General features: G+C 42.4%; 1 protein-coding gene and 1 long non-coding RNA gene across 2 annotated transcripts; one reads left to right on the top strand and one right to left on the bottom strand.

Moving 5' to 3' along the window:
* Window positions 1-15,945: 15,945 nt before the first annotated feature.
* Window positions 15,946-17,327, top strand: LOC139071851 (uncharacterized). Its single transcript, XR_011521660.1, has 2 exons — window positions 15,946-16,348; window positions 17,080-17,327. It is a non-coding gene; the product is annotated as an uncharacterized lncRNA (long non-coding RNA).
* Window positions 17,328-23,242: 5,915 nt separating this feature from the next.
* Window positions 23,243-42,580, bottom strand: LOC129159939 (E3 SUMO-protein ligase ZBED1-like). The gene is made up of 2 exons (XM_054737089.2): window positions 42,074-42,580; window positions 23,243-25,136 (listed from the first exon to the last, which is right to left on the bottom strand). The coding sequence occupies exon 2, from the start codon at window positions 25,006-25,008 to the stop codon at window positions 24,562-24,564; it is 447 nt and encodes a 148-aa protein (XP_054593064.2). The 5' UTR covers window positions 25,009-25,136; window positions 42,074-42,580; the 3' UTR covers window positions 23,243-24,561.
* Window positions 42,581-72,089: the final 29,509 nt, after the last annotated feature.

A 72,089-nucleotide genomic window follows, 5' to 3' on the forward strand; every position in this document is an offset into this window, starting at 1 on the left:
CTTTGCGTGCCGGCTGTGGATTTTCAACAGGAAGACAAAATGGGGAGAGCTACGAAGTTTTAAACGTAATTTTGTTAAAAACTAGCCGTAGAAACCTAAAAAGCTTAAAGCGGTTCAGTTTATAGACATTTTTCGTTTGTATGTTTGTTTTTTAAATTACATTTTAGGCAGAAATCAGCCAGAACGAGTTTGTATCGTGTGTCCCGTAATTATTTCCGGGTGTGTGTGTGTGTGTGTGTGTGTGTGTGTGTGTGTGTGTGTGTGTGTGTGTGTGTGTGTGTGTGTGTGTGTGTGTGTGTGTGTGTGTGTGTGTGTGTGTGTGTGTGTGTGTGTGTGTAGCGAATTAAACTTGTCATTTGTTTTAACGACAACAGTGTTTTTATTAAGCTTAGAGGTGAAGAGTGAAGCTGTTTACACACACAACCACAGAAGTTCTTCTGTGTTCTGCTGTGAAAAGTAGTTTTACATTCAGGGATTTACACAGCTGACACGTTTTAATGAAGTAAAAATTGTTTGTGTGAAGAATACAATTTTTATCTTCTCATGTGGATAAATGTAAAAATGTGTTTATTGCCTGTTTGTCACCTGTGATCTGATTTTCTCTGTTTAGGACTGCAGGTGTCCAGGGTCAGGAGAGGCTTTACCTGTTGGTCCTCCTGGGAGAGAAGCCTTCTACTGTCATCATGCTAATGTTACTTAGCTGTTTGTTATTTGAACACATTTATTAAAACAAACACTAACTGACAACTCTTTCTGGTCATTGATTTTATCACCAGTTTTATTATTACAGATGTTTTTGAACATGTTACATGAACAGAAAATGAAAAGATGGTAAGGAGACAAGATTATTTATAATACGTTACACTTATTTACAGATCAAAACCAGTATGGACCAGTTATGTGCGGTTAAAGCAGGATTAACCTGAGTGACTCTTCCTGGATCATTTATTTAAACTGAGTGGGCAGAAAGTCTTTATCAGTGCAGCTGGATCTGCTGCAGGAGGATCCAGACGTGGATGGAGGGCTGGAGCAGACCCGTGGCTGGACGTTTCTGGTCAGAGGAACATCATACAGGACGGTCTGCAGAGAGAGCTTTGGGATGCTTCCTCTCACTGTCCACTCCATCGTCCATCTACAGGGCCTGCTGGGCTGGCTCGGACGACGGCTGTTACATCTCTAAGATGTTCTGATGTAAGGGAAAAAACTACAAAGAATTTACATTTTTAAGACAGATCTAATCATTATTAGGCTTAAGTTGAAAAAAACAAATGCACATTGAAAACACTTCAATGCTATTTTATTAAAAAGCCTGTTTTTTAAAACGTTTTACCCCCATTTGATGCTAAACAAGAAGTTCTAATGTCCAATTTACATTAGAAAACATCCGACTGCATTCAACATTTATAATGCATTTGGTTTATATTAATTACCTGCATGATAATACTCTGTAGTAATGTGTTGTGTACATTTAATAAGTTCATTCTGTAGCTTAAAACATACATGAAACCATCTAAAGTTAACATGTAAGTCCTGAAAGTTTCTAGAATAAACAAAGTTACTTTACCTGAAAACGTTTGTGAACAAACACTGATGATGGACGTGAAGCTGCTGTATACCTCCTTCATATTTCTGCTCGATTTTCACTAGCTTTAGCATTTTTCCTTTGCGTGTAGCTGCCGCTACGGCTGTGACAGGACCTACGGGCCACCGTAGAGATGAAGGCTTGTCTGTCCAAATTCAGAGCTGCTGGGTTCCGGTCTTAGCGGTCTAGCAAGGACCCGGCCTTGCTAGACCGGCGAGGACCCGTACTCATAAGCATCCTGCCCGTGGATTCGGACACACCCATAGTATTAGCTTGTGGCTAAGCTAGCGGTTAGCTCAGTATGCAGACTCCCCTGTCAAGATCTGTGGCTTAAATAACATTCAGTCTCAAAAATAAATCATCTTCACTGTTTAAGAAATTATCTCAGATTGGGTTTTAACATTCAAAGAGATATAAAAGAAGGGAAAGTTTGACCTACAAGATGTTAAATCAATGATATTAGCTCGAGGCTAATTAATAGCTGAGCAGGCTAGTTTAGTATGCACTCGACTAATATTCGGCTTAAACAACTCATTCACACTTTAGGCTTCAGACATTAAATCAAAAATATATTATTATTTCTAGGACAAATCATTTTAACCGTGTTTCTTCTTCTCCTCATTGTAACTCCAGCAAGTTGAACAGCTCCACACTGCCATCTAGTGACACTTTTTAGAAACATACAACAAGAATTCATAGGAAGTGAACTTTCTTCTGAATCTGACTGTGTTACCTTAACTTTTACTGTATGATTTTTACACAGTTTTGTATTTTGGGTCTATCCACAGCAGCACTCAAAGGAGTTCCTCACATGAAAACCTGCAATGATGCAAAGACCTACAATAGTCATAAAAAATGTGTGATTGGTGGTGACTTCATCCACCTTATTCCTGGGCCTGCTCATGTAGAAACGATGATGAAAACATCTGGTGAGATACCAGAAGTAGGGCACGGCCATTGACTTGCTTAGTGAGGTTTCCTTTCTCAAAGCAGTTTATTTGAACATTTCAAGAGGACATTAAAACTATTTGCCCCTTAAAAATGTACTTGCGTGGCTTATTGGTAACATATGGCGATTCTACTAACAACCACAGAAAGTTACATTTGTGGCTACTAGAGAGATGTTTGGAGCGTGCGCCTGAGTAAGTGTGGCTGCATTTCACTTTGGCTGTACATCAGTGCATGACCCGGTCTTGTCCTGCCTGACTGCATTTTCAAACCAAAATAAAAATTATTCATTAATAAAATGATGGACTTATCAGCTGTTAATACTGTAAATGCTAACACCCTCTTGCGCCTCCTGTCTGAACTACATGTCCCCCCTGCACTGATTCTATGGTTAAAGGACTTTTTAAAAGGACAGACCACAACACGTCTTATTAAATGGTTTTAAATCCAGCTCATTGGTTTTAAAGACAGTGTTGCACACATGAATGAATAGTCAGTGTGTTTTGTTGCGGGTTTTATTCCATCTTTGGCTGTTAACACAGACGAGAGCGCAATGAGCAGCGTCTTCTCCAACAGTCAAACAGCACTGAATTAATCGTTGAACCGTTTAACACTTAACATAAACATTTACATCCTTAGCTTGACCTTAAAACAAGTCAGATACAGCTCACTCCTTTCAAGCACACAACATTTATAGCAGCATCACTAAGTCCTGGTACAACTGGTAAAAGTTAGCTTAGCTGTTAGCTTACTCAAGCTACCATATAAAACTAACATTTTACAAAACAAACATACAGAGATAGACGGCCAACATTCCCCTCATTACCCCGGACTTCTACCCAGTCTCCTTCATTGCTGTTATTGTGTTATTTGTGCCTTTTTACCTGTTAACACAGACGAGAGCGCAATGAGCAGCGTCTTCTCCAACAGTCAAACAGCACTGAATTATCCGTTGAACCGTTGGGTCAGCAGTACACACTGTGTTCGTTGTGCCCCCTTGTGGCGAAACGTTGTTACTACATCGTTTACTCATTAACAGTCCGCAGGGAGAAGTCGAGCTATAATGAACTTCTAAAAGGTTAGCAGTGAAATGGAATGAAGTCAAATAAATTAAAGAAAGAGAGAGGGGGTCATCTCTATTCTCTCACAACAGCTCCCCCGGAATGTGTCCTTTCCCTTATTCTGTTTTCTGCGTACACTACCAACATTATCTGCAGTAAAGAGGGAATGTCACTGTTCAAATATGCAGATGGCATGGCCCTGGTGGCCCACCTTACTGATAATCCATAGTTGACACAATATCAAGAGGAAGTCCACACGCTGGTCCAAATGTTTGAGGATAATTCACTGAAGCTGAATATTTCTAAAACCAAAGAGCTATGCTGTGAACTGAGAGGAAATGAAAAAGGGGTCCTGTTCCATCCGCTCAGCATCAATGGTCAGTTAGTGGAGCAGGTACAGAGTTTTAAGTATCTGGGGATAGAGATCGAGCAGCTATGGCTACTATGTAGCTCATCACCACCAGCATGTGAATGTGTGTGTGAATGACTGATTGTGTTGTAAAGTGCCTTGGGAGGTTCCAGGACTCTAGAAGGCGCTATATCAAATACAGGCCATTTTTGTTTTGCTTACTATCGTCAAAACTAAGTCCCAACCTACAGCGCAGTACTGACACACGATTGGTCCTGCCTATTTTAGGCCGGAGGTCAGACGGTTTGAACTGGAGCGGTACAAGATGGATTCTCCTCAGTTTGGAAAACTCCAAATCTCGCGAGACTTCATCTTGCAGCAAACCTCACAAGGGAGGCGTCCTGACCAGATGCCCGAGCCACATCAAACTGGCTCCTCTCGACGTGGAGGAGCAGCGGGTCTACTCTGAGCCCCTCCCAAATGAATGAGCTTCTCACCTTATTTCTAAGGGAGAGCCCAGCCACCCTGTGGAGAAAACTAATTTCGGCCGCTTGTAACCGCAATCTCATTCTTTCGGTCACTACGTAAAACTCGTGACCATAGATGGGGTAGAACATAAACCGACCGGTAAGCCAAGCTCTTTTTACCTCAACAGATCTGTAAAGCACCCGCATCACTGCAGACGCAGCACCAATCTGCCAGTCGATCTCACACTCTAGCTTTCCCTCACTCAGACACTTAAACTCTCCACTTGAGGCAGGACCTCATCCCTGACCTGGAGAAGGCATTCTACCCTTTTCCGACTCACCATTTTCAACAAAACACCACCAGCCTTATTACTATGTGGGCACTGATAAGCCTCTGAGCTTTTAAGATTGTTTTTCTAGTCTTAACCCTGTTGTTAATAAAAAGTCTAAATGGAAAAATCTGGGCCGTATCGCATTAAAATGGTGTATTAGAGCAGGTAAATGACTAGTTTAGAGTTTCTCCTGCAAGAGTACCAGTGTCACTGGTCATTCTGACCACCATCATCAGGCAAGGAGAGTGAGGTGTCTTGCCCGAGGACACAACTGTAGTAGACAGGGATTGAACCTGCAACCCACTAGTTACAGGGCGGGCCCTTAACTCCTCCGCCGCAAATTATCTAACAGCTCGGCGAGATGCTGGCTCTAAAGAGGGACAGTCAGCAGGTTTCTGAACATGAATAGATAAAATCTTCCCCCGAAGCGAAAGGGGTTCTGGCACGAGATCATCTACATTTGTTGAAGTTTTTGTGTTTTTATTCATTTCCGATTCACGCCGGTGAGAAAGATCTTTCACAGTAACGCAACAATTAGGAAATCAAAGCTTTTAACATCCAGTATCATTAAAACTCGGCATCGATTTGATCCGATCAATATTCCTCAGTTAGAGGCAGGACTGGATGACCTTCTAAGAGTGTTCCTTAAAAGCTGGAAGCACTTCATCAGTGGATGGACGAAGGGTTTATTCATGTTTCTACTTTTATGGTGCAGCAGTGAATGTTGGTGTAGCTTCAGCAACACCTCCAAACATCTAAGGTGGTCTGGCTGTTTCCCACAAAAACTTTAGCCTCCACCCACATGAATAAGGGGTTATAAAGACAATGGACGCTCCTGCTTTGCTGAGCTTTTTCTCCCTAAATGTTTGTGTAAATTGTCACCGTTAGAAGCTTCAGTCGTTTCCTTTAGATTCAAGACTTGAGCGTTCAGACCCAGCAATTGGAAAGTTTTATGAAACTGAAGCTGCTGATGGGAAGTTAAGTGAGGAGGATTGTTTTGAGCAGGAGGTGATTAAAGTTAGAGTGCTTTGCTGGCAGCCGGCCAGCGGCTCAGAGTTGGTGTGACGTCCAGCTCAGGAAATTTAATTTTTTAACAAAACGAGTTACGATCATCACAGTTGAAGCAGGAGCCGGAGCGGCGGATGTACAAAACGTAACTCAAAACAAGACCATAAAACCGAACACGCCGCTGCACGTGGGCTGGAGGTTTATTCGTCTGAGCTGAGAGGAAGCATGGAAATTTATAGCTGATTAATTAAAAGACAAAAACGATGTTAATTCTATGCTGTCGAGTGTGTGTGTGTGTGTGTGTGTGTGTGTGTGTGTGTGTGTGTGTGTGTGTGTATGTGTGTGTGTGTGTGTGTGTGTGTGTGTGTGTGTGTGTGATGGGGGGGTTGTGTGCAAGGAATCAAACTAAAAGGCAGACAAGCAGCACAATGTCCATTATAGGACAGCTCAGAAAAAGCTCTTCCAACTTCAGACAAAAGAGCCTCAGAATTCAGACTTTCAGCTAAAATTTCTGTTAGGTTTAAAAAAGACATCAGGTATGAGTTAAACATGTGAGGCAAAAAGCATGAAGTGTCAGAGAAACTTTGATTAGAAGTCATCAGGTGCAAATCAAACATCTGTTAAACAAAAAAAATTACATCACATTTAAAGAAACATCCTTGACGCGTGGTTCACGTTGCAATTTTAAATTAGGGTTGGGGTTATGAAAGCATGAGAAACCGCACACCTGGCGATAAAAAACAAGTGTACCAATTTAGGTCTTAATAGTGCGAGTTGCGCTGTCACACAAACCAATTTTTCACGTAGATATTCCACGGTCAGACAGTAAATCTCACAAAACCTCACAAGATCAAACAAAACTTTGTTGTGAACAAATATGGTGGAGGAGCGAGTAACGTGCTTCCGCTACCCCACTTTCTGATTGGCTACACGTCACATTCAACAGGCAGCACTCTTGTTTGACCTGGAAATTGAGCAAAGACAATCCAACACTTAACATCCTCGGTCTATGATTCGAGCGGTCCCAACGTGCTTCTGAGTGGACCACAGTGCTCTTAACAAACCACACGCAGTAGGAATATCTGATAAGATCATCTTTAGAGTCATTGCAGTAATCTGGCGTGTCCTTCAATTTGTTGGATTGCAAAAATCGGAATAAAAAGGAGCATGATTAGCCTGGCGTGCGAAGCAGGCCCAAGACAAAGAGCATCCAGCATCAATATCCAAGAAGACCTGAGACCTTTTGGGCTTGACTACGAAGATGCTGTTCTAAGACCTAGAAATGCTTTTCTAAGTGGACATCATGAAGCAGTTAAAGGGCTCTGGGGTCCACGCAGCTTTAATGACTAAAGCCTGATTTATGCTTCTCCGTCTGTGTCAGTGCGGCAACACGCAACGCCATTATCCGTCCTTGCGTAGGGCTCCGGCAGGCACGCAAGTACGTACGGAGTCGAGCCCACTTTTTTAAACATCCGTCGAACGAAACGGATTACGCAAGCTTGTGATTGGTCAGGATGCTGCTGTTGTTTACAGCGCTGCCATTGCAAAGAGAGCCGAGTTTAACTAGCGGCAGACACGGAGAAGCTTGAAGAATACCTCGCGAAAAAACTCTAAAAACATGAACGTTTAATTCTACCGTGACTGGAGGAGTGAAAAGATGTGCAGCAAGTGTTTTATTTGTGGACGGAAATGACAGGAAACGTGGGTTTAGAGGTGGCGAGCGCATGAAGCGGTGGGAGAATGAGAGACAAATATGTCCATGTTAAAAAGTCTCTTATATACACAAAAAACACAATATAAACACACGATCTTGGACCGATACATGACAGGATACCACAGAACAGCGCTACGCCCTCTGTTGTCCTGGCAGGCAATTGCTTTGCAACACTCTCCAGGAGACGGAGAAGTAAAAGAGCAAAACGCTTCCGTCAATCCGTGCGTGTCTGTCCCTTGCGGAGCTGACGGAGAAGCATAAACCAGGCTTAAACTGTAACTCAACCAGGGTGAGTAGAAGTCATGGAAACCAAAGAGCATGAGTACCAGAGAAGGTTAATGAGAAAAAGGTGAGCCGATGGTGGATATAAGATCAAAGAAGGTTGTTTGGTCCTGGTGTGGATCCAGTGGTCCAACCACCAAACACCAACTACCTTTTCTACCAAACATCTTGGTTACTTCACGCATTCATCACACAGATTACTGAAATCATCTGGTTCCTCACCGCAGAGGTTGTTCTAGTGAACCGTCTGTTCCTAGGGAAACGACGTCTTTTATCGAGGAAATGCATCCAGCACCTCAGAGACAAAGAACTTTTCACTACAATGTTCTATGATAGCAACTCTTAATGAAAGTGGTGCAGTTTAAAGTTGATTAATTATTAGCAGAGAAGAAGACATTTTAAATTTATATTCATTAGAACACAAGGCGAGACAAGGTCGGTACCCTGCAATATTCACTTAACTGAAGCATAATTACAGGCTGATTTGATAGATTGGCCTTTAGACAGAAATATTTTTACTTTTAGACAGTTTGGTTTGAACAAAAGTACAATGCGTCTCTTTGTCCTTGAGACAGGAAGGGAAAAAAAACCTGAACATCGACGGTCCATCCTGACCTGGAATCAGAACCACACTAAACCTACTTTGTCACGGTCATAAAATAAAAAAGCTTGCGGTCACATTATAGGTTTGACCATTTCCGCTTCGCATATGGTCCTGGATGAGTTGTGGTCCAACCTTCTGCACACTGTTACCCTTCTTAAGGGCTGAACTTTGACTAGACTGTTGATTATTTTCTAAGTTGTTCTGTTGTAGATCTGCTGCTGGGTTTGTGATAATTATCCCATTTTAATGACCCGGTTTGGTCAGAAGTTATCTCATTAGATTCTAGAGCAGTCTACAAAAGAGTTCTTGGTGGATTCCAGGTGCCCAAACCATCTGCCCTCCACCACCATGCTAACAGCAGATTGTGCTGATATGGTGTTTATGGTTTTCTCCAAATGTGCTACTTTGCGTTATTGGTAAACATCCATGACTGTTTATAAAATGTTTTTTGTTCCAGGCTGTAAACGTGTTTATTTCTGCTGTGAAGTTGGCATTTTTAGCAATGGGAACTTGCTCCTTTCTGGATCCAGCCCCTAGTGGGTGAAACGGGAACTGCAATTTTTCAGGTCATTTGGTAAATGACCTGTATTTGATACAGCATCTTCTAGGGTTCTACAACCCCCCAAAGCACTTTACAACACAACCAGTTATTAACCCCCCCCCCCCCCCCCCAAACAGTGATAAATGATAAATGGCCCGCATTTCTATAGCACCTTTCAGAGTCAGAGGACTCCAAAGCGCTTTACACTACAGTGCATCATTCATCCATTCTATAACTGTAAAAACATGTCAGATCAGGGTTTCCCCCAGCGCTTTATAAGCCTGGCCACCCGCCAGGCTAAACGCCATGCCCCACCCCCCTCCCCTCCCCGACCCTACCGTGTCCGCTGACACGAATGGTGCAGCTGATACTGGTGAGAAACAGCAGAGGAACGTGTGCAACCCCCTGATTCATTTCTGAATCCTTTTTTTTGTGTAGAATGATGCACAAAATATTTAGAAATGACCTTTGACCCTTCCCAGATTGATGGGCAGCAGCTGCATCTATAAGGTTACAGTTGGTGTTGTTACTCATTGTGTTAACACACGCCTGTATGCTGCAGAACAGCAAACTGATCAATCATGTGCTTTTAAAAAGGAGCTGAATCAGCCAATCTTGGTTGATCCTGAACTTATTCAAATCCTGCAGAAGCAGCAGCTTTTCACTCAAATTCATTTGATTTTGCTCAAGTACAGAAATCCTTAGAAGCCTAACCTCTAAGAGAGCTGAGCCGGAAGGCAAAGCTCTCGATTTACCGGTCGATCTACGTTCCTACCCTCACCTATGGTCACGAGTTATGGGTAGTGACCGAAAGAACGAGATTGTGGATACAAGCGGCTGAAATTAGTTTTCTCCACAGGGCGGCTGGGGTCCCTTAGAAATAGGGTAAGAAGCTCGGTCATTTGGGAGGGGCTCGGAGTAGACCCGCTGCGCCTCTACATCGAGAGGAGCCAGTTGATGTGGCTAGGGCATCTGGTTAGGACGCCTCCCTGGTGAGGTTTTCCGGGCACGTCCAACTGGGAGGAGACCTAAAGAAAGACCCGGGACACGCTGGAGGGACGGTCTCATGGCCGGCCAAGGAACGCCATGGGATTCCCCTGGAGGAGCTGGCCCAAGTGGCTGGGAGAGGGAAGCCTGGGCCTCCCTGCTTAGGCTACTGCCTGCGTGACCTGACCCCGGATAAGCGGCCGAAAACAGATGGATGGATGGAATTAGAAAACACACTTTTTATGAAAAACCTGTAATTTGAACAGCAAAAGAAAACTGATGTCAATTGGAAACATAAAAAAAGAAACAGCTGAGATGCAGCATTCTAATGCAAGACAGCTCTGTTCTCACAGGTGTTTCTTTCTAATTTGGTCAGCAGATTCTGGACACCCGGCTGAGTTTTAAAACTCCTCAGTGACCCTGTGAAACCTGGACTCAGCTGTCATTGTCCCAACCTGCTGCTCACCGATTATGCGAACACTCTGACTTTTTATTGGGTCTGAAAAGTTTGCTGCTGACTCATTTCCCCTGCCTGACCCCTCACTACCAGGTGTGTCCTGTCCTCGGCTGTCCACCTGGATGACACTCGGCAGAACCTCAAAGTCACTTTGTGTTTAAGGGACAAGCTCTGACCCAAAACTAAGAAGTGATTCAGGAGCAACAAAGAAGCTCGAAGTACAAATAAAAGTTACTCTGAGTGGACGTGGATAGCTAAAGGACCATTTATGCTAAACCAGGGGGGCTGCCAGAGATTTTGGGCCCCATGAAAAAATATCAAGTTGGGCCCCCTGGCGTCTCTTCCATGGGGGCGCTGGGGCTCCGCCCTCTCAGATGCGAAAGGAGAAAATTTTAGAAAAAAATAATATATACATATATACTTTATATTAGTGTTTCAGTTTTGCATGTCTACATGCATTCTTACTTATTTACACATCATTTTCACCAGCTGTCTCTCATTAAACAGTGAATTTCCTTCAACAGAATTAGCAATATCACTCCTGGGTGCTGGAAAAAGAAAAGGGAACATGCAGCACAGACTCCTAAAGGATATCAGCTGTAGTTCTCCATCAGCAACACTAGATTTCATATTTTATTGTGTTCAGTGTTATCATATTACGTTTATTTACTACAATTATCAAGGTATTTCATTTCATTTTTGCTCTCTGATGAATTATTTGCAAACCACTGTGATGTTTGGTTTGTGTTCAAAAAGCTACATAAACAAATCACACCTTGTAAAACCTCCCATAATTCAGTCAGCTTCAAAACATCATTTCAAGGTATTTAGTAGAAGTTTTTATATTTTTCTTGTGTGGTGCCTTCAAAAAGGCGCTTCACAGTAATGGTAATCTCACAGTAATTTCTGTATTATCAGACTAAATAACAATTCAACCTGCCCAGCATCCAAAACAATCTATACATTTTTACTGACTGACTTGAATAATTATCAGTATGTGAAAAAACAATGTGTTTATCACCAAAAATTGCCTTTTACTATTCAATCAATCAGTCAACTTTTATTTATATAGCACGCTATCCTAAAATGCATGCAACTCAAAGTGCTTAATAAATTAAAAAGGCCCCACATTCGCTCCCATCCCCAGAACTTTAAAAACAGTCTAACAGTAAAAACCCCTTCACAACACTCATCCTCAGGCACACACACACACACACACACACACACACACACACACACACACACGCCCCCTTCCGCATGGTAGCATGATTGACTGAGATCAGATGAGCCAGACCAGCTAAGATAAGGATAGGGAAACACCATCAGGGGAGCCATCCACCCTGGCAGCAGCAGATCCACAGCAGCGGCCGAGGCACTGACACAGGGCGCCCAGGGCAGGGAGGGCAGAGACCCCCACCTCCACCTAGACACACCTGGAAAGCACCCAGGCCACCACAGCCGACCACCGCCGGGGCAGAGGGCTCCCACAGAGGAAGCGCTGGAAAAAAGGTTAAATCAAGGTTGAAAATTAAAATCAAAAGAGCTAAAATGATAATTGTAGTATAAAAAGCTATATAGATTTTAAAATAATGTTCATCATAAATCATGGTAAAAAAAATGTTTAAAAAGCACGTATTCCTTTGTAACGTTACTGATAGAGAAAAGAGACGTGATTCCCACAGACTCCCTATGCTGCTAGCTAACATGCTACATTGCTCACCTTTTTAAGGTTCATTGAGTTGAGGAGAGGAGACACCTGCTGACATATCATCAGCTGCTGATTCTGGTAGGGACAAGGACAACAACCCATTTACCATAATTAGTTGAAACATGGTTCCTCTCAAAGCTAGCAAACAGGTTGAATTTAACCACTCACTAACTAAACCCACCTTTGAGGAAAAACTGTGACATAATGACGCCCTCTCTTCCCCCTGTCCTCTTTCTCCTTTCTTTCTCTCCTTTTCTGAGACCCAGACTTTGGGTTTCCAGACATTATCGCTGTAGCCTTTCAGCTGCCTGACTGGACGGCTGGACTGGACCTGACGGGAGGCGGGAACTCGAGCCCGGCCTGCAACACAACTCAAAGCGCCACTCGCCGGGGTGGGGACTGTACCATTTTTTGCCGATACGAGGGGGGTTCAAATGAATTTGTCAAAATAAAGTAGAGACCTCTGAATAAATATATACTTCGTTAAGACAAAAATATTGTTTGTTTCAAGTTTTAAATTAGAAAAAATACTGCAAAGTAAAGAACTTATGATTTGCATTTTTTTATTCAAGTTTGAAACTTTTAGGGGCCCCCTGACAGCCGTGGGCTCGTCCTAGCCCCCCCCCCCCCCCCCCCGCCCTAAACCGTAGTGACGGGAACCGGCTAGAACAGGAAATGAACACGTCAACGGTTTTCTACAAAAAATATAAGTTTTTGCTTGCATGCAGTTGATCTACAAGCTGCTCCACATGAACTTTGTTCCTTAAAATTTATTTTGGCATTTGAGTAAGAAAAGCCTAATTAATACATTATTATTATGTTTATGCATTTAGCAGACACTTTTCCAGATTATATACTCACACAGGTATAGTGAGCACATGATTATTCCACACAGAAAAGTCACAGCATTTGAACCTGCAACCTTCTCGCTGTGAGGCAACAAGGCAACCAGCTGCTTCATTTCACTCTGAATCTATGTGCAACAGAAAAAAACTGGAAGTAAACTTCACCAAAATGTCTAAAAGCAAAAAATAATGGGCACAGAATAGAAAAATAATTTTCTTTTATAAAATAACAGAAAACTAATAAAATATTGTTAACTAAACCAATATCAGAGACCCATAAGTAGTTTTATTTACTGGTAATAAAGTTTACCATAAAACAGGGCTTGTTGCTACGGTGGTTAGCGTTGTTGCGTTGCAGCAAGAAGTTCAAATCCTGGCCTGGGGTCTGTCTCCCTGTGCACGTGTGGGTTTCCTCCCGCAGTCCAAAATCATGACTTGGGTTGTCCTATGGTGTGTGTGTGTGGTTGTTTGTTTGTTTGTTTGTTCTGTGTGTCTCTTTGTTGCCTTGCGATGGACTGGCAACCTGTCCAGGACGTACCCCGCCTGTTTACCCGAAGACTGCAGGAGATGGGCACCAGACCCCCACGACCCTGCGTGGTTAAGCAGATACAGAAAACGGATGGATAAGCCATAAAACCCACGCTCAGGTCTCCAACCGCCGCTCATCATCTCCAAACTGAAAAATCAGTCAAACCCAGCTGATTCCTAACAAAACCAGAGTTTTTACTGTTTAAACCTGTTTCCAGGTGAGAGTATTAACCACACAGATGGAATAAACACACAGAGTTTTCTGTGTGAGGTCGGGATTATCATCTTTAACAGTGTTTGTTTTGTCAGATTCAGAAAAACAAAAAGAGACAAAATACTTTTGCTTCATTAACGATTTCCTGATCCCAGAAATAACCAGAGTTGTTCTGTATGAACGATAAAGTATCAACTATAACAAATCCAATTAATCCAATTTAATAAATACGTGTCTGACCATTGCTTTTGGACTTTGAGACTGGGTCGGATTTAGATTAGCTTCAGCAGAGTAAAATCTGAGCTAGATAATCATAATTGTAAAGCATCGCATTAAGTCCACACTGCAGCAGAGACAGAAATAAAAGATGCATTTGCTTCTGCTGAGGACGCAGCCTCTGCCCGGCTCTTATCTTTTATCTTTTTGTCTACTGCTTTCTCTGCAGATTCTATGAAAAGCTCAGTAATTGCCCCTGATGTTAAAGCAGATCTCGGATTTTTTTAAAGGAGATGAATGTGGCTCGCATCATTTGTTGTTTTACTTTGACCCATAATAAATAGGTATTTACTGATCATCTGTGTCAGGATTATAGCCTGTAATTTAACAGCAGTCGGGAATACTTTATTGTTTCTCATGCATCACCCCTTGTGAGTACAGCTGGAAAACAAATGATATGATTTAAAAAAGTCTGAGAGGTTTGGTATCCGTTTAGGTCTATTGCCTCTACTGCACACTGGAAGAGTCAGCAGCTCGGAACGGCAGCGGAAAGGTTTACTCACTTAACTCGTGAAATCACAAAATCCCTCAAGTTTTGCCATCTGCCATTAAATCCAAAGGAAGGAAATCACATTTGAAATTGCTGTTTGATGTCATATATGACGCTGTTCCTCTCCACTGCCAGTAGTAAAGCCATCAAAAACACACCGCTGCACTTCTGGAATGATGCAGGGAGTAAACAAGCTGTTAGCTTACTTGTATTGACGTAATCTACATAGATATGAAATTGCAATGCTGCAAAAGAATTTTATTTTGAAAGTTGCAGGGGATTTTACACTGAAAGCTTATGTGATTTCCTGTCTAGCCCTATGCTAACTGCGGGAATTGTTGCCTCCCAGAAGCGGCTCGCAGCAAAAATAGAACCCGATCCTATCTCTAGCGATGCTGTGTGCCGCTTCTGGAACGCTCCTGAAAATTGCCACGTTGCGGCTGGTTTGAATCACCCCCATAGACTCTAATGGATTCTATTTGAAGCAGCGCCGTTCCGCGCCGCTGATACTTTCATTGTGCAGTAGGCTTGAGGTTCTTTTTATCCTAAAAATCAGCAAAAATGTTGAGTAACTTTCATTATTTCTGAAAGAGGACAAACTAATTTAATAGAAATTAGGGATGTATGACTGCACTTAGACACTGGGGGCTGTGGGTATCATGGTCTGGGGAAGGCGTTTAACCCAGGACATGCAGAATCACAACACACTCACGGGTTCAAACAAAATAATAAAGGTTTATTTTTAGAACGAGAACATAAGGCGCACTGGAAATTCCAGTGGAGGTTGGGAGAACGGAGCGCAGCACCTGAGGAGGGGAGAGCAGATAAAGGTCTTAACTGAGGAGGTGCAGAGAACAGACTTACAGGGAATAAGGTAGGTGGAGGTATTGGGAAGGGCAGGTCGAGAGTCGGGGTGTGTCTTAACTGCATGCAAGGTGTTCCCCAGGGTTCAATTTTGGGTCCCCTGTTATTTTCACTTTATGTAAATGACTTGCCTAATGTATGTACAAATGTGGACACAATTATGTATGCTGATGATACGGTAATTTTTATGCAAGCCGAAACTCCAGATGATGCAGTCCATCAGCTTTCACTGGCATTACGTGATTTACGAAAATGGCTGAATGACTCATGCCTGTGCCTTAATTTTAACAAGACCGTATCAATGTTTTTCAGTAAACCTAAAACAACCGTGGCTGCAGGAAAAGTTTGCTTGGGTGCACATGAATTAATTAACGTTGAGGAATTTAAGTATTTGGGAGTGCGATTAGACTCTAAATTAACTTTTAAAAAACATATTAGTAAAGTAGTGAAAACTGTTAATGTTAATATACGGAACTTTATATATATCCGTACGTCATTAACAGACACAGCAGCGATTACATTCCTGCATTCTATGATACTGGCTCATATTGAATATTGTATTACCAGTTGGTCCTATACGAGCTCGGCTGCTATTGGACCAATTGAAGTATGCTACAAAAGAGCACTGAAAATTAGAGCTGAAACAACTAATCGATTTAATCGATTATAATCGATTAATAAAATAGTTAACAACTTTTTTAGTCATCGATTAGTTGTTTAATAATCATATTTTACCGCATAAAGTCTATTTTTTACCACAATCTGACATCGGTTACAAGCTGTTAAATTTGCCGCCAGTGTGTGGCAGTAATGAGCCACTGATCTACCAGTGGAGCCGTAGAAGAAGAAATGAGCCAATGGGTGCCCTCGGTTTTCATGACGTATCACGTTACTGACGCTCATCTTGCTGTGAGAGATGGCGGAACAAGAGGAAATACGGAAGAAAAATAGAAGCGACAAAACTGAAGAGAAACCCCGGACAAAAACCTCACGAGTATGGGAGCACATTTGAGACGAAAGCATGTGGGGGCTGATGCAGCAGAGGAAGAGCACCGCGGTCAAGTGAGCCGTCATTTGGAAGAGCCAGCCCGGTAAGTAACAGAAAATAAACAAGCTGGACTTAGTGTTTTAGCTGAGATCGTTATAGTGGATGTTAAACATGTTTTTTTTGCCGCGTCAGTCTGCAGTGTTCTACTTCTGATTGACTAGATGCAATCGTGAATCTCCTCCGTGTTGTGTATCATGCGCTTGCCAAATTTAGCACGTCTGCTTATAAGAATGTTCTAGTTAAGAGAAAAACGGCACAAACCCATAACTATGTTCCTCATTCAAAAAAGGACAACTCCGCGGAGAAAAATATACAGACAAGCTGTGTCCAGGTGAATATAACGCGGCATAGTTGTACACTTTCAATTTTTAAATACAGGAGAAATTCAGAAAAAGTCATTTTTTTTACTATTAAAAGGCTGTTTTACTATCTAACGCTGTAAAACGCCTCACAACACATTTTTATCATGTTTCTTAAACAGTATTACACAAAATAAACATTTTTCACATTTCTCTGGCTAATTTAAACACTCCCGACTCAAAGTAAAAACCTCATGAGCTTCTTACTTAGAGCTTTTTAATAGTAAAAATGTTTTACTTTTTTTCTGAATATCTCCTGTTGCGGGCTATTTTGTAGAACGTAACCCTCAAAATAAATGATCACTGTATATTGTTAATTAATTCAAATAATATAATATTGATTTAGTGTTGTAGTGTGTGTGCTGCTTTATTTTATATGTGTACTTATTTCAGTCTATTTGTGTTTCTTATGCAGAAAAAAACAAGCAACGATGGACAACTACATGGGGAAGAAGACACTCACCCCCCAGCAATTCATACCACTTACAAACTCTATTCTAAACATGCTGGTAAAAGACATGAGGCCACTATCCATGGTGGAAGGAGCAGGCTTCCAGCTAATGCTAAAAAATTATTCTGGACTGATATTTTGCACTGTTTAGCTCATTTTATACTGCTGACTGTGTTCATGTGCAATAAAATAGATTGCAGTCAACTGCACAATTCTCTTATGTTTTTTTGTTCTTAACTGAAATGCATCCATCACTTGTATAGGTTAAATAGCTAAACAATAACAAACCGATTAATCGATTAATCGAAAAAATAATCGACAGATTAATCGATTATGAAAATAATCGTTAGTTGCAGCCCTACTGAAAATATTAGATAAAAAACCACTCTCGTATCACCTTTGTCAAATTTTAGATAAATACAAGTTTTTAAATTTTACTAATTTTAAAATATTTAAATCTGCCTGTTTAATATATAAAGTTATACATGGTCTGGCGCCACCACCAATGAGTGATTTTATTAAACAAAAGTCTAGCAGTGTTGTCGGGTCTCGACTGACTCGAGCCACTGCTAGAGGTGACTGTGAACTGACATTCAGCCGGACTACCTTTTCACAGACTGCTCTGTCATACCAGGGAGTGACCTTCTGGAACAGTCTTCCACTATCTGTGAGGGAAAGTACCAGTCTAAACATCTTTAAGAGTCGCTTAAAAGAGCGGCTGAGGGACACACAAACATGTGATCATGTCTAATACTTATATTTTTTATTTGTCCGGGAAAAGAGTTGGTACATTATCAAAAGGGAAGCAACTGCTAGTGTAATGGGTGAATGTAATCTCACGACAGTCAGGGCATATGCAGTATCGGGGTTGTGCAATATAATTGATGTGTTTCCGTTATTGCTATCTATGCTGTCCTCTGTGTCCACTTTCCTTGACATTTGTTTGTGATAGTATAATGGGATGACTGTTTTTGTCTCTGTCACATGACTTGTAAATACGATCTCTGTATGTTTCCACTACTTTGTGTCTAACATCAACCTGCCGGAGGGTCTGCAGATGGAAATTAGCCCAAGGCTATAATCTGGCATATTTACATTTATTGAAATGTTCATTAATATGTATTGGCCCTCTTCCTAAAAATAAATAAATAAAATAAATAAATAAACAGACTTACAGGGAATAAGGTAGGTGGAGGTATTGGGAAGGGCAGGTCGAGAGTCGGGGTGTGTCCAGGTGAGTAGGTCCAGGAGAGGGAGCGTGGGGAGAGCAGGTGAGCGAAGCGGAGGGAGGAATGGAGAACACCAGAGAGCTGCGTCCAGAAGGTTTATGTAGCGAAGGTGAGTATTCTGATGAGTAACTGAATCCAGAGAAGTTTTTTCACCACAGATGTTCCAAAATCCTGAGGCAGGCGTGAGCAAAACAAAAATCACAAAAATCAATAAATCCAGAAATCACAAGAGGCACAAAACGCTAAATCACTAGAAGGCAGGAAAACTACAGAGTTGTAGTAATCGTCGAGGTGTGTTCTCCAACTCCTTAAGTAGCCGATACCGCTGATTGCTAATCTGACCCAGCTGGAAGCCTCCCTCTCCTGAAACACAACTCAAAGGTGGAATGTTTGCGACGAGTACTCACCCCGACTCATGACAGTGGGTGCAAGTGGGGTGGTGTCCAAGTCCGTTTCACTGTCTGTGCTATACGACGAAACCTCTGAACTAACGGTCTCTCAAAAAGCCTAAAACTCTTCATTGGATTGTTTCAGATTGTAAAAACATCAAAACGTTAATCTATTAACAAGCGGCAAAGACTTTAGCATAGTTTTCCACCAGCTTATTTCCCAAACTCTTGCTATTCCAGGTTTAGTCTTTTCTACATTAACCATTGTAGTTAACATGTTTTTGGTGTCATTTTCATCTGAAAAGACTAGCAAATCTTTGTATTCAGAGTCAAACAATACGTTTTCTTCAGAGACACATATTTCATCTTCACTCTTCCCAGATTTCTTTCTCGATGCCTCTAATTCAGAGTCACTGTCAAAAATGGACAATTCAGAGAGATTATCTTGATAATCAAACCAAAATGCCTTCTCCTCTTCACAATAGGGAGAGCTTTCCTCTAATTCAGAGTCACCGTCAGAAATTGACAATTCAGAGAGATTATCTTGAGAACCAAACCAAAATTCCTTCTCTTCTTCACAATAGGGAGAGCTTTCCTCTAATCCAGATTCACCGTCAAAAATTGACAATTCAGAGAGATTATCTTGAGAACCAAACCAAAATTCCTCATCTTCTTCAGAAGATAGCCACATTTTAGGTTCATTCTTTCTAAAATCTTCCAGTGAAGGCATCCAAGATTCAAGATCACTATCATTTGAAAAAGATGAAAATGAATCTTTTTCTAGAGTGAATCCCATCTCATCATCACTTTCCACTGCATCAGACCCTTCTTCAAATTCATTCTCTGTCGAGTTTCTGACTGAATTCACAAACATTTGTCCAGATTTGTCTAAGTCCGTTTCACTGTCTGTGCTATACCCACACGATGAAACCTCTGAACTAACGGTCTCTGAAAGACCTTGTGTACTTTCCAGATTCATATATGAATGAATCATTTCTTCATCTGTGTTTTGATGTAATTCAGTTTCATTGTGTTGGTCTTCTGCAGTTTTCAGAACTTCAGATCTTTCACAATTTGTTTCCTCTTGTGAGCCTGGTTGATCAAAAATGGCCAAATCTTGATTAAATTCGGAGTTTTTCGTCTCTTTGGTTAAATATCCAACGGTTTTTCTAACAGCTTTGGTAACTAAAGTCCCAAAAACGAGACCGGCCACCACCACGGACGTCTGTCGTAACATGCTTCTGAACTCTGAGAGGTCTGAGCTGGAACTGGCTTTATGAGGTGGCTGATCACGTGATCTAATAAAAGACACGCTGGCAGGACGCAGACGCTTCTGCCTGCGCGTCTCCAAATTTCGACCGGAAGTCCACCAATACACAGTCCATATATGGTATGTTCTACAGACGTTATAATTACTGTCTAAATCACTACAAATGTCTCAAAAAGCTACAACAAGTGATCAAAATTGAAGTGTTTACCTTGTAGCTTTAGCCTAGTGAAGAAACTTCCTGGTTGTGACTGTTCTTTTGTGGTTTGTGCGAGGCGAGGATGTCCGAACAGCGACCCCTACTGTTCAAATATAGAACTGAGCGAGGTGCCGCTAATGTGCATGTTTACTTCATCACTTTCCCCCTAAAACAAATATCGGAGTGAACAAACAACGCGTTTGTAACGATACAGATGACATATGGGATTTATTAACCTAGTAAATAATCATTTTCATTACTTCCTTTCTGCTGCTTGTTGTGATTTGCACATTTTTCATTACACTTCTAGTTTGCAGTTTCCTTTACTTCTAAGGACGCTGCCATCTTTTAAATCCACACAGTATTTTTATATTGTCATTTTGTATTCCTTAAAATAAGCAGAATTTTAGCATTTTATGATCATTCTATTCCGTTTTATGTTTCTTGTTGTAAAAATGTGTTTATTGCTTTTTTGTCACCTGTGGTCTCTGATTTTCTCTGTAGGGCTGCAGGTGTCCAGGGTCAGGAGAGGCTTTACCTGGTGGTCATCCTGGGAGAGAGGCCTTCTACTGTCATCATGTTAATGTTATTTAGCTGTTTGATATTTGAACACATTTATTAAAACAAATACTAACTGATAACTCTTTCTGGTCATTGATTTTATCCCCAGTTTTATTATTACAGATGTTTTTTGAGCATGTTACATGAACAGAAAATGAAAAGATGGTAAGGAGGCAAGATTATTTATAACACGTTACACTTATTTACAGATCAAAACCAGTATGGACCAGTTATGTGCGGTTAAAGCAGGATTAACCTGAGTGACTCTTCCTGGATCATTTATTTAAACTGAGTGAGCAGGAAGTCTTTAACAGTGCAGCTGGATCTGCTGCAGGAGGATCCAGACGCGGATGGAGGGCTGGAGAAGACCCGTGGCTGGATGTTTCTGGCCAGAGGAACATCATACAGGACGGTCTGCAGAGAGAGCTTTGGGACGCTTCCTCTCACTGTCCACTCCATCGTCCATCTACAGGGACTGCTGGGCTGGCTCAGACCACGGCTGTTACATCTCTGTGAATGACTTGCCTGTTAACAGTAGGGATGGTTTGCTGGTACCTCCTTCAGGACAGAGCACCACTGACCTCCTCCACACGTCTTCCTCAGGCTCATCCTCCAGAACCACAACTTCAGCACCGATGCAGATGTGCAGCACAGTGCATGCTGACCTGTAATAGATTAAATAAGAGACATAGTTTCCTAACTTATTTTCAGTGAACACAAATCTGATCGCAGCGTGTTTCATTGAAAAAAAAACAGAAGTTCTGGCTTCTAGCTTGACTTCATTCCTTGTCCTCTGTGTTCAGCACGAGTTTTCATCAAAACTATTCAGAGAAAGTCAGGATGAAAGCTAACTCTGGATGAAACCCAGAAGCGTCGTGATGGGTAGTTGACTCAAAATTGAAAATTTAGAAAAGATTTTTAAAAATTTGTTTAAATAAAAAATTTATAATTTTTGTTTTCACTGAGATTAAATTGCGATTTAATCTACTAATGCAAAGTCGAGCAAATTTAAGCATTTTAAGGCTAAAGTCTTGAATCAACAGGCTAATTTTCACAAATCATAAATTTCTAAATGCCATTGTGTAAAAACCACTAAAGATCCCAGAACACCAGTTCAGTCTTGGAAAGTCCAACTTCCTGTTACCTGTTTAATGTTAAAAAAATCATTATCATTAGAATTATTGATGCTGGTCGCTTCCAGAATTAGAACAATCAGGTGCTTTAGTAACGTTTTCTTATTAAGCTCCAGAATTTACAGCTAAGGCTTCGTGTGAGAAAGCACTTCTCTTTTATTCACACTATGTCAGGGGTCCTTTTGATTTTTTTGTCCTTTTTTTCTCACATGGATTTTTTAAAAGTGTTTCATGGTCCTTTCGTCATCATGGTGGCTTTAGCGGGGCTGGTTTTGTCGACAGCGACGGAGCAGAAAGGTCACGGCTGCGACACCCAACAGAAACTCAGTGTGTGGGAGCGGTGCTCTCACGCATTTTCACTCTGCTGGCCTCTCCTGACACAATGACAACGCAGCGTCGTAGTCACGGCCACAGAAATGTCAGCCTGCTGAGGAAGAGTCTGTGTGAGAATGTATGAAGTGGTGCTGACAGACGCTTCAGAGAATTCACCGACACTGATGACAGCATGAAGAAACATCACAGAAAAGGCACACGTAAAAATGCGATGCCTTACATTTTGTTTTTCTGCTCTGAAATTTGAGATTTTTACACCTGAATGTCTTTGGAATGAGTGTGATGAAATGACTGGATTCATTTTCGTTAATGACTGGTACATTTTGTGGTCATTTGGAAAGTTACTAATCCATCTTGGAAAAGGCCATCGGGTGTAAAAGTTGTCGTGGGACTTTCCAGTATCTGGTACTCTGCATCTCATGAATCCTTCTAGGACTTTTGTCTCTCCAGCTTTGATAGTTTCATAATCTGTTCCAGTCCATTTGACCTCACCCAAGTTTGAATAAGTTGTTTTTTTTTCTTTTCTGGCTGCCAAGGTTTTGATAACGACTTTGTACCCATAAGGTAAAGAGTACCTCACATTGGGCTCTATGACCAGTCTGGTCATACCATCGACATATATACTGGACAATTTGTTTCCATAGGCTCCAATTATAAGTTTTTAGCCAAAATGGGAGGCTCCCACCACCGCCATTTTGACCGTGTCACAGGTTCCGTCAAGCCCAGACAATTCCATAAAAGGGAAAAGAGGTGGAGCTGAGGCTGGGATCAAATGACGACACCGGTCGAACTGAAGCGATGTAGCTACAAGCTAACGCAGAGGTGGGAGCTAAGCTAACGGAGGTAGCTATGTACCTACAACCAGAGTTAACTGTGCACAACACCGGAGCTGTTGAGTCAGAGATACGCCGGGCTGACCGCTGGGTAAAACCGGGTGGAACACAGAGGTCTCCCGAGAGCTCCACAAGCCGGCAGCCGTGCAGCAGACAGGCGCCGCTGCGATCAGAGATGTGCAGAGCTGCCGTTGGGGAGAACCGGGTGGAAAACATCGGTTTCCATCCGAGAGCTCCACAAGCCGGCAGCCGCGCAGCAGACAGGCGTCGCGATCAGAGATGCACCAAGCTGCAGCTGAAGGGAAGGAGTTTATACCGATAGTCAGAACCCAGCTCCAACATGACCGACATGTCATATTTCAACCTATTTTCAAAAATGCAGCGTTATGTTATGTCAATTTCAATTCATGAATAGTTTATATAAAATTGCAATGCGGCAATGCAGTTTGAAACTATATACCAAAAAAAGGTAGTAGGAACTAAATATTTATTTTATTTAGAACTTTTTTCCAAGCAAGACGTGTTGGGCATGTTAACATCTGCCAGTAAAATAATTCAACATAGCAGCAGCCAACTTCAACAGAGTAACCCCCCAGACTTCTCCTGAACCATCGTTTACGTGTACGATGTTTCCAAGTACTATTCCTTGTTCTGTAGAGCAGGCAATAGAACGCACTTAACCATATTAGTAATGCCCTGTCTTCTTATTGCATATAAAAAAGTAACAAATTGAATGCTTCTGAGGTTTAAAGAGCATTGTGCAGTGCAACGTACTTTATGTAAACTTCAATGTTTTAAAGTGCAGCAACAACTTCAGCCTCAATATAGTAATAATAATACAAAATCTAACAAGTGAAAGAACAACTCTTAAAGTCTGAAGGGTAGCAAAAATACAGGCCTACTGGCCTTGCCCCTAAAATAAATGTTGGTTACAAAATATCACACACTGAGCCTTTCAAGTTTAAAGTGTAGCTGCAAAACGATTGCAATATTTAAGAGGCAAACAAAAGCACTTCAAGTAGAATGGATATGAAATCTGAGGCTTCTACATGTTGAGTGCTAGGAACACGAGCTTGTCAACTCTTGCTGGTTTCAGTGCTGACCTCTGGCATGACACAATGTTCCCACTTGCACTGAAAGCCCGCTCTGATGGGGAACTTGTGGCAGGAATGCATAAATATTTCCTCGCTAGCTTGGCCACTAGGGGAAAGTGTGCCTCATTTCTCTTCCACCATTCCAGTGGTTCTGTGTCTGGACCAGCTTCCAGTAGGAGATAGAGGCTTAGCTCCTTTTCAATAGACTCTCTGGTTGAACGTGGGGCCACTTGGCTTGGCTTTGCTGATGGTTTAAAGTACCTGCTCAAACTCTTATTTTTCTTCTTAGCAGGAACCTCCTCTGGCTCATCCTGACCTTTGGCAGTGTCTGATGGAGCTGATTGAGGGACTGCCTCTGTTTGTTCGGCCACCATCTTCTGTAGCTCTACAGCAGCTCTTGTTTTGATGTCATCCACCCTCTTCTTTGATGTATGTGGTTTTGAATCGAGGGTCCACAAGAGACACAATGTCAAGCAGGTCCTGGGTTGTCTGGTCATCATACTTTTCATTTAAGTATTTTAGTATGCCCTCTTTTATAGACGTGGTGAGCTCAGTGTCGCCATCCTGATGCTGGAGAATCTGGTTGTTGAACAGATGGAGGACGAGTTTCAAGGAGGAAACACTTGGGCGAAGCTCTCTAGACAAGGCATCTGTAAACTCCTTGAGAGGAGTCAGCGCCTTGTTCACAGACTCCAGAACCTCCATATCCTGCCAAGATGGCACCAGGTGACGTGTTGTCTTGTCGGCTCGGAGGACTTGTGAGAGAGCTTTCTCCTGCTCGATCACCCTTTCAACCACTGCTTGCACTGAGCCCCACCTTGTAGGGGTTTCTGTGATCAGCTGATGAGGTGGCATGGGTGGATTTTGATCTGCTTGAGCCTTGGCCAGTTCCCCTCTTCTCTTCCATGAATTGGAGAAGGCAGCCACGATCTTCTTGCAGACACCGACTGCTCGTCCCACCTCCTTTAGTTTCACACTCCTCTCTGTGTATATAAAGGAAAAGTAAACATAAGATTATGTACTTTTTATATATTACACTGTGTACAGGACTAGTAAAATGTATTAATTACATTCTTTTAATCAATGTATATATAAATTAGATTACCGTATACATTTTAGTATATGACTTCTGTATCTCATAATGCAGATTTTCATTTCACAATTACAGTTTTTTAAACTGTACAATTCTATCTCCTGATTGACATTTTTATCCCAGAACTTTGATTTTATCTCAGCCTAAAAGTCATAATGATATGATCGACCAAACAGAGATTAAATACTGTAGTATTTAATCATATAATTATGAGTTTTAGGCTGTATGTCAAGTCTAACTAAACATTTTTTTTATCTCTGTAAAATTTAAAAATCTAAACACATGTTGGAGTAATTAAACCATATTGATACGGAAGCAGACGCTGGCGCGCATGGCTGCCGCTGCTCACCGGACCCTTTGATCGTACTGGCTCCTAGATGTTTTGAGTCCTCAATAAAGCTTCTGTGTCAGGACCGACCCTACGACTCTACCACCTGTACTATCTGGCTTTTAACATTGACTTTACAACCTTTTCACGTTGTATCTCGGCCGCCTGCTCTGCCACCCACACCCGGGGACCCTGGAGACAGTGATCCGTCTACCTGCTGCACACCCAGACTCCAACCGTCTGCCGGATCGAGCCAACCGTTATGTGGGCAATCAAGATCGCCGCTCTGTATGTCCTCCTCTTTGCCCTCCTTCCTGACTGTTTTTGTCCGGTGGCTGGCATGTATCAATACGTGGCCGCTGAGTTCTTCCAACTCCGGTCCTCCCATGCCTCCACCTCCTGGATTGCTTCGGTGCCCCGACATTGTCCTCCCTCCCCGGCGGAGATACATGCATGGGGGCACCCGCAGAAGTCACAACCTCAATGATCATAATCCTCCTCACTCGTTCTGGTCTGCAACCCATCGCCCTCCAAGGAGGCCTCCCCGCCGCGTCGACCACTCTGCGTTAGCATACCCAGTTAGGACGGCTGTGCTCCAGCTGGCCTGCAGCCCTCCTCCGTCGCCAACTTTGGCCTGCTCAATATCTGCTCCCTGATGAACAAAAGCCATCATATCCACGATCTCCTCTCCTTCCTGTTTCCTCACCAGGTTGTTCGGGCAAATCTTTCCCCAGGGGTCCGAGCACCATTTAAAGGTTCCGGTTGAGGCCAGTAGGAGAGGGTGGGGGAAATATTCTAATGGGGTTTCTCTTATGGGTGTTTTTAATCTGGTGTTTAGAAGCAAATTAGGATTTTTATATTTATATTTTGGTATGTCTAGGTAATGGGTTATGAAAATAATTGTATTTAAATAAAGTTGAGAAGTACTTGGTGAGGGTAGCAGTGGAGCTCCCCTGGTGAGCTGGGGTAGTTGGTTTAGCCCTATTAGCAGCAGGGGTACATAAGGCTGCATGTTTTCATGCTCATGTTGATTGTTGCTGCCTGTACCAACAACTAGTGGAAAATAAACCACTCTGCGTGAGCCTCAGTGTCATTGCTCCTGAAATCCAGCCGTTTAAGGCCGTCTATATGACAACCAGTTTGGATTTAAACCAAAACACAGCATGGATCTATGCATATTTGCTTTAAAAGAAATAATCAGAAAGTTTAAAAGAGGTAACCCCTCTGTGCTACGATGCTTTATTGACGAGTCTAAAGCAGGGGTAGGGAACCGATGGCTCGTGAGCCATATGTGGCTCTTTTGATGAATGCATATGGCTCTCAGATAATTCACAGAAACCACAGTGTTAAACATAAAAAACATTCTTGTGCATTTTAACATCCATCCATTTTCTACCGCACCCGTTTAAGCAACACATTCTCACTCCCAACGCGTCAAAAAAAAAAAAGCTTAATCAGCCACCCTCCGCGTCAAACCCCTGACGCCAAAAGTTCCCTTTTTCGTCACTTATGTACGAAAAGGGGTTTTTCTCCTTTCTGACTGCAGATCCTGATGCAGCGTAAAACTGATGTGATGGGATGTCCGCTCCTGCGGCACCGAACCAGCTAATTTAACCGCACCTAAACCTTAACGTTTTGCTATTTATAACCTTCCCCTCACCCTCATGCTAACCTTAACCATCTTGCTACCTAAAACCAGGCGCGCAGATAGGGTGGGGGGACGGGGGGGATCTCACCCCCAGATTCAGATCAACCCCGATCCGTCCCCCCAACTAAGGCCAGAAAGAAAACAAAATCGGAGGTTAAGCGCTTGAAGCTCCTTTTTCCAATTACACTGAATGCAGCATGACGTAAACAAACACCGACTCCAGAGCCGCCAAAGTGGTTGCTGCTAGGATGCAGGATGAAGCGAAAAAGGCAAGTAACGATTACAGTAATCCCTCGTTTATCGCGGTAGATGCGTTCCAGACCTGGCCGCGATAGGTGAAAATCCGCGAAGTAGGGACTCCCAGCATGCCCCTCGCGGGGATTCCCTCCACGTCGCACCTACGTCACAAACCGCGGCTATAAACGGAAGTCGCCTTTCCAGCTCACCACTCAGTCATCGTTTCTTCAGATTCATGATCAGAGTTTCCAACCTACCAATCAATCCAACGAACTATCAGCTCATAGTAATTTATCTTACTTACTTCTGGAAAGCCCGACATTTCCGTGTCACTTCGTTGACGCTCGAACGCTCGGGGGTTTCCTAGATCAGCCGGCGTTTCACCGACGCTATCACTTCCGCGTCTGTGAAACCACGCTCCCTATTGAATTATCGTATGATCACATTCTGTTTTTGTGGGTAAAACTCAAGAAATTTTTTTTCACTTGTTTTTTTTTTGTTTTATTACAAAAAGTGCATTTTATGATGAAATTGATGAACAAAACAAGAATTTCTTGATATTTCGCATAGAAAAATACCGCAAATCAGTGAAAAATACCGCAAATCTGCGGATTCCCCCTGAAAAATGCTCCAAAGAAAAAATCCGCGAAGCAGCGAATCCGCGATGAACGAACCGCGAAGTAGCGAGGGATTACTGTACTGCGTATTTAAAGAGCAAGTCAACCCCTACCAGATTCTAACTCCACTCTCACTTCATGTTTGAAAAATGCAACAAATGCTGTTGGCTGGCAGACCGCGACGGCGGAGCTGCTAACAAATACACACACACAGGCTCACGACAGCATTGTGACATCATAATGTACCAGTTTACATCATAGCATATGTAACCGGATTACAGGATACAATAAGATAATTAAAAGAAAAAATAAACAAATGGGCCAATAATTAGGTTCGGGGAGAATTGGAGGTTGTTTAAGAATGACTGGAGTCACGGGTATAGCATGAAACGGTTTATATACTAAATTTTAATAATAATGGGAGATATAACACATAAAGATAACACATAAAAACAGATGAAAACAATCGACAATAGTAAAATGCTCGGTATGAGATTTGATCATATGAGTCACAAGTCAGCCGGCGTCAAGTCAAATCCCCACGCTTGGGGTGAAAGTCAGAGTCCGGTGGTGCGATTTTTTCCTACCGCACCGTTGAGATTGTTCACAGAAGAGAGCAGTCTGCTCTTCAGTTACTTGAGATGTCCTGGTTCGTTCAGTGGTTAAGGCTCGCCATCTCCCTCGTCAGGAAGAAATCCAGTTCTCGTTCCAAGTGAGTGATCATAGGAGTCGGGATCAAACCCAAGGAAAAAAAAAAACCCAGCCTGTAAACAACAGGACTGTTAGCGAGTTGGCATCGACCCTTCTCGTCACATCACAGCATAAAGTCTTACAGACTTAAACAAATGCTTCACTCTATTGGCATAGCCAATCATGTTTGGGTTCACAGTTCAACTAACATAACATCAATTTGATTGTCTATTAAAATAATTCTCAGTAGCTCTGGAAATATAATTACATATGACAACAATTGTTCAGCTCAATAGGCTCAGTTAGATTCTATTACTCTACACTATTCAACAAGAAATACATTCATGACAACAAGGATACATTTAGTTGTGTTTCTATACAGCATTGTGACACCTTGTATATCTGTAACACAATAAATAAATAAATAAATAAATAAATAAAATGTTCTATAACAAAATTCAACAAAATATAAATTCTGGTCCTTTGGTCCACCTTTGTAAAATAATTCCTCCCTAATCAGTTAGCTTTTATTTATTTTTATTTATCTATTTTTTTTTATTATTAAATGTTTGGTTAAGGGACGCATTGCTAATTCTATGGCGTTAGCTATAACGCCCCTGAGGACCTTGTACATCTAGGCCGTACCACCATTAACTGGCGGTTTGAGCCGTTAACTCCTGGGAATCCCATATGCCCTACCGCCGTTAACTGGCGGTTTGAGCCGTTAACTCCTATATGCCCTACCACCGTTAACTGGTAGTTTGAGATGTTAACTCCTGGGATCTAACGTCTAGCAGCCCACTGCTGTCACCTCGGTTGCTGTAATTAGCTTTTTGAATTTAATAATTTACTGAATTTAATCTCATTCACTCACCAACGCGCTCCAACGGTTCCCTCCTACAGAGGATTGGTTCACTCTGTCGTCTCCACACAAATCTATAAGAATGGAATTAATTTGATAAGCTATTTAAGTTTCCTTTTTTTTTTTAAGTTGCATCGTTAGCTTTTTCTCTTCTTTTTTCTTTACTCACCGCGTTGGTTCCAAGTTCCTAGCTCTTATTAGAAGGAGTCAAGTCCGCCTCTCCCTCTATCTATGCGGCACCCAAATCAGGGTTCTTCACGGCCTCGACCGTTGTTTTTTTTTCTCTCTCTCTCTCTCTCTAACCGCTCAGTCTTTGCTTTCTGTATCTGCGTGCTGCACAGCCGTTTGTCTCTCCTCTCGCTCAGCTGCGTCGCACGGTTTTATTTCGCGGAGGCGGGACTTATTTCTCTCAGCCAATGAAATTTCAGATTCCCACCTGGACCAATAGTATACAGCTTTCCTCTTCTGTTTCTGTTAGTGATGTTCAAGATTCTTGTTTTAACCGATGTTTAATATTAAACTCGTTATTTTAGTTATTCACCCTTCCAATAATTCATTATGAAATTATCTATTAGTTAATTAGATATCTATTAATTAGTATTGTTAATTTCCTTAATTTATATTTTATATTTTATCTAAATTGAGGATGGATCATATTAGTAAGCCAATTAGTTAATACCTCATTAAGGTTCTAGCTTCTGGGTTACATCCTCCCCCATTAAATATCATGCACGTCCCTGTGCATTGTTTCTACGGGGTACACAACTTCTTGAGTAAGAGAGTCAATAAAAGCTTTATTAAGTCCTTGGAAAAGGGACCTAACTACGGTCACTAGTGGATTGCCCAATTGAGAGTAAGTTAGTCTTTGAGGAGGCTGACTACTTCGTTCAGATCTCCTGACATACATCTCTGGTTGCACAGTATCATGCTCATCCGTTTCGGTTTGATTCTCAACTGAGACAGGACGAAGTGAGCTCTCTGTTTCCGACAGAGCTGATGAGCTATTCTCTAAGACTTTGGTCTTTTCAGATGTATGTGTCTGATCGTGTATGATGGGTTCAAAACTTACATCACGTTGCTGCGACTTTAGGACACCATCCAATTGAGGTAGGTTTGTGTTAGTTTCATCCCCCGTTTCTACGTCAGGTAAGTATACTTCGTTTTTTTTCGTTTTTTCAGGTAAGTATGTTGCTGCTTCTTTCACTCTTTCAGGTAAGAATGTCGCAGTTTCACTCATTCTGTCAGGTAAGAATGTTTCGGTGTTGATGCCTTTGTCAAGTAAGGACAATTCAGCATTTTCATTACCAGCTAAGGTTGGTTCCTTGCGATCCCCTGTGTGTAAGGATAGTGTGTTTTGTTGTTGAATATTATTTACCGGTCCTGAATCTGCTATGAGTTCCCTATTTGGCAAGGTGACCGCTATTTGATAGGATGGTCGGTTTAGCACTTGTGGAAGATCAGAGTAATAAAACTCATCTACCTCTTCGTCAAGTGGCTCATCTGGGTCAGGTTCTAAGGCTGAACTCTGTCTTGTATGAGGTCTGCTAGGTTTCGTAACGCGTTCTGTTTCATTTTCTAATGAAGAGAGAAAACCACAAGGCAGTAAAAGATCTCTGTGGAGTGTTCTGTTGGGTCCTTCTCCGTTCTCTGGTTTTACAGTGTATACTGGCAAGTTTTCCATCTGTTTGAGAACTATATACACTGTTTGCTCCCATTTGTCTGCTAATTTATGCTTTTCTCTTAAGCGAAGATTTCGGACTAAAACACGATCTCCCACACCTAGTGTGGACTCACGAATGTTTCTGTCGAACCGTTCTTTGTTCTTCCTCGCTGTTTTTTGAGAGTTTTTTATGACAATGTCATAACTCTGTTCCAGATGACTCTTCAGTTCTTTAACATACTGAGAATGAGTTATAGAGGGCTTGTTCAAATGCGGTAACCCAAAGGCAATATCTATAGGCAACCGAGGCTGCCTACCGAACATTAGCTCGTAGGGAGAGTATCCCGTCACGTAATTTTTTGTACAATTGTACGAGTGAGTAAGTGGTTTTACAAAATCGCGCCAGTGATGTTTCTCAGTGGCTTGTAAAGTTCCCAACATGCTGAGTAATGTACGATTGTACCGTTCAACGGGGTTGCCACGAGGGTGATAAGGGCTCGTTCTGACTTTACGGATACCAAGTAAAGAACAAAGTTCCTTGATTGTACGTGATTCGAAATCCCGTCCCTGATCACTATGAAGACGCTCAGGAAACCCGTAGTGGACTAAAAAATGTTCCCACAGGTTCTTCGCGACGGTGGTGGCTTTCTGATCTTTGGTTGGGATGGACACTGCATACTTTGTAAAATGGTCTGTAATCACTAAGACATCTTTAGTGTTCTTACTGTCTGGTTCTATGGAGAGAAAATCCATGCAAACTAACTCCATAGGTCTGGTGGTGGTAATACTCACCATTGGAGCAGCTTTGTCAGGGAGGGCCTTCCGACGGATACATCTTTCGCAAGTTTTAACTTTGATTTCGATATCACTAGCCATTCTTGGCCAGTAAAAACGGGACCGAATGAGATCTGTCGTACGTTCAACCCCAAGATGCCCCATATCATCATGTAGGCTTTGCATGACTGTTGAACGTAATGAATCAGGCAAGACTAACTGCAATGATGTCTCTGGTCCTAATTGGCGTCTCCGGTACAGTAAATCATTTTGAAACTCAAACCGTTTCCACTCTCTCAAAAGGTTAAGAACCACCGGGGGTTCTGCAATAGTATCAGTTGGCGGTTTATTGTCAGTCATAAGCAGCTGAATGACTCGGCCAATGGTTGGATCTTTCCTCTGCAAGGAGACAAGGTCAGCATGGTTATACTTGGGCACAGCAAAGAAACTGTCACTATTGTCTTCCAACTGGAATAGGTCTGGAATGGCCGCTGCAGACATGGCAAGTGACTGAACTAAACCACAAGGAGAATCAGTCTCATCCAAGACCATGTGCTTTTGGCATGTTGCCTTCACTGCTTCGGCTTGAAGTTGAAGCTCGACTTCTTTGACAGAGGATAAAAGATGAGATCGGAACTCATCTAGTCGTTGGCATTCCTCAGTGAATTTTGAGTTGTCTTCAGGTTTATCATGCAGCCTCCTAGACAGGCCATCCGCGTCAACGTTCTGTGTACCTGCACGGTATCTGATGTCAAAATTATAGGTGGACAACGCAGCTAGCCAACGATAGCTCGTTGCATCGAGTTTTGCCGTTGTTAAGAGGTAAGTTAACGGATTATTATCAGTAATGACAGTGAATGTGTTCCCATACAAATAGTCATGAAACTTATCTGTTATGGCCCACTTTAAGGCTAGAAACTCCAACTTGTGCGCAGGGTACCTAGTTTCACTAGAGCTTAAACCGCGACTTGCATAAGCGATTACCTGTGTGACACCGTTTTGCACTTGGTATAGCGCTGCACCGAGTCCGGTCGTACTAGCATCTGTGCGTACTAGATATGGGAGTTTTGCGTCAGCGTAGCCAAGAACTGGCGAAGTGGTAAGTTTTTCAATAATAGTTTGAAAGGACTTCTCACAGTCTTGGCTCCAACGATTCCCAAAGGGTTCTTTGGGGTTCAAGTACTTTGATCTACATGGTGGTGTTTTAAAGTTTTTCCGTTTGGGTTGATAACCAGCCGTGAGAGATGTTAGTGGCTTGACAATATTTGAGTAATCTTTAACGAAGCGTCGGTAATAACCGGTAAATCCTAAGAAAGATTGGAGTTCCTTCAAAGTCTGAGGCTTCGGCCATGTTTTGAGTGCTTCCACCTTATCTGGATCGGTTTTTATGCCATCTCGAGATACTATATGTCCAAGATAACGCACAGATGTCTGGAAAAAACGACACTTATCTGGTGATAGCTTGAGTCCGTATTCTCTAAGCCGTTCAAGAACGTGAGAAAGTCTGGTTTCGTGTTCTTCCAAGGAGTTGGAAAAGACGATCAAGTCGTCTAGGAAAACTAACACTTCCTTCAGATTAATGTCCTTCATACACTTTTCCATAACCCGTTGGAAAGTGCTTGGAGCATTTGTTATTCCTTGTGGCATACGGTTAAATTCATAAAACCCAAACGGGCAAACAAAAGCAGTTTTAGGTTTATCCTTTTCACACATCTCTATTTGATAGTAACCTGACTTGAGGTCCATCACAGAAAACCACTGTGATCCAGCGAGAGCAGAAAAGGACTCCTCCAAGTTAGGCAGGGCATATGCGTCGCGAATGGTTTGCAGATTAAGCTTTCTATAGTCTATACATAGACGTACCTCACCATTCTTTTTCCGAACTACCACTATTGGTGAGGCAAATGGAGACTCCGACTCTCTTATTATACCGGTTTCCAAGAGGGCTTCCAAATGTTTTCTCACGGCTTCATAATCATGTGGATGGATCGGCCGAGATTTCTGTTTGAATGGGGTCTCGTCTTTTAAGTTGATGTGATGTCTTATCTGTTGTGTATGACCAAAATCAAGATCGTGGTGCGAAAACACATCGGAGTAAGTGTTAAGTTTGTTGGTGATCCTCCCTTTCCATTCTTCGGACAAGGGCGAAGTACCGAAGTCAAAACTGAGAGGAGGGTTTGAAGGTGAAGTCTGTTGCTGCGAACTACACGCCGCAAGTACTTTCTGATCACTTTTGTCAGGTTCTGGATATGGCATAACACGATCGGCTTTAACTAACTCAGCGATCACACAGTTAGTGGGTAATGTGATGTCATGGTTAGTTTCGTTTCTTAGTACAACAGGTACTTTGTATGGACCATGTGAAGGTAAGGAAATGAGGCAACAGTCTACAATTATACCCCCTGGTAGAGAACCATTGGTGGGTTGTTCAATGAGTGCATAAGGCTCATGCTTGTTTTGGCTGGGTTGCATAAACCCTTCTAGTAACAGTTTTTTATTTGCAGGGAGAACTTCTTGGGTTCTCCCTCGAAGCTTCACCACACCAACTCGTCCATCTTTGCTTTGTTTTTTTCTGACTGCTAAGGCTTTTAGCACGTGTTGGTACCCATAAGAGAGTGCCTTGGAATCAGGTAAGTTATTGGCAGACAATTGCTCATACAAAGGATCGAGTGTGTTTGTGCCAATGAGTAGTGGTGTATCAGAGTTTGAGCTTATATCCGGAACCACTAACGCAAGGGTAGGTAACTCAAGTCCAGACTGATCGAGCTCTTTTGGAAATGTGACACTTATCTCTATGTATCCTAAATAAGGAACTGCTTGACCGTTTGCGCCCTCGACTTCTAACAGATTACTGATGGGTTTAATTGAGAGGTCAGGTAAGTGTTCTTGGTAAAAAGAATTGGCAATGGTGGTTACCTGGGACCCTGAATCCAGTAAACAATTACATTCAACACTGTTAACTGAGACTGTAGCTGTGCATCGCCCACCCACTAATCTTTTGGGAAGTTTTGGCACTGAATGAGCATGAACTGGCTTGCAAAAAAGTCTCTCTGTCCTTTCCTTAGAGGGACTTGGTTCTACTTTAGCACCTATCTGTCCCACGATAGGAGCTTCTACCGGTTTAAAGGAGGAGACTGAGCAATTGGCTTTGACATCTCCCACTCGCGCTGCTTCTGTCTAAGAGCAAGTCTTTTAGTTGCAACTAGTGCTGGATTTGGCTCGTTGCTACAGCTAGAAGCTATGTGCCCATCTTCTCCGCACTTAAAACAGTATCCAGGCTTTGGTCTGGGCACCACTGCTGTTATCTGCTGAATCTGTTTGGGCTCATCTGGAATTTTAGTCCCCACACGGGGTTTTGACTCTTTTTGAGTTTTCTTTGCCTTTTTATCTGTGTTGTTAACCTTAAGCTGTGCAATTTGGCTCCTGAGCTCAGCGATTTGTTTGCGTAAGTCATCACAGTTATCATCTATTTCCAGTTCACAAGTGTTTTTACTCTGAGAGCATGTTGTTTGCACATTTGAATACACTCTAGTTCGTTGTGCCCCTAAGTGTTGTTTCATGCGTGCTGCTTTAGTAGCCTGTTTGTCTTCTTCAGTGCGCAGTTTGAGGAGAAGTGCTGTAAAATGAGGCGGGTTGTCTTTCTTTTGTTCGAGTTGCAGGTTTGAAATCAGCGAGCTGTCCCAACAGCCTCTGCAAAACTGCTTGAGCAGCTGCTGGTCGGCGTCACTGGAGGAAATTCCATTCCTCTGAATAACTAGGTTTAACAAGGTGTATAACCTCTGAAAGTAATCGGAAGGTTTTTCACCACTGTCCTGGTTTGTGTTTAAGAAGCGAGCAAAGAGCTCGTCGCCGTCTTCGACAGCTGCGTAAGCTGAATCGAGATGTTCAAGGTACGTTTCCGGGTCGGATTTTGGACTAAGAGCTTTAACGATGCTCGCTGCTGGGGCTGACAGACTCTCCACGATTCTTCGTACAATTTGGGACTTGGTGAGTGAAGGATCATTTATGCATAACACTACACTACTACGCCAAGTATCATAGTCAGTTTCAAAAGAAGGGTGTGGAACTCGCCCTGAGAACGGTTTTAGTCTGTATTGTGAAGTAGGCGGAGGGATAACCTCACTGCTTTTAAAAATGTGTTCCACAATAACTCGCTGAACCTCAGGTGTGTTTAAAAGATTTGGTGGAATGCAAGGGTTTTGTTTTCCAGTCTCTGTAGGTGGACAATTGTCCTTTGAGTTGTTCATATAGTTAACTTCTGGTGTTAAAGGCAGGGAATATGTAACTTGGTCACTATGGAGCATTGGCTCTGGTTCAGTGACTGGTTCAGATGCATGGGTATCCCTTCCTAAAGATTCCCCAATTTTTGCCAGTTCCTCCATTAGAAGGTCTTTAAATGATTGATTGCTACGCGCAGCTATGTCCCTGAGCTCTGACAGATAGGCATCAGTGGCAGATGTGCTAGTTTCTAGACTGTACGCGCTGGCTAGGTCTTGAATATGAAAGAAAACATCTGGGTTCCTAGTACAAGGTTTGTCATAGGGTAAACATTGTTTCTTTAATTCCTTAACAGTGGCTTCATGTTGAAACTCCACAATAATCTGATCACAGTTTGGTAACTTAATGCGCCTGTTAACTGGTCCGAATCCTTCCATAAACCCAAAGACTTCGTTATCAAGGTCTGTATCAGTTAACCCACTGATTAAAACAGCATTTGAAACTTTGACCTTTTCGGTTTTCACAACTTCCATTTTAAAACACTCAAAAGTACCAATAATGCCAAAATGGCAAACCACTGTGACCTCCAGGCACTCTTATGATGTCAGTCAATGGTTAGCTAAGGTAACAACTCTACAATTCTCCTGGCTGGCTCGCCAAGTTTTATGTAACCGGATTACAGGATACAATAAGATAATTAAAAGAAAAAATAAACAAATGGGCCAATAATTAGGTTCGGGGAGAATTGGAGGTTGTTTAAGAATGACTGGAGTCACGGGTATAGCATGAAACGGTTTATATACTAAATTTTAATAATAATGGGAGATATAACACATAAAGATAACACATAAAAACAGATGAAAACAATCGACAATAGTAAAATGCTCGGTATGAGATTTGATCATATGAGTCACAAGTCAGCCGGCGTCAAGTCAAATCCCCACGCTTGGGGTGAAAGTCAGAGTCCGGTGGTGCGATTTTTTCCTACCGCACCGTTGAGATTGTTCACAGAAGAGAGCAGTCTGCTCTTCAGTTACTTGAGATGTCCTGGTTCGTTCAGTGGTTAAGGCTCGCCATCTCCCTCGTCAGGAAGAAATCCAGTTCTCGTTCCAAGTGAGTGATCATAGGAGTCGGGATCAAACCCAAGGAAAAAAAAAAACCCAGCCTGTAAACAACAGGACTGTTAGCGAGTTGGCATCGACCCTTCTCGTCACATCACAGCATAAAGTCTTACAGACTTAAACAAATGCTTCACTCTATTGGCATAGCCAATCATGTTTGGGTTCACAGTTCAACTAACATAACATCAATTTGATTGTCTATTAAAATAATTCTCAGTAGCTCTGGAAATATAATTACATATGACAACAATTGTTCAGCTCAATAGGCTCAGTTAGATTCTATTACTCTACACTATTCAACAAGAAATACATTCATGACAACAAGGATACATTTAGTTGTGTTTCTATACAGCATTGTGACACCTTGTATATCTGTAACACAATAAATAAATAAATAAATAAATAAATAAAATGTTCTATAACAAAATTCAACAAAATATAAATTCTGGTCCTTTGGTCCACCTTTGTAAAATAATTCCTCCCTAATCAGTTAGCTTTTATTTATTTTTATTTATCTATTTTTTTTTATTATTAAATGTTTGGTTAAGGGACGCATTGCTAATTCTATGGCGTTAGCTATAACGCCCCTGAGGACCTTGTACATCTAGGCCGTACCACCATTAACTGGCGGTTTGAGCCGTTAACTCCTGGGAATCCCATATGCCCTACCGCCGTTAACTGGCGGTTTGAGCCGTTAACTCCTATATGCCCTACCACCGTTAACTGGTAGTTTGAGATGTTAACTCCTGGGATCTAACGTCTAGCAGCCCACTGCTGTCACCTCGGTTGCTGTAATTAGCTTTTTGAATTTAATAATTTACTGAATTTAATCTCATTCACTCACCAACGCGCTCCAACGGTTCCCTCCTACAGAGGATTGGTTCACTCTGTCGTCTCCACACAAATCTATAAGAATGGAATTAATTTGATAAGCTATTTAAGTTTCCTTTTTTTTTTTAAGTTGCATCGTTAGCTTTTTCTCTTCTTTTTTCTTTACTCACCGCGTTGGTTCCAAGTTCCTAGCTCTTATTAGAAGGAGTCAAGTCCGCCTCTCCCTCTATCTATGCGGCACCCAAATCAGGGTTCTTCACGGCCTCGACCGTTGTTTTTTTTTCTCTCTCTCTCTCTCTCTAACCGCTCAGTCTTTGCTTTCTGTATCTGCGTGCTGCACAGCCGTTTGTCTCTCCTCTCGCTCAGCTGCGTCGCACGGTTTTATTTCGCGGAGGCGGGACTTATTTCTCTCAGCCAATGAAATTTCAGATTCCCACCTGGACCAATAGTATACAGCTTTCCTCTTCTGTTTCTGTTAGTGATGTTCAAGATTCTTGTTTTAACCGATGTTTAATATTAAACTCGTTATTTTAGTTATTCACCCTTCCAATAATTCATTATGAAATTATCTATTAGTTAATTAGATATCTATTAATTAGTATTGTTAATTTCCTTAATTTATATTTTATATTTTATCTAAATTGAGGATGGATCATATTAGTAAGCCAATTAGTTAATACCTCATTAAGGTTCTAGCTTCTGGGTTACACATACATCTTAGCCAATAGCGGTGGCATATTTAAATTAGAATACAGTGCAGAGTTTTTACCTGACAACGGCACAACACTGCCAGTTTTAGGCAGAATATTTAAATTTGAACTAAGATGCACTGAAGTGCCAAATTATTGACTACACGTGTCTGCAGCACGATTAGACACTCGTTTATTTAGTTTATCAGCAAAAAAAAAGTTTATTTGGGGGTGACTTGCTCTTTAAAAAAGACCAACAATGTAAGTAGGCAGGACCGATCTGTCTGTTCATGCATGTTGGTTCTTGTTTCAGTACATTGTTATCAGTGTTGGGACCAGGGCCAGATTAACCCTTCGTTGTACCCTGGGCAACAATATTCAAGGGCCCCATCATCACGACCCAAGGATCACCATAATATGGTCACATACAGAATATTTTTCTGTAATATGCAGTAAATATACTCAATACTTGAATGCCTGACATCACGTAACCCGCTCAGGGTAACCTTTGACCCACCTTGTGTGGACTGACCAATGAGGAGAGGGTCTTAACTTGAGACCCTCTCTTCATTGGTCAGTCTGCATGAGACTGACTCTCAACCACTCTCAGCTGACGTTCAAAGTCATAGGCAGCGAAGGGTCTCTGTGCAGCGCAAAAGCCCGGGTGGACAGTTTGTTTAATATAGGGTGACCATATTTCCATTTCCAAAAAAGAGGACAGGGGATCTGTGCCTATGACGTCACACTATGGCAACGCCACACAAACCACGCTGGGACCCATTTTTTTTAAAGAACTACATTAATATCAGATTCTACCAATAAAAGGGCTCTAAAACAATTCATATGTAAATATTTAGCATATTAATTGCAAAATCTCATTTTTCTGCTTTAATGCTGCAACAAGGTTTTATTAATAATAATTTATTATACCTTTTGTTTTACTGCAGCATCGGTAAGCTTCCTGTGCACAAATTATTAAGGGTGATTGTTTCAGCTGTGAGATTAGACGATAGGATCAATGAAAAAAGAAGTTGTCACACACTCCATGGAAACTTTCAGAGAATCCACAAATAGTGGCTTTCAAATGGTTTTGTTACTTTTTGCAAGTTTAGAAAAGAAGCAGATGAGACAGCATGTCTGATAATTTAGTTTTTCATCTGATAACATTAGAACATGTCAGTAATGTCTGAGGGGCTCTTATAAACACTGTATAACTAACACTACTGGACAGGGTATGGATTACGCAGAGGCTTCTGGGGAACCCAGTTATGGGGGGGTGGGGGGGGGGGGTATTTTGCCTTGGCCCCCAAAATGTCTTGAAACAGCCCTGGCTGTGTGACTGAGTTATGAAGGTGATCTGAACTGTATCAGATGTATAATTATGACATGTGTATAACTTATTGCTTTATACAGGTAAAAACGTGTAGTGGAGATAAATCTACTTACATTTTACTTTTTGTTTTGTTTTTATTTAACTATTTCCTGTCCTGTCAGTCTCTCATCTTCCTGCATCTCCTCTAAACTCTCCAGAAAAACTGCTGCCTGGATTCTTACTTTTTCACCTCATCAGTTACTTTTGAGCAGATCAAAGGGATCTCCTGACCGCAAAGTGGAGAGTGCGTTTCGATGCTGCGTCAGTGAGGTGAAATCACTGCAGCACAGGTGATGAGCTCCGCAGTGGCAGAGCGCTTCAGGCACAAATAAGACAGAAAGTAGAGAACATGTGCGGACATGAACGATCGTGTGCTAATTATAGTTTTTTGGTTGCGCCACATTGAGAATGGACCGTGCGCTGGACGCAGCAGCCTGGAGCGCTGCGCAACAACGCGCTGTGCCGTTCTCTGTGCTCTCTTCTCAAAAGAGTCCATGAATGATGTAATATAGGTAGAAAACTTTTTTCTGGCTCCCCTGGATGTGTAGGATATACAGCTCCCCTATAATTCGATCCCTGCTCCTGGATGAAAAGCCGGACATTTTCATTAATACAAGAACCCCCCCAGATGCCCCGGACAGAGTGAAAAGTGGACATGTCCAGGGAAAACAGGACGTACGGTCACCCTAGTCCTCATAAAGCGGGAGATTACAGATTCAGTATTTTGCTCGTGCTCTTGCTGCCCTGGGCCCTTATGAGTTCGTGGGCAACTGGGCAATTGCCCAGACGGCGGGTAAATCCACAACATAAGTTCACTGCCAGAGTCCGTAGCGGCAGATATCGGCGTGGTCTCGGCATCCACTATGCCCAGCCCTCGCTGCCTAAAGAAGGCGACAAGCCTTCCCTCCTAGCACTGGAACGCTGCATGCCTGTTTAACTGTCTTCGTCGCTGGCAGCCCTACCCGACTGCGAACGACCCCACCCCCCAAAGTCCGATGCCACAATGACAGGTCGACCACGCACACCTCTCAGTAGGCCTGTCACCCTTTTATCCTCCCTGGCCTCGTTATCCATAACGAGGACCAGCTGGTGTCCAATCACCACACCCTCGGAGCTCGGCAGCTTCCTCAATAATTCCCTGTCTCCCTCCTTGAAGGCTCTTTTTTTATCATTTAGCAGATTCTTCAGTTCACTGGTGATCCAGGGTTTGCTATTAGCGAAGCATCTCACTGTTCTGGTGGGTATTATATTGTCCACACAGAAGTTTATATAGTCAGTGACACATCCAGTCATGGCATTGATGTCCTCTTCATATCCTTGGCAGAGAGTCATCCAATCTGTGGTCTCAAAACAACTCTGCAGGGCTTCCTCAGCATCCTGTGACCATTTTCTCACAGTTCTTCTTGTCACGGGTTGCCCCTGATCAAGTGGTTTGTATTCTGAGCAGAGAAAAACAAGACTGGTATCTGATTGTCCCAGAGGAGGTCTTGTTTTGGACATGTATGCATTCTTTACATTTGTGTAACACAAATCCAATGTCTTGTTTTCTCTGGTGGAGCAGCTGACAAACTGTTGAAATGTTGGAAGTGTAGCAGAGCGAGGCATGATTAAAATCACCAGATATAGCCACAAATGCATTGGGGTGCTGGGGTTGTAGCTTAGCGACAATGGAACTGATGGCATCACATGCATTTTCAGCAATGGCTGAAGGTGGAATATAACTGGTTGCCAAGACAACACTGGTGAACTCTCTTGGCAAATAATATGGGTGACAACTTACTGCCAAGAGTTCAACATCTGGGCTGCAGAGACGACATTTCACTGAAACATGACCTGGATGGCACCATCTGTTGTTGACAAGCACTGCCACTCCACCTCCTTTTCTTTTCCCGCTCCTCTTCAGATGTCTGTCTGCTCGTACAGTCAGGAATCCTGGCAGAGAGACACTGGAATCAGGGATATGGCCCTGCAGCCACGTCTCAATGAAACACATAACACTACACTGCCGATACTCTGGCTGAGTCCTTGAAAGGGCTTGGAGTTCATCCATCTTGTTGGCCAGTGATCTCACATTGCCCATTATGATCGATGGAAGAGATGGTTTGAATTTCCTCTTTCTCTGTCTCTGTTGTGCTCCTGCTCTGCACCCACACTTCATGCGTTTTAGCTCATTGCTCATGCATCTGACCTGTTCTATTCTCTGAAATGAGATCAAATTAGTGCTTCTATGGGTTGCCTCCTCTCTGCACTAGAAAATTTTACTTTATTTAGAGACGTGTCAATTTCTCCCCAAGCCAACCCCCCCCCCCCCCCCCCCAACGCCACAGCTGTAAATATTCCTAGGGGAAACACTGTATATATATATATATATATATATATATATATATATATATATATATATATGCCCAGGAAGCAACAGTTGACCACCGCCCCCGGGGCAGAGGGCCCCTGCAGAGAAAACACTGGATTAAAAAGAGTAAAAATATAAAAATAAAAGAGCTAATATAAATGACAAAAGAAAGAAAATAATGAATAAAATCATATGAACAGTAAAGCGATAATATTATCAAATAATGAAACAATGCTGAAATATAATCATATAAAACATGCTAAGCCAGTAATAAAATGTAATCATATAAAACGAGAAATAAAACTATAGTAAATAATTAGATAAAAGCTAACGTAAATAGGTGGGTCTTGAGCCTGGACTTAAAAACATGAACGTTCTCTGCGGCCCTGAGGTCCTGCGGTAAATCGCTCCAGAGGTGAGGGCCGTAATACTGGAAGTACGCCTCGCTTGTCAGGTTTAGATGTTAACAACCATCGTGTTTTTTCAGAACCCCTGTCATTAAACAGAGGACGAGTCTGGCAGGCCAGGCTACCGTAAGTCATTCATTCCCGCTGCAGTAAGAGTCTAACTCCTCAGTTTAAGCTGCAATGGCGTTAGCCTGATACACAATAACAGCAATGTAATACTCAGTTTGTGTTCAATACTCACGCAATACCGGATTTACACAGTATGTCCTTGTCTTTTGCAGTATGCTACATAGTGTTGGAAAACAAGTCTTTTCCTTTTTCATTCGTGGTTTTTAATGGTCGAAGGCTACAATTCTAGACTACTGCCTATGTGTGTACATATGTATCTGTGTTCTTATTTTTCTTCTAATTATTCTCTTTTGTTGCTGCTGTAGGAAGCGAATGTCCCCACTGTGGGATCAATAAAGTCTACTCTAATCTATTCTATACTAAAACTTCATCTCTTCTTCACAATAGGGAGGGTTTCCCTCTAATTCAGACTCACTGTCAGAAATTGACAATAATTCAGAGAGATTATCTTGTGAACCAAACCAAAATTCCTCATCTTCTTCAGAAGATCTTTCTAAAATCTTCCAGTGAAGGAATCCAAGAATCAAGGTATCTTTCATTTGAAAATAATGAAAATTAATCTTTTTCTAGAGTGAATCCCATGTGATCATCACTTCCCACTGCATCAGACCCTTCTTCAAATTCATTCTCTGTCGAGTTTCTGACTGAATTCACAAACCTTTGTCCAGAGATGTCTAAGTCTGTTTCACTGTCTGTGCTATACGACGAAACCTCTGAACTAACGGTCTCTCAAAAAGCCTAAAACTCTTCATTGGATTGTTTCAGATTGTAAAAACATCAAAACGTTAATCTATTAACAAGCGGCAAAGACTTTAGCATAGTTTTCCACCAGCTTATTTCCCAAACTGTTGCTATTCCAGGTTTAGTCTTTTCTACATTAACCATTGTAGTTAATGTGTTTTTGGTGTCATTTTCATCTGAAAAGACTAGCAAATCTTTGTATTCGGAGTCAAACAATACGTTTTCTTCAGAGACGCATATTTCATCTTCACTCTTCCCAGATTTCTTTCTCGATGCCTCTAATTCAGAGTCACTGTCAAAAATTGACAATTCAGAGAGATTATCTTGAGAACCAAACCAAAATTCCTTCTCTTCTTCACAATAGCGAGAGCTTTCCTCTAATTCAGAGTCACTGTCAAAAATTGACAATTCAGAGAGATTATCTTGATAATCAAACCAAAACTCCTTCTCTTCTTCACAATAGGGAGAGCTTTCCTCTAATTCAGAGTCACCGTCAGAAATTGACAATTCAGAGAGATTATCTTGAGAACCAAACCAAAATTCCTTCTCTTCTTCACAATAGCGAGAGCTTTCCTCTAATTCAGAGTCACTGTCAGAAATTGACAATTCAGAGAGATTATCTTGAGAACCAAACCAAAATTCCTTCTCTTCTTCACAATAGCGAGAGCTTTCCTCTAATTCAGAGTCACTGTCAGAAATTGACAATTCAGAGAGATTATCTTGAGAACCAAACCAAAATTCCTTCTCTTCTTCACAATAGGGAGAGCTTTCCTCTAATCCAGCTTCACCATCAAAAATGGACAATTCAGAGAGATTATCTTGAGAACCAAACCAAAATTCCTCATCTTCTTCAGAAGATAGCCACATTTTAGGTTCATTCTTTCTAAAATCTTCCAGTGAAGGCATCCAAGATTCAAGATCACTGTCATTTGAAAAAGATGAAAATAAATCTTTTTCTAGAGTGAATCCCATCTCATCATCACTTCCCACTGCATCAGACCCTTCTTCAAATTCATTCTCTGTCGAGTTTCTGACTGAATTCACAAACATTTGTCCAGATTTGTCTAAGTCCGTTTCACTGTCTGTGCTATACCCACACGATGAAACCTCTGAACTAACGGTCTCTAAAAGACCTTGTGTACTTTCCAGATTCATATATGAATGAATCATTTCTTCATCTGTGTTTTGATGTAATTCAGTTTCATTGTGTTGGTCTTCTGCAGTTTTCAGAACTTCAGATCTTTCACAATTTGTTTCCTCTTGTGTGCCTGGTTGATCAAAAATGGCCAAATCTTGATTAAATTCGGAGTTTTTCGTCTCTTTGGTTAAATATCCAACGGTTTTTCTAATAGCTTTGGTAACTAAAGTCCCAAAAACGAGACTGGCCACCACCACGGACGTCTGTCGTAACATGCTTCTGAACTCTGAGAGGTCTGACCTGGAACTGGCTTTATGAGGTGGCTGATCACGTGATCTAATAAAAGAGACGCTGGCAGGACGCAGACGCTTCTGCCTGCGCGTCTCCAAATTTCAACCGGAAGTGCACCAATACACAGTCCATATATGGTATGTTTCTATAGACGTTATAATTAATGTCTAAATCACTACAAATGTCTCAAAAAGCTACAACAAGTGCTCAAAATTGAAGCGTTTACCTTGTAAATTCAGCCTTGTGAAGAAACTTCCTGGTTGTGACTGTTCTTTTGTGGTTTGTGCGAGGCGAGGGTGTCCGAACAGTGACCCCTACTGTTCAAATATAGAACTGAGCGAGGTGCCGCTAATGTGCATGTTTACTTCATCACTTTCCCCCTAAAACAAATATCGGAGTGAACAAACAACGCGTTTGTAACAATACAGATGACATATGGGATTTATTAACCTAGTAAATAATCATTTTCATTACTTCCTTTCTGCTGCTTTTTGTGATTTGCACATTTTTCTGTTGTCATTGTACTTGCTCAGGTTCAATATTAAACTTCTAGTTTGCAGTTTCCTTTATTTCTAAGGACGCTGTCATCTTTTAAATCCACACAGTATTTTTATATTGTCATTTTGTATTCCTTAAAATAAGCAGAATTTTAGCATTTATGATCATTTTATTCCGTTTTATGTTTTCTTGTTGTTTACTCTTAATTTCTAATTTTTATTCCACTTTTTTATCTTATGTGGGAGGACAGAAGGTCATCTTGCATCTTTGATACGTTTTTCCCTTGGATATCTGAAATCTGGGGTTTCAGGGGCGGCCCTGCCCAAAACCAACATTGATGCTGAAAGTCAGTGGCTGCCATGACAGCGATTAGCAGCAATTTGCTGCCTTTGAAGGTTTTTAAATGAGCATTTGGAAGAAAAAATGGCTGCCATTAGCTCCTGCCTGTTGGTTGATTGAGTGGTGGCTGCCAGGAGAGAGAAAAACCTCTCAGTTACAAACTATCACAGTATCATAAAAATGTTTTATGACTGAAAGCTTCATGAGCTCTCTCCGAGCTTCTTTTGACTTCAAAGCTTTGAAACTCGTTTACTCTAAAATCTCTAATCTCACTTTGAAGATTCCTGTTTTCATCAGATTTAGCTGTAATTGCATTCAGATTCTTGTTATGAATAAAATGTTGTTCTCATGAAAGAAGGTTTTGAGATCTCCGTTTAAAGAACCAGAAGACGACTCATCAAACCTCTTCTGTTGCATCAGGATTAGTACCGTCATCGGAAACCTCCTCTACAAACACAGCGGATGACGTGACGCCACGCTCCCCTCGTTTTGACCTTGATTTTATCCGTTTTGCTGCAAACTCAGATATCAAAGCCCAGAGTTTGGAACAAAAGTTTGAATTTGAAGTCGCAGGGTTGCGTTAAATTGAGGGAAGGACTGAAACTCTCAAAAAGCCGAACGGCTTCGTTATAAAAAAGGAACTTAAGGGTGAAAAAAAAAGCAGTTCAGGAACATCCTGGGAATTATTTAGCTGGAAACCCATAGCGATGTGTTTGTTAGCAGGACTCGTCGCAGCAGGAAGGTGAGACAGACATAGTTTCCGTGGGTAGGTTGTTGTGTTTGTGGGGACATGGTGGACGTTTCTGAGCTGGTTATGAAACTTGTGCGTTTGCACAGATGCAAACAGCCTCCTGCAGGTTTGTGACTCCAGGAGGCCAGCTGTCGCTTCAGCTTTGATTATCTGGGGACAAAAGATGAGTTCAGTAGAAAGGATGGCACTGAAGTGACAGAACATGCACAGAAGGACGCTGCTCAGTCAAATCACACGGCTTATGTAACATGTCCAGTTTATTGAAACTTGTCCCAACTTTTTATTCGAGATGCAAAAAAAATAAAAAACAGTCAATACTTTTTCACTTGAACAAAGACCAGTTTCAGAAGCTTTAGAGCTGTGAGCCATCGCAGTCCTCTGATATCCACCCTGAACGTTTTAGAGCGGGTGTCGAGGCTGAGGCTGCAGTCCTGCTCGGTTATCATGGGAACGTGGAAGTGCACTTTAGTCCATTTACATATTCCACATCAGCACTGATGCTCAGCAGGCAGACGAGGAGACTGATAGGTCCTTTAGTGCTCCAAAAGAAGCTCAGGAAGGAGGAAAACTGATAGGTGGAGAGGCTCTGAGTGCTCACAGGAAATGGACATGGGCGTGGAGAGAAGGCATATTTCCACTGGGACACTTCAGATCCACATGAGCAGAGAGGCTGCAGCCGCGCGGCTGAGTGCTGTCGGGGAACAAAAAGATAGAAATAGGGAGCAGAAATGCTTCTGAGCTGTTTTTAACCATCATTCATGCAGGTTTTTATATTTGGTGGATCAAATTATAATTAAAGCTCTAGCATTCCTGCTGCCTCAGAGTTTTAAAACCACAGTGGAGCCTTAGCCATCTTAGTTTACTGCTTTACCCACGGTGGTGTCCAGTCCTGGTCCTCCAAGGCCACCAGCACGCAGGTTCCTCAGCTCCAACACACCTAATAAACGGTTGGATCGCCTGTTCAGCAGCTCATCAAGCTCTGCAGAAGCCTGTTAATCTCCTGCTGATGAAAACCAGGAGTGAAACTTCTAGAAAATGCAGGGTGGTGGCCCTCTAACACCACTGACCGACACTGTGGTGGCCGACCTGTGTGGGCTGATAAGAACTAGGGCTGGGCGATATAGCCTAAAATCTATATTGCGATATAATTTGAAAAATGTGCGGTAACGGTATATATTGCGATGTATGACTTTCTTTTGTATAAATGTCAAAAACGACTGTTTCTAAACATATTCACATACCAGATACATTGCAGCAGAAGAATAAACACACTCGTAACGCGGATCGAGTGTCTTAGTCGTGTCCCGAAAGCAGCTGTTCTCCACTGTATGAAACGGCACCATGTCCTTACACAGGTACATGGTAATGCCATTTGTAATATCAATCCACCGTTGATTATTTCTCTCATACTGAGTGCATTTAGCAAATGCTTGTAAAATATCCGTCTGCTGGTGTGTTAAGCCGGGCGTACACTGTGCGACTTTTTCACTTTTTTGAGCAGATTTTCCACTCGTGCGAGAATCCACAAGATCGGGGCGAGTTTTGCGCCGAGCGGTCGTGTAGTGTACGGGGGGTTACGAGAGGCGATTAACACCACGTGACCAGCTACCGATCAGCAATCGTGAGCTCGCACGGATTTCTGGCGTGTTTGATATTTTGCTCCTCCCTCGTGAGGGTATCGCACTGTTGATGCGGCGCTGCGAGCAGCTGCGACTCAGAAAGTACCAGAACTGCTCACGGCGCATGCGCAATCATGCGTCAACACCGCTCGCCCGCTATTTCCCTAATAACACACGTTGTTCGTTTTTATTTCTACACGTTTTTTTACTCACAAAGATTGTCAATAAAGCGTGTTTGTCGTGTTCATGTCAAATTAAACTGATCACAAAACACAGATTTACTTTCTTTATTTCGTTTTCCTCATCCAACCTCCGTAAATCCCTGTGTGTCCTCCTGCAGCACTCCCGAAGGACAACAGGCAAAACAAGACAAAAAACTCTGACGTGTTGAGTAAAAACTGCTATTTTTTGCATATTTTTAGGTCCGACGTGTTGCTACCAGACGTAGTGTGAGCACATGACTCGTGAGATCTGCCCTGCGAGGAAGTCGTACAGTTTGAGCTGAAGCTGAGTGCTACGAGTGAAAAAGTCGCACAGTGTCCGCCCAGCTTTAGACCTTTTTTCTTACCGCTCGACTGACTGGGCGTTTGTTGAGGACGCAGTTTTTGGCTTTCTTCGTATTCCACAACGTGCTTCGTTTTGAGGTGGTAAAACAAATTAGATGTATTCCCTCTATTCGCTAATACTTTCTTCTGGCATACTTTGCAGATTATATTGTTCTTCTCCACATCAGACTCCTTAAAGCCAAACCAAGTCCAAATGACCAATGCTGCACCGGTCTTCTTTACGAGAACCTCCTCCTCCTCCTCCACCACAGGCTCAATGATTTCAGCCTCAACAGACGCCGCTTGATGACGTCATCAACATGCGCTACCGCGATAGGCCGATATAGTCAAAATCTCTACCGCTGGCCAAATTAATATCATTTCTACCGTATACCGTTCATACCGCCCACCCCTAATGAGAACCACAGGTGTTTTATACGTTTGTTGATCATGCTGGATAATTACGAGTGAAAAGCAGCCAACATCTTTAAAGACGGCTCTAAAAGACCATCAGAGAGTCTGGAGGATCGTTACTGAAACTAAAGCGAAGAAATGAAAACATTTAGAGCTGACTGAATAAACATTGAACATTATCTTATATAAGTCGATCAGCATTTTATCATCTTCATCAAGTAGCATGACTCAGAGGCCTCATGTCCAGACCAGACTTAGAGAAACTCATTCATGCATTCATCGCCAACAGGATGGACTTTTGCAACAGTCTTTAACTGGTCTTCCCACAAAAAATGGTGAAGCAACTGCAGCTTAATCAGAACGCTGCTGCTAGAGTCTTAACAGGAACCAAGAGAACCGAGCACATCACTCCTGTTCTTAGATCTCTACACTGGTTACCAGTACACTACAGAATCCATTTCAAAGTGCTACTACTAGTTTATAAATCACTCAGTGGCATGGGGCCTGAATACATGTCGGATCTCCTTCCTGTAGCCCAGCAGGGCTCTGGGTCAGCTGGTAGAACCGGGTCAGAACCAAACAGGGTGAAGCTGCTTTTAGCTACTGTGCTGCTCACAGATGGAATCAGCTTCCTCATGACCTCAAATGTGCTCCAACTCTACTAGTTTTAAAACAAAACTGAAAATCTTCATGCATTCATCCACTTTGGATTAGCTTTTCATGCCTCTGTGTACGAAATGTGCTGCCTTGTCTACCTTACATCATGTCTAAATGCTTATCTCAAAACAGTAAAACAGCATTTCGGTTTTACAGATGTGGAAGTTAAAGAGCAAGTCACCCCCTACCAGAGTATTACTCCGCTCCCACTTCCTGTTTGTAAAATGCAACAAATGCCGTTGCCTAGCAGACCGAGAGGGCAGAGCCGCTAACAAACACACACACACACACAGACTCACAATGACATTGTGACATCATATGGTACCAGCTAACATTCTAGGGTACCTCTTAGCCAATAGCGATGGCAGATTTAAATTCAAATGCAGTGCAGAGGTTTTACCTGACAACGGCACGACACTGACAGTTTTAGGCAGAAAATTTAAATTTTAACCAAAATGCACTGAAGTACAAAACTATTGACTACACGTGTCTGTAGCACGATTAGACACGCATTTATATAGTTTATCAGGGGAAAAAAGTTGATTTGGGGGTGACTTGCTCTTTAAGGAATTACAGGAACGCCTGGCTGCTGGGAAGGACAACATGAGGAGATCCTGACAGGATCAGGAGTTTTCCAAGGGATTTTGTTGCCGTAAAACAGGTTTTGGCCACTTTAGTGTGGAGCTGTGAGAAAATGTTACATCTTCAGAAACAATAAAGCATAAAAATGAATTAAATACACACCAGAATGAATATTTATTCATTGGGTTTAGCTGAAACTTCCCATCAGAAAGCGTAAACGAAGAAGGGCTTCATTTGTGCTTATAGAGTTACTCCTCAGTGTCGCCCTTCGGTTCGTTTGATGAAGAGTTTCTGTCTGCATGTGTGAGCCTGCTGTAACTCCATTTAGCTGCTGAGCTGCGTATTAGTTTTACCGTGGAGGGAGTATGCACTGATTTGTGATGTGTTCAGCAGCGTCTGATGGGATCGTTCTGTCACCTGCTGGTTGCAGTTTCAGATGTGTGTGTGTGTGTGTGTGTGTGTGTGTGTGTGTGTGTGTGAGTGTGTGTGCACGCTTACATCCATGATTACATTGAGTGAAATTGAAAACAGAGGTGAGCATTCCACCAGTGAATCAATCACTTCTCCCGCCGCTACACGAGTCTGAGTTTTCATTATGAGACATCAGCGAGTCGTTTTCCAGTCGGGAGCGGTCCCGAGTCACGGTGCGTTCCCTGAACCCCCAGCTGAGTCAATATTGCATTTAAAGTGTGAGGGAGCATATGGCGGGCCACTGGAGACGGGGGCTGAGCTGCAACGCTTCGTCATCATTTAAAAACCTTCTTCTATTCATCTCAACATGCATCATTAGTTAACGCAGGCGGTTATTGCTGCCTCGACATCTGTTGTGTTAGGGAAGGAAGCACAAACACTTGCTGTGTTTGCATTCAGAGTAAAGACAATATCCTGTTTAAACTAAGCTTGATGGGAATGTAGCAGGAAGGAATTCAAATCGAGTCTTGAATTTTAACACGTGTTTAATCATGGCGTTGGTTTCAGCGGACAGCTGGAGCCGCCTGACCCCGGTCTCTTTGTTTCTATTCAACGTCCAAGTTGGTGAAACATATAAGAATAAAAAGGTCAGCTTAACATTCCCAGAAAAGAAGTCATAATGAAATAATAACGAGGCCTTTTACTGACACGAGGAGCCATATTTTCCATAGCAGCATCCACACAGAACTTCAAAATAAAAGCCTCAAACACATAAACCTGGGAAGAGGTTATAACATAGTTTATTAATCCTGGTCTCAGTTTGAGTTTCATCAGACATCAGGATTAATAAACTTATTCACAATCTTCAGATGTTTTGAGGTAAATATGTTTAGACTTCATTCTAGAAAAACAACGTCAACTTTTTAAGTGAAATCTTGACAAGTCTTTATTTTTTCATCGTGTATTACACAATGCACCAAAACTTTATAGACAAACAATTAGAAACCTTTCAGTATTTCATATATATAATTATAAACTGACAACCAGCCCCACCCGTCTAACAGGAAAAAGAAGATATGAATCACAAAACATATGAAGCCGGGTTTTAATGAACCACAAAATACTTCAAAAAAAAAAAAAAAAGGGGGGGGGGGGTCATTTATTCTCATAAAAAGTAGTTTTCCTCCTTTTCAAACAGTTGGAAATGCAAAACCGGCACACAACGCGGGGTTACAAAATGGCATTGGCAATTCTAGAAGAAGGGAAAACAGAAAGACAAAAACATTATAATCATCACCCATGCTTCATCTTTTCCCAACCAGGTTCAGCTCAATATGTTTTCCTTCATCATTTTCCTCAGACAAGACTGCGCAACACTAGTGAGGCTTTTCTTTTTTTTTTTCACTTCCTGGAATTTTCTACCACTAAACATGGGACTAGCGCCACTCTATGACCAAAACAAGTACTGCAACCAGAAAACTGAAATAAACAGGATTTACAATGCATATAACGGTACCCATTTTTTCACCTGGTTACCAGGGGCGCAGGTAGGATTTTCATCATTTTTACCATCATTTCTACATCCATCACGTCCCAGAGAAGGTTAAACAAACATCAAACCCAACGTCTGGAGCTTGTAAACTCCACACACCTCTCGTGCAGCACCAGCTGTCTGATGCTGCAGCAGCGTCCATCTTACCGGCTGGATGAGTGAATTTCTTCATCAGAGTCAATATTCTGCTTCATAATCAGAGTCAGTCATGACCAGACAAAGTGATCAGTCAACAAAGACCAGACCTGCTGGCAATTATACGTTTTATCTCATATTTGTGCTCTTCATGTTACACGCATCTCCTCCTCTCCCCGACTGGGAGCCTCTCGGCGGGAGGCGTTTTTCAAACTAAAAACTCCCAAACTTTGCTCAGCCTGAAGGTTCCACATCTCCACTATCTTCTGATGTAAAGTAACTTCACGAGGGACCATATTTGTAGATGAGACTTGTTAAAGTCAGCAATGAGGCTTTGGCGCTTATAACGAGTAAGTCCCAACGCTGACAACAACGTACTGAAACTACAAACAACATGCATAAACAGACAGATCGGTCCCGCCTACTTACACAGTTGGTCTTTTTTAAATACGCAGTAATCGCTGCTTGCCTTTTTCGCTTCATCCTGCATCCCAGCAGCAACCACTTTGGCGCCTCTGGAGTCGGTGTTTGTTTACGTCATGGAAAATGGAGCTTCAAGGGCTTAACCTCCGATTTTGTTTTCTTTCTTGCCTTAGTGGGGGGGGGGGGGGGGGGGACGGATCGGGGTCGATCTGAATCTGGGGGGGACAGATCCCCCCGTCCCCCATCCTATCTGCGCACCTGCTGGTTACATATATATGAAAAACATGAAATTAAACTAAACCACCTTTACATACAGACTGTAAATGCTGTCTATTATCTTGTTTAAGTGTAGTTAAAAACATTCTGTCACACTTTTACCACAACTAAATCGTGTTGCTATTGCGTGTTTTTCTCAATATGTTAGCTTTTTACAACCTTTAGTTCGCATCAGTTTTGAGGTTAAAAACATGGACTCTATCATAAGAATGGTAATTTGGCGCCCCCTAGTGGTGAAATGTGGTCAGTGCTTCTAACATCTAACAGACGGCATCAATGCTGGAATAAAGCTTCACCAGCCGCCACTGCCTCCAGCAGTTATAAAACCTCTGTGTGTCTTACAACTGCGGCAAGCCTGAAGGAATCGGGCATCAAGAACAACACAACAGTCTCTGGTTCTTCTGGGTTTTCGGACTCAAACGTGCAACGCGTTGCTACCAGACGTACAGCACGAGCATTCAGGCTGCATCCAAGCCTTGGGTGTGAGTGTGAGAAGATGACTCTGAGTGAAGAAGTTGCACAGCCCGGCATTAAACACTAAACCGTTTCTAAACCAGACACTGTACACGTGTAGCCCACAAAACAAAAATGGTTTTCTCTGGTTTGGCTGGTCAGCTACACAAAAGTGAAATCTCCTCAGAAGAAGCTAGAATGATGTTCTGCTGAGCTGTGGTGGCCTCATGGAGGGGGCCATCAGCTAGCTGCGGTTCCCAACCTTTTTCCCAAGGGACAAAATTTTTTACCAGTAAAATTTCTGATGACCCCCTCCCATTCTCTCTTCCAGCACAAACATTATTAAGAAATGGTAAAATTGTTCAAGCACATTTTAATATGCTTTGATTCAATCGATAACAGTAATAGAAGGCTCCAGCACAGAACAAAGTCATTAACAAAACCAAACAGAGCATAATGTGCTTGACAGTTTGTATTACTTTTCTGAACACATTGTTTCTTGTAAACACTGATAAATCAATCATTCCTTTCAATAAACGTTTGACACATAAAAAATACACTGAGCAAAATGTACTTAAATGTGTATAATACTGTTTATACTAGATTATTTACTGTAAACGCTGTGATTAATCAACCAGTCCTATCTTTAATGACCTTTTGACATTTGAAAATAAAACAGTGAGCTGAGCAAAATGTTCTTAAAAGTGTGTTACTTTTTCTGTACTAATTATTTCCTGTCTTAGTATCGGTAAACTTTTCACTCATGAAAAAAAATGTGAGCACAATGTAGGCTATAAACAAGTAATAAATGAAGTTTTAACCCCTTAAAATGGAGAGGTCCTGGTGACCCACTGAGAGGCTTTGGCGCCCCCTTGTGGGGGTCGGGACCCCCAGGTTTGGAACCACTGAGCTAGCACACTGCTGCTAACCACTTAAACATTCTCCCTCACCTGATGATAACATTTTACTTTCTTTGACGTTGGATGTGCTACTACTAGTTTACCTGTTTAATTATAGATCCACTAGGATAAATACAATAAAGTTTATTTCTCGCCAAATAGAATATTTACTAAGAAATCACAATGGTGGTATATATGTTTGTGTGTGTGTGTGTGCCTGCTTTGTCTTCTCGATCCCCAGTGAGTCGTGGAGGATGGCTGCTTATACTGAGCCAGGATCCTCTGGAGGTTTCTTCCTGTTAAAAGGGAGTTTTCCTCTCCACTTTCGCTAAATGCTTGCTTGGTATGAGGATTGCTGTAAAGAACCTGACACTAGTCAGTGACTTGATGCAATTTGCTGGGTTCCTTATATAGGAATCATTTTTCTGATTGGCTTAATGAACTCACCTGTAATGAAATGTTTACTATGTGAAGTGCCTTGAGACGACTCTTGTCATGATTTGGCGCTATATAAATAAACTTGAATTGAATTTAGATGTACAGCGCGAAAAATATTTCAACCAAAGTGAAGATTTGCAATCTCTTCATTGTGCGCATTTGCCCTCGGACACAAACCACTGGGGTTTTAGGTTTTGCAACATGAAAAATGCTCTGCTGACCTGTGTTTAGCCTGACTACCTTGTTTTTACAAGCTCAGTGAAAAAGACCACACGCCAAGGGCATTGCCCGAGTTTTTTGGCTACGTAAGCACGTGGCCTATGTGAAATCTCTGTGTTTGGAAAACCTGCATTTGTTTCTCATCCTCAGCACCTCAGCAATAACAGCATGCATCATCCTCCACCTCGATCCTCAGAGATAAACAACAATTTTCAGAACAAACCATAAATGTATAGGTTGTGCACACTGTAACGGTGAAGCTGGTAACGCATCTTAAGTTGCAGAGTGATGATAATAAAGCAAATAGAGAAAGTGTCTGAACTGGTTCCTCTAATTAAGAGGCAGTTGGAGTGTTTCCGGACGCAGTGAATTAAACAGACGCTGTTAAATCCTGCCACAGATTAGGACTCATTCTGGGGATTTGTTTGGCGGAGTGGCGTGAGATAAGAGAGGCTTCAATAAGCAGACGGTGGGAATGTTTGACAGAGAGATCAGCTAAACATGTGCTGTAACACAAACACAAACAGTAACTTTGTCCTTCAGTTCTGCTAGATTCTGCCTTTAGAAATCACAGAATACCTTGTAGTTTGAACAGTCTAAATATTTCGGAAGCAGCAACATAAAACCCGATGTCGACCCAAATCTGAAAACAACTCCTGAGACCAACCACAAACCTAGAAAATACAGCATTTAAACGAGGAGGCAGCAGTAAGAGGAAACTTGGTATGATATGGTTAAAATGAGAAAAAAATGTGATTAAAAATGTAAGGAACAGGAAAAGAGGGAAATCAGTGGATCCCGGGAAAGGCGGAATAAGAACAGAACAAGGAGAGGGTGATGAAGGTCACACCAAAGCCAGCTTGAACAGGTGAGTCTTCAGCTGCTTTTTAAAGGAGACCACTGAGTCCACTGATCTCAGGCTCAGGGGGAGAGAGTTCCAGAGTCTGGGGACCACAGCAGCAAATGATCTGTCACCTTTGGTCTTTAGCCTGGTGCTGCACAACCAGTAGGCTTTGATCACTGGACCTCAGGGACCTGCTGGAGGTGTAGGGACTGAGAAGATCACCAATGTATGATGGTGCATTCGCTGTTGTGGCCCCCCAGACTCTGGACCTCTCTCCCCCTGAGCCTGAGATCAGTGGACTCAGTGGTCTCCTTTAAAAAGCAGCTGAAGACTCACTTGTTCAGGCTGGCTTTGATGTGACCTTCATCACCCTCTCCTTGTTCTGTTCTTATTCCACCTTTCCCGGGATCCATGGATTTCCCTCTTTCCTATTCATTTCCTCTCTCCCTTTACTTACATTTTTAATCACCATTTATTTTCTCATTTTAAAAGTTTTCTCATCATTTTTTGAAATCTTTTTTCATTTAGATATTTTTTTTGTTTTTGTGAAGTGTCTTGCTCAACGACACAACAGCAGCATTCTTTGCTGGGAGCTGGGATCGAACCTGCAACCTTCCAATCATTGGGCAACCCGCTCTACCTCCTGAGCTGCTGCCCCCAACAAGCCAAACCAAAACGATGAGATGGTTCAATTACACGCGAGACATTTTACTGTAAGAGCGTTGGGGCAATGGTGGCAGATGGGTTAAGTGCCCAACTCATGATCAGAGGGTTGTGGGATCAAGTCTGTCTGTCTGTCGCAGTTGTTGGGTCCTTGGGCAAGGCACTTAGACACCGGTGGTCGGAGGGAGCGGCGGCGCCCGTGCGCGGCAGCCTAGCCTCCATCTGTTCCTCAGGGCTGCTGCAGCTGTAGCTAATCACCACCAGGGTGTGAATGTGGGAGTGCATGGGTGAATGACTTACTGTGTTTTAAAGGGCCTTGGGGGTTGTAGAACTAGATCAGACAGAGGCTGTTTAATGTTAGAATTCCACTAGTTCAGCGGGTTAGTAACCAGGTGTGACTTTAGGCGTTAGTTGGAGGACAAACGTTGCTCAGTATTCCTGCTGGGATGGTTTCTAAGGCTCTGGTTAAAGCTCGCCCATAAAAACAATCAAATACAAACCAAGTCGTGTGTGTGTGTGTGTGTGTGTGTGTGAGTGTGTGTGTGTGTGTGTGTGTGTGGGGGGGGGGGGGGGGGGGGTTTAAAATGACTGGATTGTCTCTATTAGAAGTGAATTTCTGGCTCCTGGGATGAGTATCGGAGTTTGGAATCTCATTACCAAACAGTTTGGGATGTAGCTCCACATCTTTTTTCTAGCAGAATATCAACATGAAACATTCACCTTTTTTTGTTTTGTTTTAGTTTCACAGAACGAACCCGAAAAGCTGCTCGCTCCCTGGGGACTTTGATGTTTCCAAACTCTGATTTGATTGATAGCTCTGCTGATGGTGAGCTGTCGGCTTCCATCGGCGGCGAGGATCTGCTCCGTTATTCACCATGAATATCAAGCACGACCTTCCTCAAACGTCTTCCCAGACAAGCGAGACGCTCATGGAAGGTGGCAGGAATGCGGTGTGTGTTTGGTTTTGTCTGAGCTCAGATTTTCCACAGCAGTGAGTCTTTGTTATGTAAAACGTGACAGTTTTTTGTTTCCGGCTGAGCGAGTGTCCCCCTCTGTCCCGATTGGCCAACGTTTGTTTCTTCGTCTGAAGTCGTGTCTGGGTGAATTACATCGCTCTTAAGGTCTACGACCTTTGGGAATACCGTTGCTTCGACAGCAGCGCTCCTGTCTCTCTGTTGGTAATATTTGGGTCTCTGTACTTTCTTCCCCGCAGGACTCTGCTGGGCTGAATACACCTGCACAGCCGTTATTGATTTTCAAAGACAGATTGATTCAATACGCTGTTTATAATCAACTGCCCCTGTGGTCTCTGCAGAAGTTATCCTTTAAAGAACTTTTTCCCAACTTTCCCTCCAGCTTATTTTCCTCAGAGAAAACGGGCTCCTAATAACTTTTACATCCAAGCTGCTTGTCCAGGTTCTGCTTCCTTGTTGCTGATGGTGGAACAATCAGACAAATAAACAAGGAAAAACCAGAGTTACCAGGATGCACTAATTGCTGTGAAGCCAAACTCCTGGAAAAAACGCGGAATAAACACAGTATTCCACCTTAACACAAACTTTCATGGGGCTGAATAGAGCTAGAGCTTATTTTATGTGATTTTAGTTCGTCGAATCAGGAGAAATTAAAGGTGTGGAACACTGAGAAACCACTTTTTCTTATAATCGGTCACTCTGAGTGTTTCATGCAGGCTGAACATGAAGATAGTCTCCTACACCTATTTCCTGCATTAGGTTCTGATAGAAAACAGACGGTGCAACTAGGATTAGAAAGGCCTGACAGATCTACGTCACACTGTCACTTCCTGGACTCACCCATCTTGAGTTACGATGGGGAAGGCTGTTGTTGGTTTAGCATCCGGGAAACGGCAGAGAACGTCTCGGCTAGTAGAAGTTAACTTAGCACTAGCAACTCCACCATACAGCAGAACTCCTCCAGGCTTGTGTTATTTGTGGAGATAAAACATCAACGTTGCAGAACAGAGTCAGTGGTAGAGTCGTGTTGCTGTTAGCCAATCAGAGGCAAGATGTCCAAATACCAGGAAATAAGACTCCAAATCCTGCTGTGTTCTGCCACTTTCTGCAGCAGCAGACTTGTTGGTGCTGATCCAAGCAATTCTGTTTTGTTTTAACAAAGTACGGCTTGCAGACACCACTGCAAATGTATTGATTAAACAAGTTTCCCACTCCTTTAAAGATATTGGCCAGAGGCTAAATTTCTTTGAATGGTGTGTGTAAAGAAGTATTAAAATCTCAGATGAAAAAGGTTTTAGGATTTTCACGGCTGTAATTTAAAGAAAATCTGATGTTTCTGACCATCGCGGGAAAAACAGAAACTAACTTCTGGTCTAAGCCCTGGGCGGCTGGTGACTGAAACAGTTATAGTAAAACAACCCCCGACTCCGATGTTTCTGCGTTATAGCAGAACAACGTGTCATCAGTCAGATGTAGCTTCTGAAGCCTCAGCTGGTCGGTGAGATTAGGTTTTTCTCTGGGATACGGCAACAAGAACGGATATTGAATTACCGGAGAAGTTCAACCGAACTCTGACTCCGCTAGCTGAATATCGCTACCGGAGGTGCAGACATGTTTTGGACCGTTTGACCCGATTTGAACACTTGGGAAGATTCTGTTCATCTTCAGAACCAAAGTCAGTACAGTTTCTTTACTTTCATATTTTATTTTTCATTTCTGTGCTCCACCGGGAGCTCTAAGCTGACGAGTTCTCAGCTGGTCTTAGCTCCATCATGTGTCCCAATATAATTCAGTAGTCTACAGATAAATAAAATAATGTGCTGCCAGTTTTACCGCTGCGTGTTTATATTGATATAACTCCGGAAAATACTTAACCGATAATTTACCAGAACAAATCTTCCTGATGCTGGAGTAACTGGCTAGCTCGGCTCATTGTTGCACTAATCCAGCAGTTGTACTGGTCCCAGGAGGATCTACTGTTGAAATATGGTGGTCATCTTTTCGATTATATCTATGTGTTTGTGTTGTAGCTTTCCCAAATGACTTGTTTTTTCCTTACCGGAGCTAACACGGTCAGCAGTGTTGCTGCAGTCATGCTAACGGGACACGTAGTCCAGAAGTAGCGGTGCGGTTCTAGATGAATTTATAGATGAAGGTTGTTATTTTAGATCAGACCTGTGTTATTTAAAAATGCGTGTACAGTAGAACACGGACACATGACTCAGACCTGTTGCTGCAGCTGTAAATGCAGTTTTCTGTTATAATTAAGAGCAAGAAAGTAAACAAAATACAGTTACTCACATTACTAGCAACAGCAGCTAGCTTGTTTTACGTGTTGGAGTGACGTATGCAGAACACACTTCTTCACTCGCTGGAGGAATGGATTTGGATTTTCTGCATTGATTTATGACAAAAGTTCATATTTATATAGATGGTAAAGTGTAGTTATACTGAATTTCCACACTTTTAATGCTGAGTCTGGCCAATACCTTTAAAGTAGAAAGCTACTCATAAGATCTGATGGTGTGTTTCAGGATGAGTGTGTGTTTTGTATTTCATTATATTTCTGTCTTTAAAAAGAAGAAAATGAAACATCAAAACATGCCGTCCTGCCAGTATTGTGGTTTGGTTAGTTGGTAGCGATCCATATTTGGAAAATGATTTCTTCATAGACAGCAACAAGATTAATGTGAACTTTAGGTGAGGAAGCCTCGCCCCCTTCAGCTCAGGTAGGCTTCCCAACAGCAACGTCACCCAGAGTCTAAACGGGTCACAGGATGTTGGACTTCCCATGATTGAACTGGTGTTCTGATCGCTTTGATCCCAGTTTAAACGGGGGAATTTTTGCTCACCTGCTAGCTGATGATGTCACTCTTTACTCGCACAGGTAAATGCTCATATGTGAGTCTTCTTCCACCTGTTGTGTCCCTCACTGCTGTAGGACTGATGGTGTCCTCTGAGAGTCCGGACAGTCCATGGTCTGGTTGGGTTCCATTACGTCACAGCTTCAAACAGGAAGTAAGGCAGTTTTTACCTCCTCGCATCTCTTCCATCAAGCCCAGTGGAAACATCAACGTTCCACTGTGGGACCATCAGAACTTTTGCTGCTCAAAGAGTTTCTGTTTGTCCGAGGCTTCCTGTTAGGGTGGAGAGGGAGACAGAGGATTTAGGTTACCATGGTGACCCTGATGAGCCACTGGAGGTTACCACAGTGACCCTGATGGAGCATCTGGGGTTTCCATGGAGACTCCAATATGTAGCTGCTTAGGCATCCTTCAGAATCTGATCAGAAATGGACTAGTCTTGATTCTTTGTCCCGATTCAGTCCCTGTCCCGCTTAGCGGTGGAAATGCAGCACACAAACACAAAAAGAAGAAAGATGTTAAACTAGTTCAACTTAACCAGATTTAGAGATTCCTGATTATTGAAGGTCTCTGGTTGGTCGGTTTAAGGAATTCTAGGTTTTCTGTCTGTCTGTCTGGTTTTGTTTTATTTTGCACCACACACATTAATGTTGGCCTCTTTTTGTAGAAAAGCTCTTGTTTGTGAGAATTCACACAGATGTGTCATATTTTAATAACGAAGCACAAGCTTAGTCCACCTTCACACCCCCTCTGTGGTAAAATGTCAGAGTTGTTTCATCAGAGCAGCGACAGGCTGACATTTGGCTTCTCGTCACCCTCATCTACAGCTTCTTATCTTAAACGCGGCGCCCCACTCTGGTGCTCTGCTGCGTTATCGGTGGTGGACAGGATGGACGCGTGTTCCGTCAACAGGAACACCAAAAGCAGGCTAGTAACCTGGTTTAGAACGTTTTAAACAGGTCTGAAACATCAACAAGGTGAATTTTATTTCTCCATAGCTACTGTGTTTTAGGTTTGAGCAGCAGCATCATGAATGACGTGTGTTGGAATTGATTTTTGTGATCAGCTGAGCAGTGGCTCATGAGAGGAGCTAAAGGCAGAAATGTTTGGGATAATGGAGGTCAGTTGCATCCCCTCAAACAGATGAAGGTCATTTGTTTGAATGTGGAAAAGCACTTGTCTGATATTAGCTTTGACCCTGGCTTTGTCAAGATGTATACAAAAAGCTCCACAATCTGTAACAAGTGTAGTATGGCACCATTTCATATTTAAATAATCAATGAGCCCTCAAACAGTTTCAGGAAAAGTTCATTAGAAATAAAACTCATAACTGTGTGAATGAAGTTTGGGCCTAGTGTAAATTCAGGATTGTGAACCACTGCTGTAAAAAGACCAAAATTATTTTAATGAACAACAGCCTAAATTCTGCCTCAAAGAGTGATGACCCTGCTAAATTACAGAGCATTTTTATTATGAAGTGTTTGTATAAAGCTATAGAGCATCTCTCTGTGAAGGTTCTCCAAAACCACAACACGGCAACGTCTGTAAGCGGGAGCTTTGGCTTTATGGTTGAAATCATTTGAGCTAAAATAATTTGCTTCTGTAAGCTAACATTGTGATGTAAGCTAACATTGTGATTTAAGCTAACATTGTGATTTAAGCTAACATGGTGATTTAAGCTAACATTGTGATGTAAGCTAACATTGTGATGTAAGCTAACATTGTGATTTAAGCTAACATTGTGATGTAAGCTAAGATTGTGATGTAAGCTAAGATTGTGATTTAAGCTAATATTGTGATGTAAGCTAACATTGTGATGTAAGCTAACATTGTGATGTAAACTACCTTTTTTGTGATTTAAGCTAACAGCGGTAAAGGTTATCTTTGGTTGTGTCCAAATTCGGAGGTAGCACACTTTAGGACCTGACCTACCTGGTTGATTTAGGCGACTAGACACCGGCTTCTTCATGAAAAAATGAATATCAGCTGAGATGAAACCAGATTTATGGGACCTCCCCTACAAACTAGTTTATCAGAAATTTCTTGTGATTTTTCAACAAAATTACGTTTAAAAATCAGCTAACAACACTAAACCTTTTAACTTTTAATTTCTTTAAAACCAGATATTAGTATGTCAAAAAAAGGTAAATTGCCTTATTTTGTATACTGCCATCTTAGGGTTCGACAACCCCCAAGGCGCTTTACAACACAATCAGTAATTCACGTACACACATGATGATGAGCTACATTGTAGCCACAGCTCCCCTGGAGCACACTGACAGAGACGAGACTGCTGAACACTTGCGTCACCGGTCTGACCACCACCAGCAGGCAGGGCGGGTTAGCGGCAGCATTCTCTGGTCGGACCCAGGATCAAACCTGCAACTTTCCTGGACAACCTGCTCTACCTCCTGAGCTATTGCTGTCTCCCTCTCTAAACGTTAATCCTCTACCACTTTGCCTGACATCAAAAATCTCCCTTTTGGCCATGAAGGATACACCATGACCCATTCTCCTAATGTGGGGAAAATAAGGGTGCACCGGAGCAGCATTTGAATTTGGACAGCCTTTGTTGTATCACCGTGGCCTAATTTGGAAGGATGCAGCTGGGCACCCTAACCCTAACCCCTTTCAAGTGCTCAAGTAAGCTAACGATAGTTTCTGTTAGCTAACATTAGTCTAGCCCTAAAGACCCCGAGAGATTTTGTTTTCTTTGCTTCGGAGCATCTTGTTTTGTCTCATATAACATTAATGATTTTTTAATGTGTTTGGGTGTTTTCTCATCTCTCCGACACATTTTTGGACCCATTTCTTGTTTTTTTAATGCACTCTCATTAATTCACTGTTTTGTCAAAGTAAACATATCAATCACAGCTGAGAGTTGTCAGTCAAAATGTTGGTCACACTTCTTACTTGTTGGTAAATCACTGAACCAGCACAGGAAGTCATAAAAACGTCATGCATAAAAAACTACAATGAGGTGTTTGATGTAAGAATGTGCTCAAACGTCTTTCAGAGGAACTTGTTTGTATGTTTGATTCACTGTAAGAAATTAGAGAATTTAGCCGCCGCTAATCTGCTTCCTTTAAAACGAGTAGAGGGAGTAGGATGATTAATTAGTGTAGGCCGCCTAATTACCCACACTGCACTGCAGACTCATTGGCGCATGACTTGTCTTGTTTGGTGTTTTTACACCATCAATAAAATAATGCGTGAAACACAGTGCAGCACTAACATCTCATTACAAGCCCAGAGCACATTAACAACAATTTGCAGATTTTAGAAACAGTGAACAAAAAAGCAGAATATTTATTTTATTTGGTAAATAGTTTTTATTTAATTGGGACCCTACAACCCCCTAAGGTGCTTCATAACACTTCATAACTGGCCAGAGAACACCTTAGGACCCCATCGGTGAGGCTGGTGGAGGTTGCTGAGGAGAGGATAGTTTGGTCCTCTTCGCTGGAACTGCTACCTCCAAATAAACGAACAATAATGGACAGACGAGATGTTAATTATGTGGTTCACTTGTTCAATCAGTACATTTGCAGGGGTCTCTAGTAGGAATGAATGCCTTAAACAAGCTCAGATGTGCCTGTTGCAGGAAGTAGAAGTCAGCTGGAGAAAGTTGCTTGAGACTAAAGGATTTGGAGTCTTGGAGATTCTGATTGGCTAACAGCAACACGACTACCACTGACTCCATTTGCTCTGCAACGTGGATGTTTAATCTCCATAAATAACTCAAGCCCGGAGGAGTTCTGCCATGTGGTGGAGTGGCTAATGCTAATGGTTAGCTTCTGCCAGCAGATACGTTCTCTGCGGTTTCCTGGACGCTAACCCAACAACAGCCTTCCCCGTCGTGAGTTAAGATGGGTGAGTGCATGAATGTTAAGTGACAGTGTGACGTAGATCTGTCAGGATTTTCTTATCCTGGAGTTTCACCGTCTGTTTTCTATCAGAAGCTAATGCAGGAGATAGGTGTAGGAGACTATTTTCATGTTCAGCTGGTGTGAAAAACTCAAGAGTGACCCATTAAAATGAAAAATAATCATCAAAAATAGGTTTTTTTTTGTGTGTTCCACATCTTTAAATAAACACGGGACAATAGGAGCTGTGTTGGTGATCTCATTTCCTACTGCTCACAAAACTCACCTACTTCACACAACCATTACTGCCCACTCGCTTCACTGGACTTAGAATTTATCACCCCGTTCACTCAAATTATTTTTTTGGGTGAGAGGACCAACGAGCCGGCCGGATGGGGAGGAGACTTGGGCTCCTAGCTCTAATAAACTTCTAAAATAACTTCCAACATCATATGTAGCATGAACTGCAGTCATGAAAGGGGGCGAGATGCTGCTAATGGCTTGTTTCAATGCACGCCCACATTCTTTCCCGTCACTTTAGACGGGAAAAAGTATCTTAACTGAGAATCTCAGACGTTTCTGCTTCCAACCAACCTTACAAACTGGTTTTCATAGCAAACAAACAATCAATGATTTAGAGTTATAACTAGTTTGTCCCATTTGTGATTATTTCATTAAAACTATTGTTTCAGTACTGAGTCTGTGGTACAAGACACCCAAACACCAGTGTTGGGAACGTTACTTTAAAAAAGTAATTAGTTATAGTTACTGATTACTTTGTCAAAAAAGTAACAAGATTATAAAAGTAACTAATTACCAAGAAAAATAACTACTTAGTTACTTTTTTCATTAACGCATGCAAGAATTACTACAATAGTGAAATATAAATGACTAATGGCTAGAACATAATAAATTGTATGTCCAAATGTTTTATAAACCTGAATAATTTAAATAAATAAGCACTTAACAGGAGGAACTACTAATTGGAGCATTACACTAACCCCCAAATTCCACTACCTCCGCTCCGCTCCGACACGAACGCCGGAGCAAAATCGGTCCCGTTGCAGTCAATCAGAGCAATTCCATTACTGCGGCCGTGCTCCGGCAGTGCGGCGCCGTGCGCCGCCCTCTGTTCCGGCGTCCGGCAAAAATAGAATCGATCCTATTTTCGCCGGACGCTGGAGCACCTCCGCAGTAAATGGACAGAAATCACAACCGCCCAACAGGAAAAGGAGCGAGCACAACTTCCGTTTTTCACAATACATCGATAAACAAAAGGCGTTTTTGTTTCATATGCACAGGTTTAACAACTTTTAACAACTGTCAATGGTGGCTGAAGTTTAAATGCACAGAAGTAAGCCATAAATACAGTTTCTACTATCAAAGTAGTCACACTTTGTTGATCCAAACACTGCTGATCTCTCAACACAAATGATGGGCAGATTAAACAGTTCATGCCGACGCTTCTCCCACACAACGGGTGTTTGGATCTAACTTCCGCGTTTATTGCTCGGACTGTATCGCAAGATCTCGAAAATCCTGCGCATGCTTGTTTGCCCACCTCAGGTCTCCGCACCGGAGCGGAGCCGTTGTAAAGCGGGTACCAGTAAAAATTGAGTTCGGAAGCGAGCGGCTGCGGAAGGCGGGGGCGGACCGGAGCGGAGGTAGTGGAATTTGGGGGTTATCTAGACTATTAAAAGGTCATTGTGTGATATTTAACAAGACCCCAATCAGCTAAAATTTAAAATTGCAAATAGAAACACCTGTAAAGGTTCTCGAGCCTTTAAATGGTCTCTCAGTCTAGTTAAATTACAGAAATAAATGTAATTTTGCACAGCATTTTAATTTTTCCAGCTTCACATAATTGTGTGTTTTTAGCAGCATTTCTGTTGCTGGTAATCTAGTATCGGTTAAATAAATAAATAAAATCCTTTAAAATGACACTAGAAGAGGCACAAGCCTGATGGAGGACTTACATTTACTAACGTGGGTCAGACCCAACCACGGAAGAGCTGAAGCTGGGTGGTAAACACACACAGGTAGTTCTAATAACACCTGAGCTCCATGACGTCTGAGACTGATGCATCAGTGTTACAGCGGGACTAAACACATGATCAGCAACAGGTTACAGCTGGATGATCTAGGAAGGCAGAAGATCAGGACGTCTGAGCGGTGAACAGGTGAGCGGACCTTCGGGATGTCCCGCTGACACGCTAAGAATGGCACGGCTGCAGACCCACAGATTCGCTGCTGCAGCAACGAATCTGTGGGTCTGCAGCCGTAGACTATTCATCACGTCTTCCTCGTTCTTCACGGGCCGTGATGCGCTTGGATAAAAACATCTGCCTCTTTAGCTACTGATCAGCTGATGACAGCTTCAACACACCGTGCTGCTTAACGCACGCATTTCCTTATCAGTAACAGAAACGATCGTTTTGTTAAAAGAAGACGGTAATTAATTAGTTTGCTCGTTACAGAAATAATTTTTTTTTATTAACGTGGTTATTTTAAACGGCGTTATTCCCATCACTGCTCTGTTGTGTCTACAGCATGCAGTGACTGAGACGGTGAGATCACTGAGGGTCTCCGCCCACCCGGCCAATCATCATCGTGTTTGTAACACCGTAGTGCGTTACCGACGCCTCTCTCTCCCTGGCTGCAGCTGAAGTGTGGCGGTCAGAAAGCCTCACACTGCTGCTCATCGTTCGACAAGCACATAGTAACGCACAACCTTCCGTCCCCAGTAACGGTAACGGCGTTGCAACAGTGGGAAAAGTAATTAATTAGATTATTCCGTTACCTAAAAAGAACGCCGTTAGTAACGCCGTTATATTTAAACGGCGTTACTCCCAACAGTGCCAAACACAAACGTTTTATTTAATAATTAATCTAGTGAAGGACTAATACTGAAGAGTGTTGGTATAAAACGCCTGATGTGGGCAAGGATGGATGCAGCAGCACCTAGATACGTTTTGATGTGTGGTCGGCTGGAGTCCAAATCCACACGCGCGTTTTAACTCGTCTGCCTTTTAAAACTGATTCTGAATCAGCTGATGGAGGCTTGAGTGCACTCTCGCTACAGTCGGCGACAGGCTGAGAGTAAAATAAAAACAAGGACTTGTCAAACAGCACCAAGGCTTGCTGCATGTAAACAGATCAATAATTACAAACAAAGAGCAACAAGTTGGGTTTTAAAAGAGCACATTTAACCTGATTTCATTAACTGTAAAACACAATTCCAGTTTATCAGCACTGACCCCTCATAGACCTGTTAGTCAGAGAAAGTCGAGCGTGGACCGGACTGGTGTCCTCCCCTCGCCTCCTCCGTCCTTTCAGCAGTCACTCCTCTATAAACATGAAAGCATAATTTAATGTTTCCTCCAGCTAAATTGCACTAATTGATGTGAGGGCTGAGGTGTTGGAGAACACGCTGTTAATGACACGAAAACACTCCGGGCTGAAGTCCTGATGAGCAAAAGCAAGATTCACAGCTAGCTTACATCCAGCGTATTCTTACCCGTCTGCAGCTCTTAGATTATTTTAGGAATGCGTTCTGAGTTTCTGACGCATTTTTAAATTAATTACAGTCATTTGTTTGGATTACCTGCCTGCCTCTGGAGAATTACCTGGATTTGGGAATTTCTTATCAACACAACATTCAGCTGAGCCTCTGATCAGATATTGACTCAGCAGGCGTGTGAGTATGCTCGTTTGTTTGTGCTGTTGTTGTTTTTGTTTTGGTGCCCGGGGCTGTTCATAAGAGGATCTGCTTCAGCAGCATCAGTGTTTATGCTCTGTTTAATAAAAGTTTTTATGACATCATCAGGGTCTTCATTCAAGGTCCTTCAACCCACCACACACAACCTCACAGTGGTTTAATTTCTGTGTGTGTTTGACTCTAGGTGTCTGTGTGTGTGTGTGTGTGTGTGTGTGTGTGTGTGTGTGTGTGTGTGTGTGTGTTTGACTCTAGGTGTCTGTGTGTGTGTGTGTGTGTGTGTGTGTGTGTGTGTGTGTGTGTGTGTGTGTGTGTTTGACTCTAGGTGTCTGTGTATGTGTGTGTGTGTGTGTGTGTGTGTGTGTGTGTGTGTGTGTGTGTGTGTGTGTGTGTGTGTTTGACTCTAGGTGTCTGTGTGTGTGTGTGTGTGTGTGTGTGTGTGTGTGTGTGTGTGTGTGTGTGTGTGTGTGTTTGACTCTAGGTGTCTGTGTATGTGTGTGTGTGTGTGTGTGTGTGTGTGTGTGTGTGTGTGTGTGTGTGTGTGTGTGTGTTTGACTCTAGGTGTCTGTGTATGTGTGTGTCTGTGTGTGTGTGTGTGTGTGTGTGTGTGTGTGTGTGTGTGTGTGTGTGTGTGTTTGACTCTAGGTGTCTGTGTGTGTGTGTGTGTGTGTGTGTGTGTGTGTGTGTGTGTGTGTGTGTGTGTGTGTGTGTGTTTGACTCTAGGTGTCTGTGTGTGTGTGTGTGTGTGTGTGTGTGTGTGTGTTTGCGTTTGACTAGGTGTGTGTGTGTGTGTGTGTGTGTGTGTGTGTGTGTGTGTGTGTGTGTGTGTGTTTGCGTTTGACTAGGTGTGTGTGTGTGTTTGACTCTAGGTGTCTGTGTGTGTGTGTGTGTGTGTGTGTGTGTGTGTGTGTGTGTGTGTGTGTGTGTTTGACTCTAGGTGTCTGTGTGTGTGTGTGTGTGTGTGTGTGTGTGTGTGTGTGTGTGTTTGACTCTAGGTGTCTGTGTGTGTGTGTGTGTGTGTGTGTGTGTGTGTGTGTTTGCGTTTGACTAGGTGTGTGTGTGTGTGTGTGTGTGTGTGTGTGTGTGTGTGTGTGAGTGTGTGTGTGTGTGTGTGTGTGTGTGTTTGCGTTTGACTAGGTGTGTGTGTGTGTTTGACTCTAGGTGTCTGTGTGTGTGTGTGTGTGTGTGTGTGTGTGTGTGTGCGTTTGACTAGGTGTGTGTGTGTGTGTTTGACTCTAGGTGCGTGTGTGTGTGTGTGTGTGCGCGTGTGCGTGTTTGACTATAGGTGTGTGTGTGTGTGTGCGTGTCTGACTATAGATGTGTGTGTGTGTGTGTGTGTGTGTGTGTGTGCGTGTTTGACTATAGGTGTGTGTGTGTGTTTGACTCTAGGTGTGTGTGTGTGTGTGTGTGCGTGCGTATGCGTGTTTGACTGTAGGTGTGTGTGTGTGTGTGAGTTTGACTCTAGGTGTATATGTGTTTGTGTGTGTGTGTGTGCGTATGCGTGTTTGACTATAGGTGTGTGTGTGTGTGTGTGTGTGTGTGTGTGCGTGTTTGACTATAGGTGTGTGTGTGTTTGACTCTAGGTGTATGTGTGTGTGTGTGTGTGTGTGTGTGTGTGTGTGTGTGTGTGTGTGTGTGTGTGTGTGCGTGTTTGACTATAGGTGTGTGTGCGTGTTTGACTATAGGTGTGTGTGTGTGTGTGTGTGTTTGACTCTAGGAATGTGTGTGTGTGTGTGTGTGTGTGTGTTTGACGTGAAACGGTGTGTGAGATTGTATGTGTGTGTGTGTGTGTGTGTGTGTGTGTGTGTGTGTGTGTGTGTGTGTGATGTGAGACTGTGTGTGTGAGATTATACGTATGTGTGTGTGTTTAACTATAGGTGTACGTGTAAGTGTGTTTGACTCTACGTCTGTGTTTGTGTGTGTGTTTGTGTATGAGTGTGTGTGTATGTGTGTGTGGTGTGAGACTGCGTATGTGTGGTGTGAGACTGTGTGTGTGTATGTGAGATTGTATGTGTGTGTGTGTGTGTGTGTGTGTGTGTGTGTGTGTGTGTGTGTGTGTGTGCAGCTGCAGAGTCAGGTGAACCTGTTGTTTGTCTCCTGCCGTCAGCAGCGGGGGAGACAGGTGAGGCAGAGAGGCCAGAGCAAAACAAATTCTCTGTAAAATTATCCGGTTCTGTTCACTGAAAATTGTCCAGAACCCACCGGCTGGTTGTGAAGCTCCCGAGTGAAAACAACAGGAGCACCTGCTTGTTATTTCTCCTCATTTTCGGCTGAATGAGTCTCGACCCGGCGCCTCTCCCACCTGAATCCCAGGGAGTCGCCCGGGGCCGACCGCTCCACGGGGAGTCGGCTATCAGCTGCTGCAGAGGAAATAAAAGCTAATTATCTTCCATCTGAACAGTGTTTGTGTGTGTGATGGTGTAGGGAACGAGGAACGATGCAGCTGCTCTATCAGACACAATAACTCATTGGTTATGGAAATGGATGTAAGACGTGGCCTGGTTTTACTACCGATGACGGGTTTAGTTATTGATTTAACTATTTCATCAATCGGGAAAAACAAGGTAGCTTCAAAAGTTGTGAAAGATGATTTATTCATCATTTTAACGTTTATCACATCAAAAATAAGATCCCCCATTAAAAGTCCAAACGTACAGATTTAAGCTTTCCTCCTTAGATGGATTTACGTAGGTAACAGAAACATCTGTAGCTCTGATAAAAGCCCGGAGCAGCTTCCACTCACCACATCACCCAACAACACAGAGACCACCTGGAGCCCTATATAAATGCCACTGACTGATTACAAGATTGTAGACACCTGCGATGCTGATGGGTGGACACACCTTGAATTAACATGTTCGTTTGGTTATTTTTAGTCTTCTCTAGGGCTGCCATCCTTTATGATGGGATTTTGACCCTGATATTGGCTTTAGCCACTCCTCCAGTTTGGGGGTTACTGCCCTGAGCGAGTGCCCCGATGACCACAGGCACTGATGTCTTCACCCGCCAGGCTTTCTCAAGTTAAGATAAGATAAGATAAGATAAGATAAGATAAGATAAGATAAGATAAGATAAGATGAGATAAGATAGAACTTTATTAATCCCTCGGGTGAGTTCCTTCGGGAAATTCGGTTTCCAAAAAAAGCAGCACAACACCGACAGAAGTTACAGAACGTCAGAAAATGTTATATAATAATAAAAAATAGAAATAAATATAAAAATACAATTGAATTGCACCTTCCAGATATCAAAGTCCTTAGCACCGTTGACCATTAAACCAATTTAACTGTTTAACAAAGGTACTTGCATAGAGGTATTGCACAGTGAAGTGAAGAGTCACTACAGCTTCGGTGTCCCCCTCCTTTGTCCTCCTGTTTCTCCTCCCTCTCCCCTCCAGAGAGGAGTTATACAGTCTGATGGCGTGCGGGACAAAGGAGTTTTTAAGTCTGTTAGTTCTTATCTTGGGGAGAAGCAGCCTTTCACTGAACAGACTCTTCTGTTTGTTTATGGCCGTGTGCAGAGGATGCCCAGCATTGTCCATAATGTCAAGCAGTTTTTTAGTGTCCTTTCCTCTGCCACTGACACCAACGTGTCCAGTTTCAT

The sequence above is a fragment of the Nothobranchius furzeri genome, chromosome 9 (genome assembly GCF_043380555.1).
Source record: "Nothobranchius furzeri strain GRZ-AD chromosome 9, NfurGRZ-RIMD1, whole genome shotgun sequence".
Taxonomy (NCBI): domain Eukaryota; kingdom Metazoa; phylum Chordata; class Actinopteri; order Cyprinodontiformes; family Nothobranchiidae; genus Nothobranchius; species Nothobranchius furzeri.

What these genes read in the sequence shown, in the direction of transcription:
- LOC129159939 (XM_054737089.2), bottom strand. Translation starts at nt 25,008, where the DNA reads ATGCCACCTCATCAGCTGATCACAGAAACCCCTACAAGGTGGGGCTCA.